The following is a 72089-nucleotide window of genomic DNA, read 5'->3' on the forward strand; positions in this document are numbered from 1 at the left end:
AGATACTTTCTGTTTATTTAAAACGGATGCCTACCCAGAAAACTCTTAAATTATTTATGTAATAAATTGTTATGTTTGCTGGGTGAGATTCTTGGTAATGTTGATTTTCTGCTTGCATTTGTTGAGTGTGAGAGTAATGTGAAAAGAAATGCTTGAAAGTCATGAACAAATAGTATAGATTCCTGCAGTAAGCCTAGAACCCAGACTGATTTAAACCAGGCCAGCAAGATAGGCTAATGGCAGAGAACTAGCTCAGGTTTTCCTCAGGTTATAATGACTTAATCCATCATCAGAAATGTCTGGATGTTTTTGATCTACCCAGGAGTCTACTGTCAAAGATTCAGTATATGTTTTGTCTTCTCTGTTAGTCCAACATGTTTTATTTTTCTTGTAGCACTGTCTGCAAAGAAGTGGAGGCTTAGGGAAGCTGAGTCAGGAACAGAATGTTCTCACTTTATTTTCAAAGTCGTTAAGGGTTCTTAGATGTAGTACCATTATTTAAGAGAATGAAAACAGGAAGGCCGAATGATATAGTGGATATATTTTATTCTTTTTTAATTAATTAATTAATTTTTATCATCTTTTTTTTTTTCGAGACAGGGTTTCTTTGTGTAGCTTTGCGCCTTTCCTGGAACATTTTACATACCAATCAAAGATTCCCCTCTTCCCTTCTCCAACCCCTCCAGCCTCCCCCTCCCAACCCACCCTCCATTCCCTCCTACAAGAAGGGGAGGCACATTCAGGAGAGGCAGGTCCAAGCCCTACTATCATGATACACTAATGCACTTGCTCATTGAATCCCTCTTCCCTTTCATTGAATGGACTCCTGGAGCTTGGCCTGGTGTTTGGCTGTGGATCTTGGCATCTGCTTCCATTAGTTACTGGAGAAAGACTCTATGATGACAGTTAGGGTATTCACCGATCTGATTAGTGGGGTAAGCCAGTTCAGGCACCCTCTCCACTATTATTAGTAGTCTAAGCTGGAGTCATCCTTGTTGATTCCTGGGAACTTCCCTAGCACCCGGTTTCTCCCTATCCCAATGATGTCTCCCTCTATCATGGTACCTCTTTCATTGTTCTCCCACTCCACCTGTTCCAGCTTGACCATCCTGTTCCCTTTCATTCTCATTCCCCATCCTCAGTTTGCTCATGGAGATCTCATCTATTTCCTTTTCCAGGGCAATCCATGCATCCCTCTTAGGGTTCTCCTCCTTAGCTAGCTTCTCTGGAGCTGTGGGTTATAGTCTGGTTATCCTTTGCTTTACATCTAGTATCCACTTATGATTGGGTACATACCATGTTTGTCTTTCTGAGTCTGAGTCTGGGTTACCTCACTCAGGATGATATTTTCTACTTCCATCCATTTGCCTGCAAATTTCATGATGTCATTGTTTTTTACTGCTGAGTAATACTCCATTGTGCATATGTACCACATTTTCTTAATTCATTCTTTGGTTGAGGGGCATCTAGGTTGTTTTCAGGTTTTGGCTATTACAAATGATACTGCTATGAACATAGATGAGCATGTGTCTTGTGGTATGATTGAACATTCCTTGGGTATTTGCCCAAGAGTAAAGGTTTTTTTTTCATTTTACATACCAATTCATGTTCCCCCTCTCTCCCTTTCTCCCGCCCTCTAACTCCCCCAGTCCCACACCCATTCACTCCTCAGAGAGGTTGAGGCCTCCCTTGGGGAGTCAACAAAGTCTGGCATACTAAGTTGGTATAATCAAGCCCCTCCGCCCCCTCCCCCAGATATTTATAAGAAGGCTTGCCACTACCAAATCTGTGTACTGTTGAAACTGATGTTTTCCTCTCCCTCCTTTCAGATTCCTAACTGCCCACTTTGTGGTTGGACCTTGGATAGTAAATACATTGTAATTTGAAGGGTAGGGGCATAAGCTCCAACTTTGATATTTAAATTTATTTGGATTTTTCTCATTGGTCCCCAAAGGTCAACATTTTGGCCTCATAATTGTATGTTTTGTTACAAGCCAATTCAACCACACATGAACCAAACAGGTCTAACATGATTTTGCTGGCCAAAGGCCAGCTAGACTCAGCTACACTGTCTTTCACCTCACGGGATTTGAATAATCCTTGTAGTGGTTCCAAAGTGGCTGGGGCTTTCTGCTTCCGGGTACACTGGTGCTTATAAAGTATGAGTACTCTGGGCTGTATCAGTGACTTATGCCTCAGTTGTTGGTGCATAAATTAAAAATTCAGGAAGCTGTTTTCCTGATGCAAATGTCAAAGTTAAATTCCATCTGGACAGGGGGTGATTATTAAAAAGAATACCCAGGAAAGCTCTTATTTCTGTGGCTTACCTCATAAAAATATACATCATGGCATGATTTATTTTTTCCAAACCAAAGTATTAAGGTGGGAAAAGATAGTTAAATAAACTTTTTCTTTGTTGTTGACATGACTGGAGATAATCTGACCTGATTAGGATTTTATAAAGAATTTTGTATGGAATCCTTACAACAATGCGGTAAAACAAGTACCATGTCCTTGTTCTCATTTTACATACGAGAAAGCTGAGAAGCAGATTGCTTAAGTAATTGGTCCACAGTTAGTAAGTTACAGCGCTGAGATTCCCACGAAGACTCCTACTATTATAGAAAGTGAAATTAGGACCATTCTTATATAGTTCAGATATATTTTTATCAAATAATTCAGACATGCTATGTGTGTATGTTTGCATGCACGTACATATGTTTTCTTGAGACAAGGTCTGTCTTTGTGGCCAATTCTTCCCTTGAACTGTTGATCTTCCTGCTTCAGCCTCCTGAGTTCTGGGATTACAGGCATGTGTAACCACATAAGGAGAAATGGAATCTTTTGGGAAAGTGATTTCATATCCTCTTACAGAAGAAGAAATCGAGGACTAGAATATTGTCCTAAATCGTTAACTTGAATATTCCTACACAAAGGAATACAAGCAAAGGAGACAGTAAATAACCTGTTCACCGATGTAGTACAGGAAACTTCCGACTGGTCTGTCTTGGATGCCAGTCAGTTATATTAGTGAGGAACTGAGTTAACTATCTCACTTTAGTTTATAAGACGCAACCCTTCTATACCCTACCCACTTTAAGCCTTCTGTCTGAATTAGGGATTTCATTCTTTGCAGTCATTTTTCTTTCCTTGTTCTACTTTTTTTTTTGAGACAGGGTCTCACTATGTAACTCTGGCTGTCCTGGAACTCATTAAGTAGACCAGGTTGGCCTTGAACACACAGAGCTCTGCCTCCTTCTGACTCTCCAGTGCTGGGATTAAAAATGTGTGCCATCGTGACAGGCTCCTTTCTCTCTTCTTTAACCCTAATCTCACACTTTAAATAAAGAGCAGAAACTCCTGCACCCCAACCTCCAACCTCTTAACCTTTTTCTTTTCAAGTCATGAATTTTCTTCTTTGCAGCTGTTTCTGTTCTCATACCCAATCTCAAGGAAATCCAAGGCAACGCTTCATCATAAACATACTGAAGACTCTTTACATAGATCATTAGTTCTCAGTCAGGGAGAGGAGATTTTAAGGACCATTGTCTCCTTTCTCCAGATATGTTTGCAAGTATATGGAAAAAAACTTCAATACTTGCAACTTGATGGTGATGTAGTGTTGCTGGTATCTTTTGGGCAGGAGACAGAAATGTGCCTGAATATCCTATGCACACATGAGAATCCCTTCCATAGAATAGCCAAGGGTGGGGTGAAAACATTATGAGGGACTAATATACAGCATCATTAATATGGTTATATGTTGTATACTAGAACTTTGCTGAAAGTGAATCTGAAATATTCTTACTAAGCAATACAAACACACACACACACACACACACACACACACACACACACACAGAGAGAGAGAGAGAGAACTGTATGTCTTAGTTATTCTGTGGTGAAATGAAATACTACAGATGGAGTTATCTTGCTTTATTTTATTTTTATTATAATTATTTAGATTAGGTATTTTAAAATGAACAGTAATTTGTGATTTATTAGTTCCCAACTACGGAGGTTGTAAAGTCCAAGATTAGGGGGAGTCAAAATCTCTTGAAGGTCTTATTGATGGATCAGACATGGTGGAAGAAGAGGACACAAGGCCAAATTAATCCTTTGAAGAGCCTAGTCCCACAAGAATGTCATTAATTAATTTATGATGACTGAAACTTCCTGACCCAACCTCTTCTTAAAGGTCTCACCTAATTGCATTGGAGTTTATGTTTCCTACACGTAAACTTTGGAAGCCATATTGAAACCATTGCACTTACAATCACACTCTACCTCTGAAGCTCATTTGCCTGCAATTCTTGTCTAAAGGTCAATTCACAGGGAAAAAATCCTGAGAGAATTTTCCTAATGGAATTCTCCTGATCTAATCACCTTTTTAATTTTCAGCTTCTCAACACTGATAATGTGGGGTTTAAGTTTCCAATACATGAATTTTGAAGGACATGTTGAACAATAGCATTATATGAGGTGTTGAATTTGTTGATTGACTTGTGAAGTAATCATTTTACAGTGCTATACACTTCAAATATGTGTGCCCTTTCTCATCATACCTCAATAAAACTGAAAATTATTTTAATCAACTAATAAATGGAAAATAGCCAAAATATCAGTAATGCTAGTATTGAGACAGTCAATCTTGCAGGGATGATCATGAATTGCATCACAATGGTTTTATATGAACTTCTCTGAGACAATACCAGTTCTGTCACTAGGCTGCTATCTTGTAAATTCCAACAGCTTTAGTACACCTAAGATGGCTTCTGTGAACAAAAAGAGCTGTCTCAAAGACTGTTTCACAAACATTTATAGGATTCTCAAACAAGTAGTTAGTAATAATTTATTCAAATAAACAAGAAACAAACAACTGAAGAACAAACCACTCCTTACAAGGGAGGAGGAGGAAGGGAGATGCTCTGTAAGAAGATGATTCATGCATTACATTAATTCTGACCTCATCTTTACTATACCGTGCCCTGACGTACAGATAGACAAATTCTTCCTCCTCCACATATTTTTGAGAACTCTTTAGACATCAGTGAGTTGTGGCAAAAGTATCTGTGGAGAAATAGTCTTACTTAATTATGTAAAATAAGAAAGTGCACATCTAAAGATAGACCTAATATAAAACATAGAAGTTGGGGCTACTGGTTATAAGTCATCTGTAGCTGGAGTTTTCCTGCCTGGCCCACAGTCAGGACAAATCTCTTTCACCTGCCAGTCCCACAGCCTCTCAGACCTGACCAAGTAAACACAGGGACTTATATTGCTTTCAAACTGTATGGCCGTGGCAGGCTTCTTGCTAACTGTTCTTACAGCTTAAATTAATCCATTTCCATTAATCTATACCTTGCCACATGGCTCGTGGCTTACCGGCATCTTCACAAGCTGTTTCTCATCGTGGCGGCTGGCAGTGTCTCTCTGACTCAGCCTTCCACTTCCCAGCTTTATTCTCCTCCTTGCCCCGCCTACACTTCCTGCCTAGCCAATGGCCAATCAGTGTTTTATTGATTAATTAGCAACACATTTGCCATACATCCCACAGCACTTCCCCCCCTTTTTTTTTTTTCAAAAAGGAAGGTTTTAACCTTAACAAAGTAAAATTACATATAATTTGGGAATTTGGGCGTAGCTTCTCTTACTACTTCCTGCTGGAAGGGGGGCGCTGTATCTTATGGGGAAACAAAGAAAATTTTAGAATTATGGAATAGTCCATGAGGCTGTATCATCTGAGCCAGATGCCTTCAAACCATTCTGGATGTTGGATCATCTGGGCCATGGTGTCATTGGAGATCCTTCAGGGGGTCTTGGCTGGTCAAACCTTATGTATCTTAATCTGGAACAAATCCATAGTCTCTGGCTTTCTGTGGAAACAAAAGCAGAGACTCTTTTCCAAAGCAACATATCCTTATATCCAAATTTTGAAGTCAAGGTACCTTTAAAATATACATTTTGGCATAGCTCAACAGCTTTTACAATCAAATGTTTTTCTGCAGTTACGAATATCAAAGAGAACATAATCCAGATTCTTTGTGTGGTAGCCATCTTTACGTGGCTTATTTTTTTATATTAGCGTGAGCCTATTGCTTTTAAACTGCAGCCTTCTAAGCCTGAAATGGCGCAGTGGCTGCTGGCTCCGCCCACTTCAGCTTCCCAACATGGCGGTGGTCCGCTTTCCGCCAGCTCTGGGAGCCGTAACTCTCAGAAATAGTGGGTCTACATTTTTATCAAAGTAGCGTGTAGCCCAGAAACCTCTTATTTTGTTTTGTACTAGCAAAGGCTAAATCCACCACACAGTTTAATGTGCTACTTGCAGAGGCCTCATTCCCACCATACTGCAGGTCGAGAGTGCACGCTAGGAACCCGCCAGTAGCTCAAATCGGCAGCTGCCGCTTATTTGAGAGAGACAATTAGGAAGCTGTTTTTAGGTCCGTTTTAGAATCTTTTTTCTAAGTTTTTAGGTGGAAACTCTTGCCCCACGTTGGGCGCCATTTGTAGCTGGAGTTTTCCTGCCTGGCCCACAGTCAGGACAAATCTCTTTCACCTGCCAGTCCCACAGCCTCTCAGACCTGACCAAGTAAACACAGGGACTTATATTGCTTTCAAACTGTATGGCCGTGGCAGGCTTCTTGCTAACTGTTCTTACAGCTTAAATTAATCCATTTCCATTAATCTATACCTTGCCACATGGCTCGTGGCTTACCGGCATCTTCACAAGCTGTTTCTCATCGTGGCGGCTGGCAGTGTCTCTCTGACTCAGCCTTCCACTTCCCAGCTTTATTCTCCTCCTTGCCCCGCCTACACTTCCTGCCTAGCCAATGGCCAATCAGTGTTTTATTGATTAATTAGCAACACATTTGCCATACATCCCACAGCAGTCATCCCATCCTTTCCACAGCAGCTTAAACATATTTTGGATAGGTGGACTGGGTCATTAGGTGACTAGACTGCTCCTGTCACCAGTTTATCTTTAGAATATTTCTGGAGTATTATTGGCCCATGGAAGAAAGGTTTTGGCTAAATATCAAACAAAACATGGTATGATATGTTGGAAGAGGAGTGTAAATTTTTGATCATAGGATATAATATCTGTTTTACCTTTTTTATTATAAAGTAAGGCTCCCACTGTGCAGATCTGACTATCCTGAAACTCACTCCAAGAACAATGCTGGCTTTGAACTCACAAAAATCTACCTGCCTCTGCCTCCTGAGTGCTAGGATTAGAGGGGTCTGTCGCCATGTCCTTCTTTCTGCTGTAACTTAGCTTTTCTATACTGAAGTCAAAAGAGTTTTGTTGTAGGGCTTGACTGACCTGGTTCTTACCAGGGACTCTGTAATTTTTTTTTTTTTTTTTGGTTTTTTGAGACAGGGTTTCTCTGTGTAGCTTTGTGCCTTTCCTGGAACTCACTTGGTAGCGCAGGCTGGCCTCGAACTCACAGAGATCCGCCTGGCTCTGCCTCCCGAGTGCTGGGATTAAAGGCATGCACCACCACCGCCTGGCTGTAATTTTTATTGGACTAGAGTCACTTAGCTTCTCTAAAAATCGGTTACACCATCAACAAAACAGTATATTGAGAATTCCACCTAACAGCCTTGGGGAGATTAAATGGAGTTATGCATGTGAATTGAGAAGCACTACTCTTTAGTATTTGTTACCACTCAAGGAAACTCACTTAATTTACCAAACCTAGTGCACAGAACTTAAGCCATTACCCTTTTCATAATTTTTGGCAGTCTGTCTTTCATGCTGGGATCACAATAGCCATTTGTAAAGATTTTCACAGTAAAATTTGGGCTGTAGTTGTTATTATATTTTTGGAAAATTTAGGGTGTGTGTGTAGTTGTCCACTATTGTAACTAAGAGACATTAGATACAAAACTACTATTTAGAGGTCATAGTCACAGCAAAATCTTATTTTCCATAAATATATAGAGAGATGTAGAGAACCTTTATGGTCCTGAGTAGTAAATTGCTTTAAATATGGGATACCTACCAATTGATATAATACTTATAAATTTGAGAAATGGTCAAGATTTCTCCAAACTGTACTGAAAATATTGCCCCATAGTTTTCATATGTGATGAATAGTCAATGTACTTTGATGGGCATTTTTGGTAGTGGGAATTTCCACAACTTGGGATGGTAATTGACATTTATGTTTGAAACCTTAAAATAATCACATATTTTTATAATTAATTAAATTTCTCAGAATGAATCTTGAGGAAATAATTAATAGAAATTTATAAAAGGATAATGATTTAAATATATCAATTGAGAAAATGAAAGATTTCTAGATCAGTAAAAATAATTCAAGTGAATTATGTTATACACATCTGATTGAATTCTTTAAATCCACTTTAAAATAAATAAACATATCAACAGCTTCAAACCAGGACTCTCAGACAGTCTAAATCTGTAATCTAAGCTACTTAAAAGGCTGAAGCAGGAGAATCACAAGTTCAAGGCCAGCCTGGGCAACTTAGAGAGCCCTTTTCCAAAAGAAAAGGTAAAAAGAAATTCTTGGGGATATAGCACACTGGTAGGGTTCTTGTCCAGCATATATAAGGGCATAAATTCAATTCCCATAACTACAAAAAGGCTCAAAGAATAATACTAAGTAAAAAATGATTCCTAAGACATTTTTACAATATCAAATTTGTATAAGTATGTGCATATATACTAAACACTAGTGGGGATATTTGGGTGAAGAGGTTACGGAGGGTTTTGTTTTACTCTGAATTTTTGCTTTATTAAAATATAAACAAAAGATAACTTTAATAGTATGTAATGCACATACTATATGCTATGAAGCACTGCCCGGCTGTTTTTAAACTTCATTACACAAGTATGTTTCAAGACTAATACCCATGTTTCCCTGTTGCCAATAATTAAAAGTTTTCCTGTATGCTTGTTGTTAAAATAGTTTAGTCAAACATTGTGAATGTAGAAGTTTGACAGACACTTGCAATGGGAACTGAGAGATACATACTTTGAAAATCCAGTTGATTGTTAGATTGTTTGAATATGAAATATTTTTCCTCCACTAAGTACTCAGGTATAAGCTTTATATTGGATCTCAGTCTTTAGCCTAGGTTGGTCAACAATGGCTTCAGACTCACAGCAATCCCTCTGCCTTATGTAGGATTCCAGGCATGAGCTATCATGTGTGCCTTGGTACATTTAATAAAAACTGAGTTTTCCCTTAGTACTGAGGGGTAGGCCTGTTGCTCACTAGGAAGGAAGAGGGCAAATGTGTGAACTATCTAGCCTTGGAGAAAAATCTAAAGCAACAACTTTTTGAAAAGACAAATTAACAATAAGCCATGTCTCGCTAATTTAAATAATAAGTCTGTGCACTATCAATTTATCTAATCGGCATATAGTTTATAACCTGGAATTGCCACACTGTAGTAGTTTCATGCTCCAACCAGCTGAGACTATTTGTGAGCAATTGGCAGTACAGGAGATGGAAGCAAGGGTGAAAAAAAGGGTATGGGCCGTAAGGCACAGAGTTCACAAAAGAACCACTCTCCTTTCAGCTCCCCAGACATAGCCTTGGATGATGTCCACAGAAAGTTAGCCAGCAAAGAAGTGCTCCCTTGAGGATGATACCCCTCTCTCCTAATCATCCCAATCACCAAGTGACAGAAAGTACAGCAAATACTCAACACTCCTAGATACCAGTTCCTTGAATGCAGAACGTCAGCTGGACAAAGTATAGAGAGTAAGAGACTTTGGAGCACTCAGTTCTAAATGGGGTGTCTTCATCAAACCCCTCCCTTCAAGGCTCAGCACTCTATAAAAAAGAAGAAACAGAAAGAACAGCTGGATGTGGTGGTTGACTTCAAGGAAACAGTGCTTCTAGACACAACAGGATTGATTCAACATATGAACTGACAGACTGTGACAGCATGCATAGGTCCTGCATAAGTTCAAAACACACAAAATTCCAGCACTGAGAAAAGAAAGTGGACATATGTCCCATCCCTAACCAAGAAGCTATTTGCAGTTGATATCTTCTGTGAAAGGGAAAATCAGGTTTTTTTTCCCAATGGAGTGTCTGTCACCAGGTATATTATCCACACTCCAAGACAGGCTCCAAGCTCAGAAAGAGTTGGCTAACACAAAATGGACTACGTGGTTTGGGGGGTGTGTGTGTGTGTGTGCATTTTTTGTTTTGTTTTGCTATTTTTTACATTATTGTTTTTTGTTTGTTTGGGGTTTTGGTTCTTGGAGAGAGGGAAAGACTATAATTTGGTGGGTAGGGAGTTGAGGAGGATCTGGGAGGAGTTGGGGTAGGGGAAGCAATATAATAAAAAAATGATAAGAAATCAAATTTTAATAAAACAATAATAAGTTTCCAAACAACATAATGATGAGGAAACAGAAGAATAGATGGGCTACACTCTAGGGTATTCTGTTCCTTAGAACTGCACACATCACCCTTATTCTTCCTAGGGACATCAGAAAGTGGACTGTTGTAATTTGAACTTCTGTTTCTAATCATTGCCATCCCCCCTGCCCTCATGGTTACATGCATGGATAGCTCTACAGGGGCAAGAACATCAAATACATAAAGAACTACAAGATTATCCCAGGAATAGGCTCAGGGTATCTATCTAGTTCATAAGGACCAACTTGTGTGTCCTTCCATTGCACCGCATTATTGTTTATTTCTATGTCCCTTTCACATTTTGCTCTGCCAGAACAAACACTAATGTAGGATAAAATATAGGTTCAAAATGAAGTTATATCATATAGTTTTACATATGAAACATGTATGTAAAATTAATAATCTAATTACCTGAAGAAAATTCATTTTTACTATTTCGACATAATAACTTCTAGTTTTTTATAATGTATCTGTGTATATGTTTCTAATTTTCTTTTCCTTCATTTCATGTCATTTTTGACATATAATCTCTTGTATCTGTACATGCCTGGAACTTGGCATATAGCTGAGGATGACCTTGGACTTCTGATCCTCCTTCCTCCACTTCTACCTCTCTTTCAAAAGAAAACATAAAGGGTGCTGGGGTATAGCACAGTAGGGTCTACAGTTACTCTTTTTTAAATTTTAAAAAAATATTTAATTTTTATACGTTTGGGTGTTCTGTCTGTATGCATGCCTGTGCACCACATACATGTGTGGTGCCAAAGGAGACCAGAAGAGGGCGTTGGATCCCTCAGAACTGGAGTTACAGATGGTGATGAGCTGCCACATCAGTGCTGGGAATCTAACCCAGGTCCTTCAGCTGAGCAACCAGTGCTTAACAGCTGAGCCATCTCTCCAGTCCTACAGTTTCTCTTTACTTTGAGATATTCTCAGACACAGTAAGGTATAGAATGGACACTGCATACAAACTGGACTTGCAATAGTGCTGGATGGTTCGGGTTAAGGTGTAGATGTCCCCTGCAAATTTTATGTTGAAATTTCCTTGACATTGTGGTGTTATTGGTCGGTGGGTGATTTGCTCTGGAGCGTTCTGCTTTCATGAATAGATGAATGCTGTTATTATTGGAAGTGGAGACCTGATTAAAAAGATTAGTTCTTCTTGATTTCCTCTCTGTCTTGTACAGGATCTCTTGCCTTTTAGCCATTTTAGGATGCAGCAAACTCCTGTGCCACACTTTAGAACTGCTCAGCCATCAAAACTCACAAGGTGAACAAAATACTATGAGCTACATTTGATCTAGTTTGTGATATTCTGCTTTAAGTGAAGAAAATGAACTAAGATGGGTACCTCAGAAAATTGGCAGGAGATTCTTTTTCTTGATAGGAATCCTAAAGGTTCATTCTTAGCCACAGGGTTAAATATGAATTTAATCATCTATTCTCAAGCTCAGCAATGTATAAGTAGTTTCTGACATTTTCTTCAAGGTAATGGGGGGGGGGTATGTCAGTGAAGAAAACAAGGTTCCTCCCCAAACTAATTCCATGGCAATATCCCAACCATTTCTTTTACCTCTACCCCTATTCAACAAATTTTAGATCTCTTTTGACTGGCATTGTGTTATTTTATAAAAATTCTTGCCTCATTATAGTGATGTTTCCCAAACCCCAATATTTTCAGTCCAAGCTTTTTCTAAGTCTTCTAGAAGATCTAAGTATTTTATTCATTTAAACACTTAAATCTGTATTCCATTTTCCTGCTTGATTATTTAATGTCTTGTTTGATAACTTAATACTCCCCTAGAAAGACTACAAGTTCCTTATAGACATAGTACCTAGTATAGTGAGTGTGTCAGAACCTTGAATTAATACAATGATGAAATGCTGCATAGTTTTTTTTTTCTATTTTGAATGAAACCTGCCCGTGGAGACTCTACCACAGAAGTTCTGAAAGTCTTCATGCTAGTCCATTTACAAGAGTAAGACCGAATTCCTGGAGGCAAAAGGCCCACAGAGACAAGAAATCTGAATGTATTTTTGGCATTGCTACTCAATATAAAGAACTTGAAATGTTTTATTTTAAACTATGTGTATATATGTGTGCCTGTGTGTAGGTATGTGTATGTGTGAGTGCAGGTGTCCTAGGAGTCCAGAAGAGAGTGTTGGATTCCCCTGAGGCTGGAGTTACAGGTAGTTGGGAGGAATGTGACTCGGGTGCTAATAACCAAGCTCTGGTCCTCAGGAAAAACAGCAAGTAAGATCAGTTAGTGAATCATCATCGTCTAGCACTTGAAGAGAGGACTTTTGAAAACACAGCACCTTGTAGAATACTAGACTCCTTGTGCTTTTGGTTCTCCCTGTGGAAAAGGAGACACTGACCACTTTGCTATATATTTCATGGTGTTATTAGGAAGAGCATATGAGAATTTATATGGTAAAATGTGTTACATTTTTTTCCTTCTTGGTATTTCAAAGCCAAGCAAGAGTAAAGGGAAGTGCAAGATAAAAACTTTCCTGGATAAAAGGAGATATTGGCATGTTTTTGTTTTGACCACTACTTACCTAGTAGGACCTTTTAGTTCTCCTCTATGGCTAAATAAAAAACAAAGGAAAATATTAGATGGCAGAATAAAGAATGGGGGTGTCAGTAGAACAGCCCGAACTTGAGCTTGGCATCAAAAGCACACACATGTTTCCTATTGGCCCAGTAGATTACCAAAGGGAGCCAGGATTGAGTCTTCTGGCTAATATGTAACCCAAGAGGGATGCCAACCGATGAACGTGTTCTCAGTAGTCAGAGGTTCTCTGGAAGAGTATAAGACAAGAAAGCTGAGAGAAACTTCAAAGAGTTCACAATATTTTCAAACACAAGTTTGTTTTGTGCTTTATCCCAGCATGCCTTTAATCCCAGCACTTGGGAGGCAGAGCCAGGCGGATCTCTGTGAGTTCGAGGCCAGCCTGGGCTACCAAGTGAGTTCCAGGAAAGGCACAAAGCTACACAGAGAAACCCTGTCTCAAAAAACCAAAAAAAAAAAAAAAATCAAAGAGAAATTTGTATTCCTTTACTTTGCCAAGCTCCTTGAAGTAAACTGTGCCAGTAGCTGTGGGTTAGCAGGACAAACGGTAAACTTCATTAACTTAAAATTTTAGTTTTTTTTTTTGTTTGTTTGTTTGTTTTTTTTTGTTTTTTGTTTTTCGAGACAGGGTTTCTCTGTGTAGCTTTGCGCCTGTCCTGGAACTCACTTGGTAGCCCAGGCTGGCCTCGAACTCACAGAGATCCGCCTGGCTCTGCCTCCCAAGTGCTGGGATTAAAGGCGTGCGCCACCACCGCCCGGCTAAAATTTTAGTTTTTTATTTGAATATTTTGCTTTGAAAATTAATATCTCATCATCTTTTCATCAATAGCATCATCATCATCATCATCATCAATATCATCATCATTGTGTGTGTAATGTTAGTGTATGTGTGTAGATGAGAGGACAGACTCTGGGATTCAGTTCTCTAATTCCACCACTGGCACAGGGATTGAACCTGAGTCCCCTCAAACTTGAGTAGTGGGTACCTCTACCCTACGTGTCATCTTGCTGGCCTGGATAGATATTTTAATCCGTGATACTAGGCTAAACTTTTCCTGTTTTTTTTTTTCTCAAACCTTTTTATTGTTGTTGTTGATACAAGGTTTCATATGCAGCCCAGGCTGGCCTCAAATTCACAGAGGGCAGCCCAGGTTCCCTTCCCAAGTGCTTGGATGAAAGCTATGCACCACCACGTCTGGCTACTTAGTGTTTTTCATTGATTTATAAGAATTGCCCGTGTTGGCAGAGTAGTGGTGGTGGATGCCTTTAATCCTAGCACTCCGGATGCAAAGCCAAGAGGATCTCTGTGAGTTTGAGGCCAGCCTGGTCTACAAAGCAAGATCCAGGACAGGCACCAAAACTACACAGAGAAACCCTGTCTGGAAAAACCAAAAAAAAAAAAAATTACCCATGAGATGCAGATTGAATGTTCAATATGCACATATGCACATACTGATCAATGTAGTATAAGGAAGTACTTCCTTCTCCTCCAATGTTAACCATGTCTAAGCACTAGAAACTTAATATTCTTCTAGTTAGTTTTACTGTTAGCTGGCTTAGTGGTGATGCCTACCATCTCAAATACTAAGGAAAGTTGGAGGATTGCAAGTGCAAGGCCTGTTTGGGCTACAAAACAAATTTGAGGCCATCCTGGGCAACTTAGTGAGACTTTGTCTCAAACTTAAGTAATAAGAAGAGTTGAGGGTTTAGCTCAGCAGTGCATTCCCAGTATATGTAAGCCTCTGCTTGATTTCAAACCCTATTAAACTCAAGAAATTGTACACGTCCATATGCACACATATTGTAGCTAGTAGTTACCTTATTTTGTTGTGGAAAGCCAGAACTGGCAATCTCATCAAACAGAGTAGAGAAGTAGACAATAGTGACTGGGATGAGCAGAAGGAGTGGGAACACAAAAGGCTAGGAAAGGTTAAATTGGACTTTTCAGTATATATAAAAGTGTCAAGATGAGTAAGTGTTTTACATATTAGACATGGGGTTTAATGCTGGGGGTGTAGTTCAGCTCTTAGTGTGCTTGCCTAGCATATACAACACTGTGGCATGGAACAAACAAGACTTGCTAGCTGTAATCCCTGCACTTTGGGAGTGGAGACAGGGGGATCAGAAGTTCAAGGTCATCCTTGCCTACCTGGTGAGTTGAGCTACATGAAACCCTGCCTCAAGAAAACAATGGAAATTGAATATACTCTGGTTAAGGAAATACTTAGAAAAAAGCAAAAAAGCATGTATTTGTATCTACTGCTGCTTGAAAGATTGATGTTAGTATAGGTAGTTTCCTGTTTCCTAGAGACTATCTAGTTAGAATAAGCGACCTGTCAGAAAATTTGCATTTTACCAATCCCTAGCTTTCTTTTCATAAAGAAGTTACATAATAGCAATATGAGTGTTTTCTTCTTAATTTAGACAAATAGACATAGTGCACATGGTACCTATTTCACTCAGTGCACCTCACTGGAATGAGTGACTCTAGTTGGTCAAAGGACTTAGCAAAGTATTAAAGAGGCTGTCTTTTAACTTTCTGTATTTTCAGGTAATATTTTCCTGTAAGTTTTAATCACACAGCTTCCTTCATTTCTAGACACAAAAGCTCTAAACAAGTGAGTCAGGCTGTAACCCACACTGAGGCATTAGCTGGTGTTGTGTAATTACAGGACAGGTGTATCACAGCTCTTAGGCCTGAAAACAACAATATCCCAATAACACAGGGTCATGGGCACCCAGAGCACTGGTAAATGATTGGTGCATCTCACTCATACTAGAACTGTATGAATGCCAGTAACAGAGTTGAACTTCACTTTATTTGTAACTTTTCCCATGGGTATAGGTAGAAGTCCTGCTGCTATTTTCATAAACTAATCTCTGACTGTAGACAGCAAAACCTAGGATACGGATCCAAAGGACTTATACATGAGATCATCCTTGTGCTCCTCAGCAGTTTCCCAAGAAGGATGCCCTGACTTTAGCAGTGAGACATCAGCAGGCATTAAGGTGTTAATCTATTCAGTCTAGTGGGGCATGCTAATTGCCATTTGTTTGTGTTTTGAGGGGAGACTGAAAGGGGAGGGGTAGAAGAGGGAAGCCTACCTGGAAGGGGAAAATAGTTTGGAACAAGGACTGGGTGAGGCACAGCTCAGTAGAAGAAGAAGTAAACAACAGGGAGGAATGTTGAGAGGCAGGAAAGAAGCCAGAGAATAATCAGAAAATGCTGAAATGGTAAGGAGACACATTCACACACAACAGTATAATTATTTGGGAACAGATCAGGGTTTGTAACCTGATCTGAATGCCAGCCCAATATTTTCTAGCTTTTTACTATTTTAGACAGTTACGTCACTTCTCTGTGGCTGTTTTGCTCATCTGTAAAAATAGTAATAATGCTAGTACTTTTGGGAAGGTGAGCTGTTCTGGTGATTGAAAATAACACTTATGTAGGGTATGGTATATGGTAGGTGTTCAAAAAAGTTTCATAGTATGGTGGTGGTTATTGGTAGTTATTATTGTTACCGATTGTCACATTGTTACTGTCAGGTGCAGTGTTGTCTGACTGTGATAAAGCACAAACAAATCAACTGTCATAATGTTAATTAAGAACAGAAAGTGCATTAATGAAGAATGCCTCAGATAGCCTTCTGGGGGTCAATTGTATCAAAAGAAGCTTAGATGTTTGGGGGCATGGCAAACAAGATATAAGACCACATTCACATCCTATTGCATGTCACTTTCACATTGAAGAGCTTCAGTGAAGCACGAAAAATTAAAGCTATAGTTTTTCCACATTATTGGTTTGTAGCACTTCCTTTTATAATGCTTTAAAATATGTAGTTGTACAGTTTATCTCTAATCAGATAGAAAGATATTGAAAACAATTGTACATGAATGCAATATTACCAACTCATATCCGTTGGTTTGTTCTCATCTCTTCATATTAAGCTAGTAGTAGAAAGATTACAAGTAAGTTCCATGGTGAAATTCTCATGTTTATTTTTCAAGTAGGTCACAAGAGCAATTTTTCTATGGAACTTAGGAAGTGAATGATTTCCTTAGGTGGGAAATCAAGAGATTCAGCCTCCTACTTTCTTAAGGACCTAGATTTAAAGCCATAGCACATATTTCTGACAGAGTTAAGTACTGTGCACGCAAACCAGACACAAGCATCTACTACAGCAATGCATTTAAAAGGAGAAATACCTGTGTTTCTGGGGTGCATTTAATGCCCCATTACAATAGCATCAAGTAACTAGGTCAAGGCAAAATACTTACTAGTACTAACAACTAAAAGAGTGAATCTAGTGGTTACTAATATTCAGTTTCAGTGTGAATGAAAGAATGTGTATTGCTGCACTGAAAAAGGACTTTCCTATCACAGAAGGGAAACTTTCTAGTTTATTTACTAAAGAATACCCCCAAAGCTGAATCATCTCCATTGTCAAATTAATTCAAATAGGTCACATTAAGGATTTAGTTTGGTGAAAGAGATTTAGGAAATTGGTGCGTTATGTCTGATGGTTATCTGCACATCTATGTGTTTCTTAGGTATCAAACTCTGTGTGTCTGTAGTACTTTAGGTAAACTGTGTCTGTATTTGAATCTCAGCTATAGCTGCTGAAATCTAGCTGTCCTGGAGCACTCAGCACTCATATGAGGCATTTGACTGTCCTCATATGCCTCAGCTGAATCTCAACTTCTCATAGTTGGCTCCTGTAAATTCTCAATGTGGGACACACATAGGATAGAGACACAGGTGTGGACTAAGCTGTTTCTTCTTTAAAGACTACACACAGAGAAGTATATTAAGTCTTACTGAGAAAGAGGCTACATATAATTTCATTCATGTGTAATATTCTGTTAGATATGGAAAAATCAAATTATGCTTGATTATTTCATGTTATCATTAACACCAATAAAATAACAAGCTCTATGCCTCAGGGATGCCCAATAAATCTAAGATGTTGTTGTCCTTAGCTTCTTATTTAAGTAGAACAGTTAACATGGTAACTGATCTGAAACTCCAGCTCTAAGGGGATTGGATGTCTATCGATACTATAGGTACATGCACACACATGCACATACCTCTCTGTACATAAACATGTAATTAAGAATAGAGACAGCACCCACATGACATCTCACAACTATCTGTAACTCCTGTTCCAGGGGATCCAATGCTCTCAAACAGACACATCTGCAAGCAAAACACCAATGTACATAAAAATAAAATAATTAAGAAATGTTATAAAAAACAAAAAGAAAAGATAAATCTTTCAAAAAGTCTATATATTATCATTTTTCATTTTTTGAAGCTCACAATTGGTCAAAAGTAATTTATAATGTTAAAAGTCAAGATAGTGGTTAACCTTGCAAATATAATGTAGAGTCTTCTAATATGCTGGTATTACTGTTTCTTGAACATGTTTTCAGTTGGGCAGTAGTTTGTCCACTTCAATACAAAGTGAGTTTGAACTTTAAGAAAGGATTGTGGTATGCTATAGCCAATGGAAAAATACAAATCATCACCTTTACAGATTTACCTTCTGAATTTAGAAAGAACTGGTGTAGAATTAGACATCACTAGCTAGTGTTTTGCTTCAAACTTTCTCTGGCATGCTAGCCTTCACATTCTATAAGAGGGCATTGTGTGAATTCTCTGTCCATTTATTCATTGATATAGCACTTCCTCTGACAGTAAGGTCTAGGTAACAGAGTCTCTCTCTCTCTCTCTCTCTCTCTCTCTCTCTCTCTCTCTCTCTCTCTCTCTCTCTCTCTCTCTCTCTCTCTCTTTCTCTCTCTCTTTCTCTCTCTCTCTCTCTCCCCAAGTCTGATTCTGAAAATTTACTCCAAGACCTTTCACATGCTATACAAGATTTCTAACCCTGTGACCATCTTTTGTGAATAAATTTTGTTTCTTAGAAAATAAACCTTGTTTCCTGAACAAAATTGCAGTTAGAAACTGATCTTTACTTGCTGGTAACTTATTTCTAAATAAACCTTCCTATTTCTGACAATAAGTCTTTTGAAAACCCAATTATATTCTGGTCTGTGGTTTGTACATGTTAAGGAAGAGCTGACCCTTAGTTGAAAGTTCATCCCTGCATAACCCAGTGAATAGGGGTCATTACCTTCATTTAGGGTGTTTTTTTTTTTCACAGCCAAAGCAGAGCTTGTTGTGTACAACTCCCAAGGTAATTATCACATTATTATTGCCCATTGGACTATAGCTTAAGCTTTCCTTGCACAGTCCATGTCCATCCACTCTTTTCCCAACCTTATTTCTTGTTACTCCAACTATAAGCATACTACTGTTAAGAGCTCTAACACCTACTCATTCATAATCCTGCGAATGAGTTTCTATGGTTCGCTGTTTCTTTTGTCCACTCATTTTGTATACATAACATATATTATTTCTCTCTCTCTCTCTCTCTCTCTCTCTCTCTCTCTCTCTCTCTCTCTCTCTCTGTGTGTGTGTGTACTCATGCACATGTGTGTGTGTGCTCATGCATGTATGTGTGTGAGATACTATGCACATATGGAAGTTAGAAGACAAGAGTATGTTCTTTCCTTATCACCAGCTAGGTCCTGGGGACTGAATTGTGGACATCAGGCCTGTTGACAAGCACCTTCACCCTCTAAGACATGTCACCAGCTCCACTTCTATCTTCCTTCTAATTTCAAAACACACAATTCACAAATATGTTTTGTTCGTCAGTTGATATGATAGACCCAAAAGGAGACAAAATAATCATCTTCCATTACACAATGTCTTGGAAGTGAATTCTTTCAAAAAAAATACATATTTTTTGTTTTATGTATGTGTTTGTGCCTGCTTCTCTGGGTGTACACCTTGTATGTACAGGTGCCCTAGGAGGTGAAAACAAGGCATTGAATCTTCTGGAGTTGGAGTTACAGGGAGTTGTGAGCTGCTTAATATGGGTTCTGAGAAGAGAACCTGTGTCATCTGAGAACAACAAGTCCTCTTAACTGCCCAGCCATCTCTCTCATCCTGGAGAGTGAATTCTTCACACCAGTTTTGCTTTCCTTTGCTTCGGTAGTAAAGTCATTAAGCGGCCTACCTGAGTCACATTTTTGTTTGTTTTGAAATAGAGTGCCCTGTAACCCAGACAGGGCTTGAACTCATTATGTAGCCAAGGATGACGTTAAACTCCCGCTCCTCCTGCCTCACTCTCTCTGTACCACCACACACAGCTCTTAGTCAAATGATATGCATGTGCTGAACTGCACTGGGCACTAGTGCTTAGAATACAAGGGGGCTTAAGACAGTCTTCTTGCACTCAAAGGACACAATTTCACACGAATGTAGGGTACCATAGGAATACAGAAGAGAAGCATCTAAATAGAGTCTGTTGAAATACAGAAGGAAACTGTGGAAAGGTCCAGAGAAGATGACACCTAATCATGAGTTTAAAGGATGACTGAGTAATAGTTCACCAAATATGGAGGAAGGTGGGAATTTCCCAGAAGAAAAAAATAACACAAGTAAAGTCACATAGGTGAGAAACAACGTGTACAGAATAGGACACACAAGCTTAAGAGTTAGTGTCAAAGAATGGCAAGAGATGATACCATGCAAATAAGTAGTAGGCGTTAGCCAGGTCATGAAATGCCATGCTTGTTAATGGGACAAATGTTCTTTCCCAATAAACCACAAAGTGTATATTCACTAAAATACATTTTATCATAAATTTTGTGCCTTAGTTGCTCAAATCTCAATACTGACTGAAAGCTCTCTACTGTGTAATGTTGCCTGTTCTATATACATTGTGTTCCCAACAATTTGCCCATCACCAGGAATTTTTTTTCTTCTACTTCTTTAGTTACCAGCTGTTTACACTGGCCCATGGTGGGTTACTTCCCTTCCTATGAGAGTTTGCTCATTCGGTGAACTCTGATTTGCTTTTTGGATCTTTTATAAAGTCCCCACACCACCTTTTCTTCTATGGCTAAGATAGGCTAATAACTCCTTTATCTTAGCCTTTAGGTCACACCAGTAGTCTAGAATACTATTAAGGGGACATTTGAGTGATCTTTTTCTATTTCTCCACATATACTTATGTGTATGTGTGATGTAAGCATGTGTTTATATAAGGTCCCAAACCAGCCTGTGTGATAGCCACCACCAAGGTCAAGGCATTGATACATTCTGCTCACAACCTCTCTACAGCCCCCTCTACTTTGCTCTATCCACCTGGACTCCTGAGGGCATATTTCTATTGCAAATGGAAAATTCTTGTCAGCCAGTGTGGAACAAAGGAACATAGATGAAAGTTTGGCTTTCTGCTGATTCCTCGATTTGCCTGAATTTATACAATTTGGTAGAACTGCCATCATCTCTGGCATGGACAGCTTGAGTGTAGATTCTTTGCACTCGTGATCAGAATTACAGTAAGGCTTTCCTCTGTGGTAAGCTGGGCTGTTTCCTTGCAGTTTACTTTCTAGGCCTCACCTTTCTTGGCTGAGTGAAGTCCTTTGTTAGGGTTCGAATTTCCCGTAAACCTGCTCAATAATTTGTTTGTGTTTGGCTTCTTTGAAATACTGCACAAAGCAATCCTTGTAAAAGGCAAAACTGTCCCGAAGGCTGAGAAAGGAGCTCGAGACATAGATTCAAAGTCGCTCTTTTCAGGTAGAGGCAGCTGGGTAATCTTATCTTAACTGGCTACATTTCAAGGTGCCCAATTCAGGGGCTTTCCCCTCTGGGAGCAGCGTTTGCCCCACGTGATGAAGCACTTTCTAGTGAGGGGCAAAACTTGGGGAAATCAGAGGCCCAGAGCTGTGTGGTCTGTTCACAAAAATCATAGCAAACAAAATGAACCCCATGGGTTGGGTCTCTCCCAGCTCCAGCACCAGGGGAGGTCAGCACTTGGCCCCAGGACAGAGACCTGACTGAGAAGCAAGGTTAGGAGGAAGCCAGGTATCCAGGAAAGGAGGCAAGATTGCTACGCCACCTGCACAGCTCAGAGCCAAAAGTTGTCCGTCTTCTTTGGCGCAGCTCACTTGCTTACAGCCCAGCCCTTTAGGGCTGGGACAAGAATTGCTACATGCAGGATTACCTGGGGGAAAAACCAGAGGCTCGCTTTGGTCCCTTCCGGTAATTGAAAGGACTGGGCAACAGGGAAGGGGAGGAGAGAGCTTCCCTCCATAAATGGTCCCACCCCTAGGCAAGGTGGCTCACTTTGGCAGGTAGCAACCGGGGAGTGTGCACCTGCCACCAGCTGAGCTCAGCCAGACTGTGAGAAGAGGCAAGGCGGAGCACGTCAAGGGAGTGAGTGAACCATGGACAGATTGAAGTGCCCGAGCTTCTTCAAGTGCAGAGAGAAGGAGGTATGGGTCTGTAAGCTTCTGGAAGTTTAGAGGGACAGAGTGGGAAAACGGGGGTGGGGGGAGTCTCAATTTTTGCTTTCTGTAGCTGTTCCTTATTTTGTATATTCTTTCTCCTCAACTCTTTTCAAGTATGCCTGCTATGTTCCCACAAAGTCTACGTGAAAAACAACTTTTGTACTGCTAGTTAGGATACTTAGGAGCACCTCACCCTGTACCTTGGGAAGCATAGAGTGCTGTTCTTTGTCTTTCTCTACACTGTGCTCATATGCTGCAGGGAAATGCAAAAATGGACTGTCCTTATCTGACCCTAGGAGCATTCCATACTCAAGCAGCTAACAGGTTGGAAGAGAATTCCTCCCCAACTCTCAATCCCTCAGAGGAAGGAGGGAGGGAGGGAGGGAGAGAGAGAGAGAGAGAGAGAGAGAGAGAGAGAGAGAGAGAGAGAGAGAGAGAGAGAGTTGCTCCACCTGGTGGGACAGGAAAATTTGTCTCTTCATACTATTCTGTGATTTTAAGAAAACACGGATTATATATGTGCTCTACGACACAGAGAGAAGCTATCAGCACATAAAAAGTGTATGGAGTGATTTTTATTTAATTACAAGCTAGGTTTCATACCTCTCAATGACCTGCTATAATCTCAGAAATGTTGACTTTTCCTAATTTATACTCAAAACTTTTGTATTTGACACTTGACTTGTCTGCTTTTATTTGCCCTTCACGTTGGGGTGACATTAAACTTCACATGATGTTATCTGAAAGGGCAGTAAAATATATACTTACAGATTTCTTTCTTTAATTTTAAGAAGTTAATGCTAAGTAAAAGTAGCTACTAGCAGAAATCTTCTTAGTTTTGTCTATGGCTATACCACTCTGAGTGTTTCCAATCTGACCTTAGAGGCTAAGCAGGGTTGGGCCAGGTTAGTACTTGGATGGGAGAAATCTCCTTGATTTTGAGAAGAATTCCCCATGTGTTTTTCACCCTCCCTTCCTATAACTCTGTGGACTTGGGAAATTATGCTTCTGTGGAATTTGTAACAGAAAGGGACGATACTGATAATTTTTCCTTCTTTAGAAAGTGACAGCTTCATCGGAGAACTTCCACGTTGGTGAAAATGATGAAAATACAGACCGTGGTAACTGGTCCAAAAAATCAGATTATCTTCTATCTATGGTTGGATATGCAGTGGGATTGGGAAATGTGTGGAGATTCCCATATCTGACCTACACCAATGGTGGAGGTAGGCTTTTCTTTCCCTTCTTTTTCCTCCAGTGGGATGTTGTATAACTTCTTTATATACATACATATATGTGTATGTATGTATAGAAAATATTTATGTAATACAACATATATACATATAATAAAGGTATATGATACTTTGAGTTAGTAAAGAGGATGAGAAAGAAGCAAAACATTTATTGATAGACTATGAGCTACTAGTTCAAGTTTGGAAAATGCTTCAGGAATCTCTGACATAAACTTGATAAAAGTGTTTCATGCAGTACTTCTGAGTTGATTTGAGATACCATATAGTCTTCAGCTAGGACTTTCAAAAATATATTCAGACTCAAGTTGAGCTTTGCTTGAGTTAGAAGTATGAAATAGGAGGAAAATCTACATTTTTAAAAGCTCAAGGAAACTGTTTAGTTAGAATAAAACATTTTATAACTTAAGTGTGAACAAAAATGGTTATTAATTAATATTTTAAGTTGCACTATTCAGTTACATATATTTCAAATGCCATTGGCCATATAGAATATAAATAAAATACAATAGAATTTAGTTCAAGGCTATGTGGTTTTATTGTTGCAATAATGATACTCTTTATACCTTGTAGATCATTAAAGTAGGCTCAATCAGAACACAAAATAACTAAGGCGACATACCAAGGGAAAGAAAATGAATTGCACAATATTCTAGTAATGTGGAAACAACTTTTCACTTACACCATTTTAACTTGCTTGTGCTTACAGGTTCTGTTAGAAGTATAGAGGTGACATGTGCCTGTATTTCATAATTGGACATCATTGAAATTTTGCCAGTATAATTATTTTTCTCTTGGCACAATGGGATTGTGTGTGGTGATGTTTCAACCACATTTCTTGTTAACTGAGTGTATTAAAACATTCACACTGGCCCTCAGAGACTCAAGAAAGGAGCTCTGTTTACTAAACACCTTAAGTGTGGGTAGCTTAAATTCCCTCATCTAAGACTTAGGTCATCTGATAGTGGTTTTGATGTAAGTATTAGCAGGAAAATGAGTCAATAATCATGATTTTTTGGTGTCTATGTCCTAAGGCTCCTTTGAGCTTCTTACAATTGTGTTTACAATAAGTCATACCCTGTAAGTTGACATCATACATTCATTCAATAATCACCACAACTTTCTAGGAAATGAATTAAACTAATTTTAATAGAGAATTTTTAAATACAATGCAAATGAAATATTTGATTTTTTCCTATGCTATTGCCTCTTTCTCTCCTGTTTCCTCCAAAAGTTAGTATGACACATTGGTTCTCAAATTTTAAAGATCATGCCATTTAAGTAATAGATAATGTAATCCTCTAAGTGCTTTTTAAATTCATGAGTAGCAAGGAAAATAATTGAGGTTAATTGTGAAAGAATAAATAAAGTGTACATAATCGGAAAGCCTGTCTTCATTCATTGAGCTCCATCTTGCTTTTACTAACTGTCGCCAAGACTTCTAGGTTGTTTGGCTGGGACATTTAACATTATGTCTCTGTTTCAGCTTGTAGTCTGGTAAATATATTAACGAGCAGTATCACAAACCAAATATGGGCAAAAAAGTAAAAGAAAAGGACTAAAAGAAGGGGAGGGGCTGGATATTCTCATGTGGGAGATTAGTTCCTGTGATAATGGAAGTTAACTGAGTAAGTCTCAAAAGGTCAGTCTTCTAACACATTTCTTATTAACATTGACTAAAGAGCCTTGTGACTATTAAAAGAATTGTGAACTTAATTGCAGTAATTTACATTCTGAACACTACTTACGATTTATATCTTAGGTTTTTAAAAGTAATCCATGTATTGTTGAGGGGGGAGGAGGAAGGGAGGGAGGGAAGAAGGAAGTAAAAAAGGAAGGAAGGAAGGAAGGAAGGAAGGAAGGAAGGAAGGAAGGAAGGAAGGAAGGAAGGGACAGAAGAGGAACTAACACTGAAAACGTGTCATCTGCTTGTAGTATTGCCACTGTTTGATCAGTAAATTAGTCAATTTGATTAGCAATTGCTAGAGGTCCAGTATTTGAACTCATAACAGAAAGTGATGAGTTGGCATTGTGTCTCCCTTTTCTAAGAAGGAAAAGTTCACAGGTTAGTAAATTGTCCTAGGTAAAATAACTGATAGATAATAGATCCAGCATTTTAAAACATATCTATTTGGCTCTATATTCTCTGATTACTCAGCTTCACTGGCAGACTTTTGATAAGCTATTGTCTTTAGTAATTGTAGAAACGTTACTAGGTAACATTTCCCATTCCCGTTTGATTAATGGGATAGCCACGGTTAATGCAATTAAGTATTTTCTCACAAAAAGTAATAAATCTTGGACCTCAAGCCAAATCCCTTTAATTCCACTGTATTAGGGCACTTTAAAATATTATGCTCCTCGTCAAAGTGCCCCAAGACTTTTAAATGTAATAGTATATTTATCTCTTTGCTTTTTAGGTGCTTTCTTGATACCCTATACAATTATGCTAGCATTGGCTGGTTTACCTTTGTTCTTCCTGGAGTGTTCACTGGGACAGTTTGCTAGCTTAGGTCCAGTTTCAGTTTGGAGGATTCTGCCATTGTTTCAAGGTTGGTATTTAAGACTTTTCATCATCATGACTGTTTTTCACTTTGTGGAAGAAAAGAGAACATAAAGTCCTGGCACATTTGACCTCATAGAAGTAGAGCAGAGGATGCTCACAGAGGCAGAAGTGGACAGGAAGGAAGAAGCCATATTGGTCAAAAAAGATATGGTTATAGTTAAGAAAAATAAATGTGCTGGGTGTGGTGGTGTATACCTTTAAAGCCAGCACTCAGGAGGCAGAGGCAGGCACAACTTGGAATTCAAGGCCAGCCTTGTCTACAGAGTGAGTTCCAAGACAGCCAGGGCTACAAAGGGAAACCCAGTCTCAGAAAAAAAGAAACAAATTTAAGAAAGCTACAATCTATAGATCTATAAATTGGAGAATTGAAAAAAAATAAGAACTACAGCATGGTTTCTATATTTGATGACAGACAATACATTAAATTAAATTCATATATTATAACCTCATAAATACAGACAGTGGTCATTAAGTATTCTTACCAACAAAATGATAGTCATCTGGGATAATATGCTTGCTAATCAGAACATTAATTCATTCCACAATATGTATACAATTCAAGCATCACACAGTACATGAAAAATATAGTTTTCTCTTTGAACTAAAATATAAAAAATGACATGCTAGGGCAAAGATGGTGTTGCTTCTTTTGTACATATTTTGTGCATACATATATACATATTTGTGTGCATGCAAATCTGTGTGCATGCATGTAGCGCATGAAAGTCAAGGCCATGTATCTTCCTTAATTACTTTGAAATGGTCTCTCATTGACCCTGGAGCTCATTGTTTAGATAGACTGAATGGACAGCAAGCACTGTCCCTACTTCTTCAGTGCTGGGATTTTAGGTGCACTCTGTTACAGCAGGCTTTTCTTTTTAAACACAAGTGCTAATTTCAGGTACTTATTCCTCCATGAATATGACAAATACTTTACCCTCAGAGACATCTTCCCAGCCTTCAAATGTTAACTTTTCTTCTTACCTGGATGCACGTATAGGAAGGGTTAGGAAAGGACACTAAAAAGATAATTGACAATTTTGACTTTTTGATTTATTTGGTCACATAGTCCTGTTGTGCATTAGCTTCAAGGAAACCGCTTTAAAAATGTACTATTTCTATTTTAATTTATGTGTATGTGCACATGAGTGTATGCCATATGTATGTGAGTGAAAATGGCATTGGATTCCCTGGAAGTTGGACTTACAGGAAGTTGTGAGCCACCCAATATGGGGGCTGAACTTTTGTCCTCTGCTCCTCTGGATGAGCAGCACATATTCTTAACCACAGAGTCAGCCCCAAAGGCTCTGTCTTTTAGGATATTTCCTGTATAGATTTGTTTTGCTATCTTTTCATATCTTTTATAAAGCCTCACTGAGGAAAGCTGGCGGGTGGGCCACTATTTTCTCTTGGATACTTCTGATAGGAGAACAGTCCAGATGAAAAAATGCCTTGATTATTCTTAAACATTGAACTTCCTTTATCTCTGAAGACTAAATATCATTTTAGCATTCATGAGTCACTACAAACTATTTACAAAAGCCTCAATGCAGCACTGAGAATATATAATAATGAGGTGAATAGAAGGCTTTGCTGGAAGATTGGAGAGCTGCTTCGAATGTTAGTCTTAAGAATAATCAGTATGCTAAGCTCCATTGTGAACCTACTGAGTTACAGAACTTTTGGAAGTTTAAATGCAGATTGTTTCTGAATTTGTGCATTTTCTCCATACTTTCTTGTAGAAATTGTGGATTGTAGCTAATGTTTCCCTGGTTCTGTTCAGTTCCTGTGGTCCTGCCAGCCTCTTGGACCCAAGTAAACACACAGAGACTTATATTACTTATAAACTGTATGGCTGTGGCAGGCTTCTTGTTATCTGTTCTTACATCTTAAATTAACCCATTTCTATTAATCTATAAGTTGCCATGTGGCTTGTGGCTTACTGGTACTTTTACATCTCGCTTCTTTTGTGTCTGGCTGTTAACTCCTGACTCAGCCTTCCTGTTCCCAGAATTCTCTTCTCTGCTTGATCCATCTATAGTTCCTGACTGACTACTGGCCAATCAGCATTTTATTTATCAATCAATCAGAGCAACACATTCACAGCCTACAGAACATATCCACAGCATTGGATTGTGTCCTTTAAGGATGTTACATTAGAATCTTCATTTACTATTTGACCATTGTTTTACAGATAAAGATGTGAACTTTGGTGGTTGAGTCCATAGGGTATGAGCATTGGAACTCTTAATACCTGCATTTCCTGCTATGACAGGAATTTGAAGACTTAATAAGGAAGAATAATTGACACAGGACTGTTGTGAATTTTATGTCTAAATCTGAGTCTTCCCCCCTTAGCTGTAGTAAACTTTTCTCACCAACTGAAAAACATTTTCCAAAAGCCAGTCATCAGAATTGTTTCACATTTGAAAAGAGGGAGCTGGAGAGATTACTCAGCAGTTAATAGTACTCACTGCTCTTCCAGAGGCTCCAAGTTTGGTTTTCAGCATCAACATTGGGCATTTCAGAGTCTCCTGTAACTCCAGCTCCAGGGCATCCAATGCCTCCAGCCTTTGCAGGCACTTGCACTTGTGTGCTCATACTCACAGGTGTGCAATGCACAAATACAGTTAAAATAATAATGATAAATTCTTTTAAATTTTGGAAGAAATGTATTGAGAGGGTAACAGCCCTCCATCTCAGACATACTTTTTCTGAATTACAGCATAGAGTTATGTGAAATAGTCTTTTCATTTATTATGGCTCTTGTGGAAACTGAAGTCAGCTCTTTTCATGGATCAGCAAAACAAATTTCACTTTCTAACGATTTTGTTTTCCAGGTGTGGGAATCACAATGGTCCTGATATCTATTTTTGTGACAATCTATTATAATGTCATAATTGCCTACAGTCTGTACTACTTGTTTGCTTCTTTTCAAAGTGTACTACCATGGGCCAATTGTTCTTCCTGGGCAGACAACAACTGTAGCAGATCACCAATAGGTAAATTCCATTGGCTTAACTTTTAAAATATTACTAACTATATAATTATGTTATATTCTCTAAATAAGTTCAAATGATTAAATAATTTTCTAAGCAATTTAAGTATACTTTAATGAAAGGCAAAACCACACCCAGAAATAATTCTTGGAAGCCTGTGTTCTAAGCAGGAGATAGTAAGAAATAAGAGAGTGGTTTTTTAAGTGCTATCTTTTACAGCATTAAATAGTGACTATAAAGACTGGGTGCTGCCAATGTCAATATGAGATACTTAGCATTAATAATGGAGGATATTGTAATTGGGATTATCCATACCCATCAGATAGAGCTTTAATGCTTTGGAAGGGTTTAAAGGGTCTAGCATATCTATACAGGTTAGCTAAGTCTCCCTACTGAAAGTTCTGTTAAGTTTTAAATCTCAACTGTAATATGTCTTATTCTATAGCAGTTATTACTGTAAATATGACCACAGTTTAAATGGATAGTTAGTATTATGTGCTTTACCAATTGGTGGTAGAGAAGATTTGATGCATTGAATGTAACATGCACTATTCTATTTGTAATTTATTTATTCTACCTTTACTAAGTAACAACTTAAATGGGAACTTAAGTATTTTCCATTAAAATCCCTTTTTCTCCCCACAAAAGTATCTATCTATCTATCTATCTATCTATCTATCTATCTATCTATCTATCTATCTACCTATATATCTATCTGTGTATCTGTTTATTTATCTATATGTCTATCATTTTTTAGTAACTGGCTGTAATGTGAGTACAGGAGCAGGAGAGATGTTTATGAACATAAGCTGGGTAAATATCAACAACTTGACCTGCTTGAATGGTAGCAAAGTTTTTCAGCCAGGACAACTTCCCAGTGAACAGTATTGGGAGTAAGTATTGATTGACTTCTTAAACAGGTGTTGCTGAAAGGCTTTATGAACCACAATGAAATATTGGTCAGCTTTTTTATTATCTATTTTATTTTAAAATTTTAATATGAGTATATGTGTGAGTTGAGCATATTTCTCTTTACCTATATACCTTTCCTCTTTTTAACTCCCATAAATAGAAGAAAGGAGAACCATGACAGATAAATACTTTACTTGGATTAAATGTTTACCTATCATAGGTGAATTGAAGTACCTGAAAAGTTAGCTCATTGTTGACAACGTATCTTTTTTTTTTTTTTTTTTGGTTTTTCGAGACAAGGTTTCTCTGTGTAGCTTTGAGCCTTTCCTGGAACTCACTTGGTAGCCCAGGCTGGCCTCGAACTCACAGAGATCCGCCTGGCTCTGCCTCCCGAGTGCTGGGATTAAAGGCGTGCGCCACCACCGCCCGGCGACAACGTATCTTTTACAAGTTAGTTGTTCAGTGCATATAGCTCTTAAGTAATGGTTTATTAATAATTACTAGTTAAAAGTTAAAGTTAGAGAATTATAGAGCTTGTGAGACTGCTCAGCACATGAAAGTGCCTGTTGCCAAGCCTGATGATCTGAGTTTGATTCTTGGAGCACACATGGTAGAAGGAAAAAACTGACTCCTGAAAGTGTCCTCTGACTACCACCCACGTGCAGTGGAATGTGCATACACACAAAAAATTGATATAATAAGAAAATTCTAATGATAAGCAATGAGGGTCTGGAGAGATGACACAGAGGTTAAGCATTCACTATTCTTGCAGACGACCAGATTTTGGTTCTCAGTACCTACATGGTGGCTCATAACTGTCTGTAACTTCAATTCCAGGGCACCCAATGCCCCCCTTTAGCCTCTATGGGCCCCAAGCACGCATATGATCAAAACACACGTACACATAACATAAAATGAATGTGTTGTAAAAATATCAACCACCATTCCCATACTCAAGGTTCAGGGAACATTTCAGAAGAGGGGGTCAAAGGACTGTAAAAAGCAAGAGGATCAGGTAGTTTGCTATGAGATTATGTCTCCTGATAAAGTCAGAAACTGCACATATAGAGCCTCAATGACATGATTGCCAAAACATGAGCTGAACAAGGATTACACCAATGGACATGCCCAAGTGGATGGGGGAAAGCCCACATGACCTCAGCCCTATACAAAGAATGATAGGAAACTGAGTAAATTTAGGAAAACAAATATATATGGAAGAACAGTATTCTAGTGAGGTGTATGTGTGTATTATATTTTCTTTATCCATTCATCATTGATGGACACTTAAGTTGTTTATTTATATTGGCTTTTATGAATAGTATTGTGATAAACTTGGCAGTGTAGTTGCCTCTTGGACATCCTGATATCATTTCTATTGAATATACACTAAATAGTGGGACTGCTAGATGATATGGTGGATATATTTTTAATTTTGGGGGGAGATCAATAATTTTTTTCTCTAGCATGGTGCTTTAACATTTTCAGTCTTTAAATTTTTCCAAATGTCATGCTAAAAATTGGGGTTCTGAATTTTTAAGTTTATTTTGTGTTATTTGTGTGTTTGTGTGTGTGTGTGTGTGTGTGTGTGTGTGTGCCTGCAAAGGCTGGAGGAATCAGATCTTCCTAGAGCCAGACTTATAAATGGTTGTGAGCCACCTGATATGAGTGCTGGGAACCCAATTCAGGTCCGCTGGAAGAGTAGATAGTGTTCTGAACTTTGATTATTTCTCTAGCTTCAAAACTGGGATTATAGATTCACACATGTTACTCTGGGAAATCATGGAGTTTTACAGAAACTCTTTGAAGATATGAAGAGTCAGGCCATTTCAGTTTGATTTTATGTACCAATTTTTAATAAGTAAATACATAATGCAATGTTAAATGTCTTATTCATGAATTTATTTTGAGAAAATCCCATATTGAGTCACATGAAGCTACCAGATAAAAGTTTAATTTCTTTACATAAAGAAGATTAAAATGTTGGGAAAAAAATCATGAATAATGCTTTATTCAAGGTGCTTGAAATTTGGACTGCCTTTGGGTAACCTTGAAGTTCAAAGCCTGACTTTTGAAGGAATAATATTTGTCCCTTCACACAACATTATCTATCAATAAGAGGCTTACAAGACTAAGCTACAATACTGGTTTCCCTTTGGATGAAACACATTACAAAGCTCATTGATTTTTTTAAACAAAGACAATTGATTCCGTGCTTATAAAAGGTCTTATGTATTTCAGTAAAGTGACACTTCAGCGGTCAAGTGGAATGGATGAAACTGGAGTAATTGTGTGGTATTTAGCACTTTGTCTTCTTCTAGCTTGGCTCATAGTTGGAGCAGCACTGTTTAAAGGAATCAAGTCATCTGGCAAGGTAGGTTGGAAGTCACATTAGTGAGACAGTTGCTCTCTAACTTCATTGTAGCTTCATCAAATATAAAATTATTAATAGCGTTTTGTGTAATAGGAACATTCAAATCCTTTCTACATAAGACATTCTTGTTTTACACATATACATAGGGTAAGTGCTATTGTTAAAAACAAAGCAAAAATGAATACAAGCCTTGTGTAATTGCTTAAAACTCCGACTCTGCTAGCTGATAACAGCATTCTGGGGCTTAAGAGTGTGTTTTAAAATGTTCTGTCCCACAATAAGCAGTTTGAATGACATGATGTTCATTGTAGAATGTTTTCTAGGATAATAGCATCAGTTGAAGACACAGAGAAAAATAATATGCAACCATTCCTTTGAATTAATCTTTCCCAATGGAGTAAGACTCTTCTCTGTCATTGAAGGGGCCTCTTCTGCAAAAACATTCTCTTTTTTCCCCTTCATCTTTTAAAAAAAAATCAGAGAACCTAGCTACAACTTAAAAGAAGAACAGAAACATTTTCCTGTTAAGAACTGCATACTACCCAGAAAAGTGTATTTTGACACGTTTTTAACTGACCAGAGTGAGGCTACATAAAAGTTCAAGGGCAGGAATAATTGCACACACTTGTTGTCTTCCTGGTACAATATACAGCATGTTGAATTGTGAATGCAATGATACATGTGATTTCTTTGGAAAAATACTGCAAATATTTCAAATCCAGTGGAAACTTTCTTATGTGCTTCATTTACACAATTTTTGAACCCTTGGTTACTTTATGATGCAGTAAGTTTTCTTGCAAAATGTCTATTAAAGGCAATTTAATCAGGCAATTGGAATGTATTGCTCTCTTGGGTGACTTATTTAAATCATCTCCTTGGGCATATTATCAAACATAGGATATCTATGGATCAAAGAAATTACACATTATTGTAGCAAGCCTCAAGGACAGTCTATACATCTGAAATCCCGTGTTATCTGAGACAGGAGTTGTGTGTCTATTTTTATCTTATCAACCTCTCCTAAGGGTAGCTTTAAGTAACAAGTATTCAGTGTGCTCTCTATTCACTTTAGTGAAGCTTTCATGAGCTCTGGACATGTCCTAGAAGATATTTTCCTTGTCCTTGGGAACTGAGTATACTCACATTACCAGATTTACACTTCTCGTCCCAGTGCAAAAGTTGACTGAAAGGAGACATTCAGTCCCCTCTAACATTTGTAAGGATCCATGTAGGACAGCATTTCATCTAGATCCCAAGTGATCACTGCTGATAATTGTTTGTTCACAACACAAACCTTAGAAATACTGCTCCCTGCATCAAAGAATTTTTAAATATGGATCCATTTTTGGAGTGGTGAGAACAGAGAAAGGAAGTTATGCTAACATTCAATATTGATATCCTTGGACTTACTTACCTTTTGAAACCTGGAGTAAATTATTTGATGAATTACAAATGGCTACTAATTTTGCCCATAAAAAATTATATACCATGATTTTAAAGTGTCATTAACTTTCAGTTGCTCTATTTGGTAGGTGGTATATTTTACAGCTCTCTTCCCGTATGTGGTCCTCCTCATTCTGTTAATACGAGGTGCAACTTTGGAGGGTGCATCAAAAGGCATTTCATATTACATTGGAGCACAGTCAAATTTTACAAAACTCAAGGAAGCTGAGGTAAGACTTAATTTGGATTTAAAATTGCCTGAGAAGTTAAATCTTAAAGCCAAAAATAAGAGGTTTGGTTACACACACACACACACACACACACACACACACAAACACACACACACACTACACTATAGTGTTTTACGAAAGCATATGCAGTCAAAAATTATTTCTATCCACTAGCACGTCTTATCAAGGTATGTAACAACACTAATACTCTCATTGGAAGTAAGATCAATTTTAGTAATATTTCCACAACTCACTGTGCTATTGTAACTTGTTCCATTTGACCACAGGGTTTTGGGGTTTACTACTTAGAATAAAAGAATATTTCATACCTTAAGACCTACAAATTAAATGCTAGGATTATGGGACTTATTGGACAATCTTTTAGTAGCTTTAAAGAATACCAGACCAGTCTCATGGTCTAATACACATTTGGTTACCTTGTAAATTTAATATGTCAAAGGTAAGATCAAATTTTGCTCAGTGGATTTTAGAATTTGAATACAAGCTTGACATAGATTAAGTATTCCAGAAATAAAACTATCACTTCTACCACAAATAGAAACACATGTATTGAATATAAATTATTTATTTTGTGTGTTGGGGTGATGAACATGACATGGTACACACATGACATGCTGTACACATGGAAGTGAGAGGGCAGTTTTGAGGAGTCAGATCTCTCCTTCCATTATCTCAGTTTCAGGAACTTGGATCATCAGGCTTAGCAGCAAGTGTTGTTATTCAGAGTCATCTCTCTGGCCCTGAATAGTTCTCTTCTAAATGTACTCTATTTCCAGATAATGGCTGGGCACATAAAATGTTTTTACAATTTTAACTGTGCAGAGCATTAACAATAAGCTTATACAGCTACCACACTTCTGTTAATATAGCCCAAGGAGGCTTACGTTTTTTAGTAGTTACATCAAATTCTTGACACATATTAAGCTTACTTACTTAAATTAAATTAATAATTAAAAGCGATGAGAGAAAAAAATCATGCTAATATTACCTGCCACATTAGTAATGCTATCCAAAATGGATAGTTTCAGGTTTCTATTATCTTTTAAATAAAAAACATACTGACTTCCAGCCATTGACATTTTCTTTTTAAATGCTTAAAAATCAAATATTTATTTAATTGTAGAGATTTTCTGGTAACCAATGTCAACTTGATCAGTTTCAGTCATGGAAATCTATGATTTGACTTTTGAAAAATTGAAAGTAAATTTCTGATCTTTGGTTTCTTTTGCTGTGCCCAATAATTTTCACTCAGTGATTAAACACACCAGTACTAATTATTTTAGAACCATGATACTTTACTATTATAGTCTTGGAAATTAATGACTTTGATATGTCCACAAGACATCTTAATGCATTTCTTAATTAGTCTTAGTTCTTACACTTTTTTAACCTTGTTTACTAACTCATTCCCAACTAGGAGACCATTTTCCGTTCGGTTATTAAACATGATAAAATAAGTTAATATACTGTGGAAATAGATAACTCATGTAAATGTGAGCTGGTGTACAATTATTTTAACTATCAATGGTACATCACGGTATAGTTACTTCATTTTCCCTAAGAAGTACACATCCTCCATTTTCTCCTCCATTTTCCTGAAACTTCATAACTTTGGTCACAGATGAAAAGCCCCTTTGGTAGCTTTAAGTGGCTTTGTATAAGTCTCAGACACGCTTTATACTCCTTTGAAGCTATCTTGATGTTTTCATGTGCATTTTATATCTGTTTCTGTTTCTGTGTCTATATTATTAAAAAAGAATCAGACCTACATTTAAAGCTCCTTGTGAAACATGCAATTTAGTCCTCTTACTCCTCCACTCCCCATAGCAAATGACCACATTCCATGTGTTTTGGGTTTGCTGGTGATGACAATAGTTTTCCTCAGATTAGCATTCTTTCTCAACACTCATCTGACTCATCCACCTCAGCTCCTATTAAATCACATATGCATGCGTAACATATCAAGTACAGTGGTTCAGAGACCAACATAAACACGAGATTCATCTCCTAAGATGGATATTTTATTTCTAACCTGATTTTGTAATATCTAAATGAAATTATCTTGGTCTATGTGTGACTCTCTGTATGTATCTATCTATGTGTTTCCTCACCTATCTCCCTTCATTAAGACTTTCTATAATCTAGCATAAAAAGTGTATTCTAAAAATCAGGTATATTTTACTCATTAGAAAACTTACTTTTATTGAAATATATTCAAGTAAAAAAAATACTGTTTTTGACGTGTATACAATTAGCTAAAATCGCTTTCTGATTGTCTCTCATAATAACAATTATAACTACCATGAATCATTTTTTTATCTGATAAAAAGCCATTTATTTTAGTATCATTAAGGTTACAGTCAAAAATCTGTGACAAAAATCCATAACGAGTATTTGTGAGGTGTCCTTTACCCTCATTATGCTGTTACTTCAGAATCCAAAGGAAACTTAGAAATTCATTTAACATTTCCTTTGAAATAAAAACTTTGTTATTTATTGAATGATACATGGTCCTATAATAAAAGTATTTCACCAACTGTGCAAATTCACTTACAGCCAATTCTTTTTTTTTAATTATTATTGTTATTGCTTAAACTTACTGATAAGTTAAAGAGGGTAGATTGAAGTGTCAGGGGATGAATGATTTGGATGTAATTTTATTCTTTTTAATTCTAGAACCAGAATTATTATTTGCATACAGTCATGCTAGTCAATCTGCTTTCCACTGACTAGTGTGATGTTACAAGGACTGAAAAGACACTTTTGGCCAAATATAAATCAACCCTGTTATTTGAAATCCACATGAGTCGATTTTTCTCTTTTGGGTAATATTATATCCAAAGAATTCCAATCTTAAAAAAGATGAACCTGAACAAATCTCTGGCATAACTCTTGCCCTTTAACAAAGAGGAAGGAGGGGCAAATTGTAATGTCAGTAATGATAAAGGAGTGTAATTAGACAAATAGCACAAAGCCAGGCTGAACTGTCTAGTAACATCCTTGCTAAGAATTAATGTGGTTTTAATGTCACATTGGTATATAGAATCAATAGAATTCCAATCAAATTCCCAACACAGATAAGTGTGGAGAAATTCTCATTTCAGACACAAGACAGTATTACAAAAAACACTACAATACTGTAATAATTAAAATCATGAGGTTTTAGCATAGGAACAGATATACAGATAGGTGGTACAAAATAGTAATCTCAAAAAATATATTTATAGAGAAACAAAGCTTGGTATGTAGCAGAGGTAACAAATCATTTCAATCTGGAAAGGATAGATTATGCAAAAGATGTCATTGATGTAATTTGTAATGTCAGTTATCCTTAAACAATTGAAAATAATGTGAAGTGGAAATAAGTGTAGCATAAATTATGTGTAGCATATGTGTAATTAATACATGTAACATAAATTGCAGGGGAATTGAAATTCTGATATTCTAAGCAAAACTATTTCATTTAGAGGATACAGAATAGCATCCTTATTACCTTAAGCTAAGCTTTGTTTTCAGACAACACAGATGAAGAAACACACAGCTAAGCAAAGCTGAACAATTTCAGCTACATTAAACAGTATAACAAAAATACTTTGGCTCATTGAAGGACGCAAAGTAAAGAGGACAAAAAATATGCCACAGATTGGGAGGGGAAAAAGCCCTCAAGATATACAACACAGAAAAGATTAGAATTCAGTTTCAAAAATGAATTCCTGGGTGTGGTGTGGTATGCATAATTTAAATTCCACCACATACTTTTAGAGGCAGAAGCAGACAGATCTCTCAGAGAGAGAGAGAAGAGAGAGAGAGGAGAGAGAAGAGAGAGAGAGGAGAGAGAGAAAAACAGAGATTGGTTTTCTAGAAATCAAGTAAAGTAAACCAAAAATGGTGAAGTATGTGAATAGAAATTTTACAAAAAGAAAGTCCTATAGAAAATCCTAACTTTTTGTAAGTAATGAGTGTAATCAAAACTCTTAATTCAAAGCCCTTAGATTAGGTCAAATGAAAAATTCTGATGAAGTATTGCTAATGTTAGAGAGCAGTGGTTCTCAACCTTGCTAATGCTGCCACCCTTTAATACAGTTCCTCATGTTGTGGTGACCATAAAATTATTATCCTTTCCACTTCATAACTGTAATTTTGCTACTGTTATAAATCATAATGTAAGTATCTGATATGCAGGGGTTGCAACCCATAGTTACTACTGGAATATGGAAAAAAACCACACAGAAACATTAAAAAAAACTTATACCATTGTTTTCTTTCTCTTGATGGTTGACATGTAGGCATTCATTTCACTATTTTATAATACACATTCATATTTACTTACGAACTCTTTTATATGAGTTAAATTTAAGAGTCTATGTTTAAAACTTTTTAAAAAAATTCTCTTACAGGTTTGGAAAGATGCTGCTACCCAGATATTTTATTCCCTTTCTGTGGCTTGGGGTGGCCTAGTTGCGCTATCATCTTACAACAAGTTCAACAACAACTGTTACTCTGATGCCATTGTAGTTTGCTTGACAAACTGCCTCACTAGTGTGTTTGCCGGCTTTGCCATTTTTTCTATATTGGGACACATGGCTCATATATCCGGAAAGGAAGTCTCTCAAGTTGTGAAATCAGGTATATATGCTCACTTGTGAAACTCTGGTATAATTTACAGTCATCTATACTTGTTTAGAGTTATTGTATTTTCTTGGTTCATCTGAAATAATGTATTTTAATATAATAGTTCCTAAAAGATCTGGATACACAAGAGTTTTTAGGGAACAGTTATTCAAGAAGACAATGTTGGGAACACTAATAGGAATTCCAACCACACTTCCATGGTTGGGCATGCCCTGTGGGACACTTAGATGATGCCCTGCAGGACACTTAGAGATGACTCTGCCTAGTCATTTCTGGGTCGTACATCCTGCGTGACCCATGCCCTATGGTTACACGGTCACATAGTCACTCGGACATGACCAATTGATCTATGTGCATGTGTGGAATAGCCATGTGGGCCTGTGTGTACAGGTGTGTCCTGGCCTTTTATAAGGCAGGCCCCATGTTCCCCCGGTCTCTCACTTCTCTCTCTCTCTCTCTCTCTCTCTCTCTCTCTCTCTCTCTCTCTCTCTCTCTCTCTCTCTCGTCCTTCCACAGGCCTGATCACCTCTATCCCTTTCTCTTTGTCTTGATAAAACTCTTGTTAGTGGCTTCTGTCATGTGTTGTGACTTTTCCTTGGGGGGCAAAAAAACATCAAATACAGTTCAGTTGGTAGAGTGCTTGTCAAGCACGCACAGTTTTAGGAGGATTAGAAGTTCAAGTATAGCCTCATCTACTGAGAGAAATTGAGGCCAGCTGAGGCTGCATGAGACTGTCTTAAAAGAAATTTTTTTATTATCTTTATTTGATCCTTAATATGTACCACTCAAAACAATTACAAGGTTCAGGTATTATACTAAGCATGTTCTATGCTTTATGAGAGAAACAATTATGACCAAATTTTCCCACATGCAATTACAGTATTGGATTTGAATTTTTAAACTTATCAATGTAATAGGATTATTAGAGTGACTCAGTGTTTAATTGTGCCCAGTTTTCAAGGAATTTGATTAATGAACTTTCTAACCTTATAGACAGTAGTTAAGGGATGTTTACTATTCAACTAAAGTACAGTAGAAAAACAATCCTAGAATTCTTAAGCAGAAACCCTTGGAAACTTTTATTATGTTTAGTATAATACAATAGAAACACTGATGGATGATAGCAGAATCCCTGTATTAGAAGGGATTTTGGAGATCATTTTGTGTCCGTTCCCTCACAGTGCACTGGTACACATAAATGCTATGTCATGATAAGAGCAAATGTTTAGAAAGTGATGATCATTTTGTGTCCATTCCCTCATAGTGCACTGGTACACATAAATGCTATGTCATGATAAGTGCAAATGTTTAGAAAGTGATGGAACCTACTTTAAAATCTCATGCTATGAATTCTATTTCTGTCCTCTGGGAAGGTAGAGAAACATAAAACACTTAAAACTGAGGGTCACATAGAAAAATTGGAAGAAATTAAACTACAAAGTGCTTTTAAAGGTAATATCAAATAGAAAATGAGATTCCATCTAGAACTTATTATATACAACTTTGCAGGTATCTGTAAACTGAAATGGTATTACACATAATAATTCTGGGTAAACAAATGACAGGATGGTGGAAGACTAAATTCATTCCAGCTAGACATGGTGGTGCATGCCTTTAATCCTGGAACTAGGAAGGCAGAAGACTGCAGATTTCTGTGAGTTTGAAGGCAATCTGGTCTACCTGAAAAATTCCAGAACAGACAGGGCTACATAGAAGGATCATCTCAAAAAGCAACAACAACCACAAAATTTCATTCTATGCCTGTATTCTTCTAGATAGTTCAATTTCATTTCATTTCATTTTTTTTTTTTTACAAATTTTAGAATAAGATGAACTTAAACTTTTGTCATTTAAGAAATACGTTCTTCTCCTTCACCAATATTTTTGCTATAGTTGTTGTTTGAGACAGGGTGTCATAGATCCCAGGCTAGTGCCAAACTCTGTATGAGGTGGAGGATGACCTGATTCTCCCTTCCCCCACATCCTAAGTCCTGGGATAATAGGTGTGTACCATCACACCTTCCATCAATCATTCGATTAGGGACTGGATAGAAGTAGTTGCTATCTAAGCATGAAGATCTGAGTTCAAATCTCCCAATCCATGTATGTGTAATGTGTCTATGTATAGTGTTAAAATCTGTAATACCAGAACTCCAATGGAGAGATGAGAGGCAAAGATGCTCATGGACCAGCTATCTGGGAATATCCAGCAGAAAAAAAAAAAAACAACAACAACAAAGCGCCCACATTTCAACTAGACAGAAAGCAAAGGCCAATATCCAAGGCCATTCTTTGCACATACACACTATGGCATTTGAATTCCTAAACAAATGTATGAATGAACACATGCACACACAGACACACACATGCTGATAAATTAAAATATTAAAAGATTCAAAAAATCTAAAACAACTTTCATGAAAAAAATTTTATTAGCTTAATTCTTGTCACACATTCACATTAGTGTAACAATTCAAATATTTTGTATATTTATTTATTATTACTGTGTATTAGAGAGAAGGAGGGATGGGTAGAGGGAGGGAGAGAGAGGGAGTGGAGGAGAGGGAGAGAAAGAGAGGAAGGGAGTGAGCGAGGGCATGTGCATGTCACAGTGTTTGTATGGAAATCAGAGTACAATTTTCAGAAATCTGTTCTCTCCTTCCACTGTGGGTTCTGGAGATCAATCTTAGGTCATCAAGCTTGAGTGACAAGTGCATTTACCCAATAAGCCATCTCTCTGGCCTCCAAGTAAAACATTTTAAGAAGTTAATTGGTAAAGAGTGTATGTCATGGATTGCAATGTCAAATCGTGATGGAATTATAAAAGTATATTACTTTGAAAATGTTCAAATATGCAATTTTCTTGGCAATTAATTTAAAATATCACACATTTTTCTTAGGTTTTGATTTGGCATTCATTGCCTATCCAGAAGCTCTAGCCCAACTCCCAGGTGGTCCATTTTGGTCCATATTATTTTTCTTCATGCTTTTAACATTGGGTCTGGATTCTCAGTTTGCAACTATTGGTAAGTAATATTCTGGTGTTAAATGACTCTGATATTTTGTTCCTTTTTCATTTATTTGAAAACATCCTGTTTTATTATCATAGTATCTCCTTTTAGGTGCTATTAACAGAATGAATATTATGAGTTAAACTTAAAAATTAAATACATAAAAATACAATATACTTAAGTACTTGGCACTTAAAAAAACCCAAACATTAATGCTTTATTATATTTGCTCCAGATAGATATTTTAGAGGGAATCATTTTTGGTCCCTTTAGTCAGAATTTTGTATTTGTTTCTTAATTCAATGTACACTATACAAAACAATGAAAAAATTGCTACCATTTTTTCTTTCCTACCCTCTATATCTGGGGACAGTTCCCTGGACAACCTCATTTCTCCCTGAAAACTTGGTTCTTGCTTGAGAGAGTTTTAACAAAACTCTTACCAACAATTTCTCATTTTTTGAGAGGCAATAATTTGGTCCATGTGTATGCACACACATGAGCATGTGTACGTGTGTATGTACACACATATATGAATATATATGTATATATATGTATATATATGTATATATATAAAACGTATGACCATTGCTAACAAATTCATATGACTATGAAGTTTATATATGCTACTTTAACAAGACATATGGATCTATTTAATTGATAACATATTACTCTATTGGTGGGTATTTTGTTTCCTCTTTTTAAAATTCTACACACTGCAGCTGGGGAGTTGTCCTAGTGGGAAAATTGGTTGCTGTCCAGTCATCATGACCTTAGTGTGATCTCCAGTATCCTTATAAAATCTGGGCAGTGTGGCATACTCCTCTCTTCCCAATGCTGGAGAGATGGAGACAGGAGCATCCCTGGAGGGTTGGGGTCACCAGTCCATTTGTGAGCTAAAGGTTCAGTGAGAAACTGTCTCAAAAATGCAAGGTGGAAAGCACTTGTGAGACAACAAATGAGATTGACCTCTGCCCACTTACATGGAACACGTGTTCACATGCACCCCTACACATGTGCTTGCATATACTCTCACACACAAACCCAAATTTCACACAGTGAATGCATTCTTCTTATGTATGGTTCTGTGTATACAAAAGAAATTTCCTGAAGGTATACAATGAGAAAATTTGAAGCAAGTTTGAAAATTATTTTTATTTTTATCAATTCTTTGAGAATTTTATATAATATATTTAGGTCAAATTCACCCCTGACTCCTCCCAGATCCACCCTCACTTCTATATCCTTCCAAATTTCATGGATGATCTACTAACTGCCACACCTTTACAGAAACTGAATCTTACTCTCATCTAGAAGTCATCAAGGTTCCTCTGCTTGATTTCCAAAGTCTTCAAAAATGTAAATTATAAATCTTTCGGCTTACCTATTTTTCTACTTTTAGATAAGTCCTTGTTTAGAAGACACTATTTCTTCCTTCTTTCCTCCTTCTCCCCCTCCTTTTTCTTCCCATCTCTTCATCTCTGCCCTTCTGTCTTCTGTCTTGTCTTCCTACTCCCATCCTCCACTTCCTCCTCCTCTCTTCCCTGCCTCCTCCTCTTCCTTGTTCTGCAATCAGTCCTTTCTCTCCCTTCCCCTCTCTGTCTGCTGGGAACTAAACCTAGAGGCTAAGAGAAAAATCCTTGCCTGGCGGTGGTGATGCTCACCTTAAATCCCAGCACTCAGGAGGCAGAGGCAGGCAAATCTCTGTGATTTCAAGGCCAGTCTGGTCTACAGAGTGAGTTCCAAGACAGCCAGGACTGTTTCACAGAGAAACTCTGTCTTGAAAAACAGACAAACAAACAAACAAATAAACAAAAAACAGTGAGAGAACCTTCTTGACTGATAGAAAAGAGCAATGCTCAGAGTATACTCCCAGTTTATGTGTGTAAATTTGATTAATAGATACTGAATTCTGTGATTAGTCTTATCCACTTGAAACGTAACAACTCATTTTCCCCTCCTTTAGAAACAATTACAACAACAATTCAAGATTTGTTTCCCAAAGCAATGAAACGCATGAGGGTTCCCATCACTTTGGGTTGCTGCTTGGTTCTGTTTCTCCTTGGTCTCGTCTGTGTGACTCAGGTACAGTATAGCTTTTAACTTCTGTAGACAAATGTTAGTTGGAATATACCTTTAAATCTAAAAAAAAATATGCTAAGGTTCAATGGGGTGTTTTGTGACAGGTCCTCTTTCTATTTAGGATGCTTTCCACATTTCAGCCATTTTCTCCTTTGTAACTTTGCTAGTACACATTTTTCAGAGGACGAGGCCCAATAATGACAATTTTCCAAGTAACAAAATTATTATAAACTGTATTTTTCTTGGTGGCTATTACAGAGCTCATAGATACTACATGCCATTTACATAATCAACTGTTCTAAATGCTTACATTTTGTCCATGTCCTAGTACATTATAAAAACCCCCCATTTTTTAGGTAATTAAACCCATATTTGGGTTTATACATGAAACATACTTTTCATATATTGTTTAAAAATGTATTCTACATGAATACTTAACAAAAATGAAAAATAGTTAAAATATAGTAAATAACTGGTGTGAGCTTGTTTTCTTGTTTTTGATTTTGTTTTCTTGTAGGCTGGAATTTACTGGGTTCATTTGATTGATCACTTCTGTGCTGGATGGGGGATTTTGATTGCAGCTATCTTGGAAATTGCAGGAATCATCTGGATTTATGGTAAGTGGGGTGATCGCAGATTGGTTTAAAAGTCTCATACAGTATCATTTGATTCCTTTTCATCAAGATTATGTAATCATCCAATTTCAATTACACATATAATAGTAAAATGAGATCTGTTGAGCAAAACACATTAGGAGTGAAATGGAATCCCAGGTTTGTGCTTCACTGTTGGCTTTTACCAACACGTTTAAATGAAGAAGGATAATATGTATGACAATCTCCAGGGAACCCTGTAGGAAAGGGCTCACAGTCTGCAACTGTTTCCTCCAGGAGGGAACAGATTCATTGAAGACATAGAAATGATGATTGGAGCAAAGAGATGGATATTCTGGCTCTGGTGGAGAGCATGCTGGTTTGTCATCACACCCATCCTCTTGTCTGTAAGTACCAATATACAATGAATTGGGTATCGACACTCTAACTTATACCTTTAGATGCTAGTAAAGAACTTGGTGCACAATTTCCATTGGAGAAAATAAGTAAATAATTTGGGGAATGAATAGTTTTCAAGTTTGTAGTTTTCACTGCTGGTGCCTTCACACTGTCTGAATTAAAATGCCCTTTGTAGTGTTATTTTTGACACCATGAGTTTGAACATTGAGACAATAAAGAGCTCTCTATAGAATTAAAGGTATTGACAACTTAAAATGACTGATAGATTAAAAGTATCAGTAGGATAAACAAAAGCAAATCATAAATTTACTCATTCTCTGAAAGAGCCATTTATTAACTTCTCTGCCAGAAAATACAAAGCCAGACAAGAACCAGATGATGCTTTTATTTTTCTTATTTTTTATTGTTTTGTTTTTTGAGACATGTCTGTGTAGTCCTAGCTGTCATGGAACTTTCCCAGAACTCACTCTGTAGACCAGGCTGGCCTCGACTCACAGAGATCTGCCTGCCACTACTGCCCAACCATATGTTGTATTTAAATAACTATTATTTAAAAAACAACCTTCAGATATTAATGTGTATTTTTTTAGTTGATGGGTGAGGTATTTATTATCTGAAATTACTAAAACAAACTCACTTATATCAATATATATAATGCTTTATATTGATAAATTTAATGATAGACACTACTTAGGGGTTGAGTTTGAAAAGCAAATGATGGTTTCTTGAATATCTTTGACACAGAGATCTAAGATCTTCAAAGAACAGTCCAGTAGATTAGGTCCCTGAATGCCAAAATTGAACAGTTCACAAGATGGAGAATGACTGTGGTCCAGAGTTAATCAAACAGGTAGAGAGTAGCAAAGCTTTGAAGATGTGTTGTTACTCTCATGACCTTCAAAGGATTTCCTAGAGAATACCATGGACTAGTTACATTTGATTCACTTCCATGGCATAATATTTGAATGTTTTTAGATGTATTAGATTTTGTGTTTTAATATTTGATATTGCTTTTAGGTAGTGAGCAGGACTATATTTGAATAATCTAAACATTTGTGTGCTCCATAGCCTTGCTAGATGTCTTTGAAAGTGTCACTAAATATCATTGTCCTTATTTGAAAAGTCTTTTCAATAAAATAAGCATCCTGTAAACTTATAAGATCTAAATAAATTTCTTAACCATTTCTTTTACGGCCCTACTGGTGACTGCAACTAAGCCTTTTGTTATCTACCACTGAGTGGTATTCCCTTCTACATGATGGAAAATTATGTTTTGTCGTTCTGAGTCCAGTTTATTTTGCTTAGCACAATGAACTCCAATTCTACTTATTTCCTGCAAATATTGGAATTTCATTATTTTTATGGCTTAATAAATCTCCATTGTTTATATTTACCACAAAAGATTACAAAGTATTAGAACACCCTTTCTGTCTGGTTTTCTTTTATCTATAGTCTGCTATACGGAAGTGTGGATTCAATGGAGTCTCTTGTCTTTCTTACCTTGTATGCTTACTCGGAGCCAATTCAGGGACAAACATCCAGTAGTACTTCTTTCTTCTCAGAACCTTCCCTTCTTTGTGTACCAGGAGCCTCTGCTAACTACACTTAGCTTTGCAGCCCATGGGCAGATTCAACCACGGAGCAGAATCTCTAGTTTGTATACTCAAGGTGGCTAATGTTCAAACCATAAGCTTGTCACTGAGATATGTACTAAAGACCAACCTCAGTGTTTTGAAATCCTGCTAAACTTCAAACACCTTGGGGGGTGGGTAGAAAGGGGTAAATGATGAAAACCCAGCTTGGCCCGAGCCTCAGGAAGCTTTCAACCCTGCCTGCAGTGATCCATATGGTACACAGACATCCTTTTTGTCCACTGAACTTGGTTTGGGGCTGTAAGTGTCAGCAATTATCAAGTGAATGGGGTCTATTGTATGACACTGCAGAGGGGCGATTAAGTCTAGATGGTTCCTAGTCATGGCCCTGCAAGACTTGGGGAATAACAAAATAGATTTCCTCTCCAATGCTGACACAGGATGAGTCACTGTTTCACCCAATGCTATAAATAGATCCAAGACTTGTGAGAACTGTTGGCTTGTGATATGATTAGGATTGCCAGACTTTTTCATCAGAGTTATGTGCTTTGCTACTTAGATTGGGCTTCTGTTTCTCTTCCCCACACTGGGTAGCTATGTATGGCCCACTCCATTTCACCATGTCATCTTCTGAATCTCTACATTTTCCACCTGTTCTATCACCTAGTTTTTAACCTACAGAGAGAAGGGAGGAGGGAAAGAATGCTCCTGGTCAGAGGAGTCAGATCTCTCTTTTCACCATTTAGGTTCTAGGGATTGAACACAAGTCCTAAATCTTGGTGGCAAGCTTCCTTACCCACTAAGCAACCTTGAGAGGAGCCATTTTTTTCTTTTTCAATTTTCTGATAACATTCTAATCTCCCTCTCTTTGGAATAGAGTACATTCATTACCAATCTACTCTTCTCATTTACTTACTATTCTAATCCACCACCTTATACAACACTGGAAAAGCTTGAAACAGAGATTTCTTTCAGTTTCCCAAGTGATCCCCCAAAGCTGCAGATATACTCATAATAAAAACATACCTCAAACTCATAGAAGTTAGACTCCAATCTTTTGGGGAGTACTCACAGTGTGGATGTATCTCTGAAAGTTCAAGAACTGAGTCTCTACAGCATTGAGCACTTCTGTCAGACTGTGTATCCTTGGGTGAGAACCCAAATAGACTAAAGCAAAGAGAGTACTATTCCTAGTACTCCTTGAGTACTGGTTGGTAACAGGTTTTGTTTCTTTTTTGAGACAGGGTCTTACTATGTAGCCCTGACTAGTCTGGCATTCATTATGTAGATCAGACTGGCCTCAAACTCTCAAGTATCTGCCTGCCCCTGCCTCCTGAATGCTAGGATTAAAGGGTTTTCCCCGTAGAAGGCCTGACTGGTAGCTTTTGAAAAATTAATTTTAAGTTAGCAAATACATGAGTCTTTGTATGTATGTATACATGTATGATTTTACTTTGTTCTCAGTAATTCCCTTGCCAGCTCCAACTGGTTCTCTTCTTTTCACATATGTAAATGTGTGTTCCACATGCATGTGTGTGGATGTGTATCCACTGAACAGTAAAATATACCTTTATTTTTGGAAAAGAACAGTGTAAGTCAGAGATTAGCTATCAGAACTTCTCCTAAATGCCTTATTTTTAGTGAATTTTGAAAAATATCTAAAAATCATTTAAAATAGTGTTTTTTAAATTTTCCAATGCTTTGACCCTTTAATACAGTTCCTCATGTTGTGGTGAACTCCAACCATAACATTATTTTCGTTGCTACTTCATAACTATAATTTTGCTATTATTATGAATCATAATGCAAATAATTGTGTTTTCTGATGTTCTTAGGCGACCCCTATGAAAGGGTTGGTCGACTGCAAAGCATCACCACCCACAGGTTGAGAAGTGTTTATTGAATTTTATCACCTTTTTAGAGGGAGGGTCTTCTGTATTTCAGGATGGCCTTGGAATCAGTATGTAGCTGAGCATCACCTTGAACTCCTGATCCTCCTGCCTCCATCCTTTGAATGCTGAGATTTCAGACAAATCTCACATTTTCGCCACACTACTTGAGCTTACATCAAACGTTTTTGGTCAAGAAGAGCCTAGGAGGGAATTGTGTTTTGGTAAACATGTGCCAGTACTACGTATTTATATTTGAGTTATAGGGGGGTAGTGTCTTGTACAATGAATAATAAACAGTTGCTAAAGAAGGATAGAAATGTATCTCTAAAGTGTACTTGTACATTCTCAATGGAATTTTAACATATATGCTGGCAAACTTATGGCCTAGAATGAAGCCATGCTAACAGTTCAATCTCCTTGTATATATACCCACAAAAGGGGTTTGGGATAAGATAATTCTATCTCCTTATATATGTATTAACAAGAGGGGTGTTGGATAATGTAGCTGTTTATTTAGTTTTGAGAAAACTCCGTAATGCTTTCTATAGTGATTGCGATCAAAATTTACATTCCAAGAAATGGTATGCAAGGGTTTTTTTTTCCACACCCATGTGAACAATTCCACTATTGGATATATTCAAAGATGTGAAGTCAATATGTTGCAGCACGATTCACCTAAGCTAAGGAATAAAAACAGCTGAAGTGTCTGCCAAATGATAACTAGATGAAGCAAATGAGATACTTAGTACAGATACCAGGCATGGTGGCGCACACTGGCAATGCAAACATTCCGGAAGTTAAAGTGTAATGGTTTCTTTGGTTTCAGAACCAAACTAGGCTGCAGTAAATCCAAGGTCAGCCTGGGCTACAGAGTGAGACTATAGATATCAAAACAAGAAAATGTGGTACATGTACACACTGAACTCTGTTCAGCCATATAATAAATAATTAAATCTTTATGATTTTGACATGAATGGGAGGGAAGAACGTTAGCATAGTAAAAGAAATATTGCAGAAACTCATTCAGATGAGGAACCTAAATAAGTTATGTAGTTGAAGTGAGAATAGAATGGCTATAAGTCAGAGGTCTTGAACAGTGGAGATGGGAGCTGATGAGTAGATACTAAGTTATAGTTCAATTAGAGCAAGACATTCTTCTATATAATTGCATAGGAAGGAAACAATGGACAATAATGTACTATATAATTTAAAAATTTATAATAGAAGAAATTATGAAAATAACTGCCATAAAGGGTAAAGTTTTAGGCAATATTTAGCCTGGTATACACATTATACAGTATGCTCATGTATGAAAACTTAATATGATACTTAACTTATGTCAGTTTTTATACTTTTGATTATCTGTTAAAAAAGAAATGCCACCGGGCGGTGGTGGTGCACGCCTTTAATCCCAGCACTCGGAAGGCAGAGCCAGGCGGATCTCTGTGAGTTCGAGGCCAGCCTGGGCTACCAAGTGAGTTCCAGGAAAGGTGCAAAGCTACACAGAGAAACCCTGTCTCGAAAAAAACCAAAAAAAAAAAAAAAAAAAAAAAAGGAAATGCCTGGGCACAGTGGCAGACATCTTTAATTCCAGCACTCAAATGTCAGAAGCAGGAATATATTTCTGAGTTCAAAACCAGCTTAGTCTACATCAAGGTCAGCCAGTGATATAGAGGGAGAACCTATTTCCAAAAACAAAAGAAAACAATTAGGCTAGAGCATTGACTCAGAGGGTAAGAGCACTGGCTGCTCTTCCGAAAGAACCAGGCTTCATTCCCAGCACCCACATAGCAGCTTACAACTGTAACTTGAGTTCCAAGGCATCTGCTGTCCTCTTCTGGTATCCATGGGCACCAGACCTGCACATGGTGCACAGACATACATGCAGGCAAAACATCCACACTCATGAAATAATACAAAAGAAAAAACATTAAAGGTTTATACATTCAATATTAGATCTTTTATAAATAAATTGAGGCTTTAAATTTTTATTTTTTTCAAAGTAAAAATAGAAATTTGGTTCACTTCATATTGTTGTCTTCTGGCCTGTTACTCATTTATTTTAGTTCCTTAATTATAGCTTCATTTTATTGTTTGATAAATTTCAAATTATGACTCATTTATTACATCAAGTCTAATTTTTAACTTGGTCTTTTTAATGCTTTACTTTCTTAGGCCATTCTCATCTGGTCACTTGTGAAATTTCACAGACCTGATTATGCGGACATTCCATATCCTGACTGGGGAGTTGCTCTAGGCTGGTGTATGATTATTTTCTGCATTATTTGGATACCAATTATGGCAATTATAAAAATAGTTCAGGCTGAAGGAAACATCCTTCAGGTAAGCATATTCAATTCTTATTTTATATAAGCACTTGTGATAAAATGCAGATTAATTATACAGAAGAGATAAGAGAGTACATGGGTTGAAAATAATCACTTTTCCTTCCCTCTGACTAGCTCTACACCCAATAGTATCATGTTTGACATTATATTATATATATATTATATATAGTAATAAGATAATATATATATATATATGAATTTGTGTATCTATTTGTATTTTACTGTAAGTTTCTTGTAGAAGCCCATTACTGTATCCTCAGGCCCTATTACACTCCATGTAGCAATGGTGATCTCTGTATTTGTACAGTCACCCCTGTGTATGTCAAAAAGCACATGACTAATTTACTTCTATATGTAACCTCTCTTGAATCTTCATCAGGCTATAATGCAAGTCCTAATCGTGTATTTAAATGGGATGAACTTAAATTGTCTTGCATCCTTTGTAGCCCTTGAATCATCTTTCTTCTATGGAGGCTTAGGGTAGTAGAGCTAAGTATTCATACTAGAACAATGACAAGATAGGCTTAGGGAGTTAATTTCAAAAAATTCCTATGCAGATCCAAGAACAGATCCAAATAAATGGCGCAGTACCTGGAAGTCCCTTATCTCAGTTTTTAAAACATATTCCAATGCACAATAGTTTAGCTCTCCATCTGACCCTCTGTGACAAGGACTCAAATGAATTCAGGAAAGCTGCTTAGAGTGACATCATTACTCTAATGGGCTCATATACCTTTCTTCTGAAATCATTCATTATGTTTGGGTTAGTAGAATACTTCTATTAACAATTAATAACAATTTACTTGACTACAATTTCTTATCTGATGGTGTTTTAAGAATTTAGGCTATCACTTCTTTACTCTTCTGTGATTGTTATGTCATTGTTGCTAGCAAAGGCACTTACAATAGAAGTGTTGTTTAATATTTGCTTTTTTAAATGGATGACATTTAAGTTCTAATACAAGATTTTGTTGTTGTTGTTGCATTTCAGCGTATCATAAGCTGCTGTAGACCAGCTTCTAACTGGGGCCCATACCTGGAAAAACATCGTGGAGAGAGATATAAAGACATGGCTGAACCTGCAAAGGAGACTGACCATGAAATACCTACTATTAGTGGCAGTAGAAAACCAGAATAAAATGTCCCTTTTGAAAATATCTGGTTGTTATATAATGTGATTTTGTAGAGTAGGGGAATTTTTTTAATTTATTTGTGAGTTAATCAAGTAGGGAAATGTACATGCCATGCTCAGTACAGGGTTGTAAGTATTTTTTTCACCTAATCAAAAATGAAATATAAAAATGTGAATTTATGAATGTTTAATAATGTACTTGTGTACCTTTAGGATTAGCTATTTGTTAATACATACACCCAGTTCTGTTTTAAAATGACATTTTGTAAATATGACTAATATTTCTTTCTTTCTTTTTTTTAGTTTACTGAAGGTTTCCTATGACATGATTACTTAGGAAATAATCATGCTTTGTATTTGATGATTTTAAAGACATTATATGTTTCTGTAGTCTTAATATGCACTTTTCTTATTCATAGAATGAAGAAACAATAAGTCTATGTAGTTAAAGGCAAGTGTTTCACAATTAAAGACTTCATGTTTCAAAGTTACAAATGGGACCTGGAGAGATCACTCAGTGGTTAGGAACAATGGCTCTTGCAGAGGATGTAGGGTCAATTCTCAACATCCACATGGTGACTAATACTGTCTGTAACTCCAATTCCAGGAGATCCAGTGTCTTCTTCTGATCTCCGTGACACTGTATGCATATGGTATATGTACAATGCAAGCAAAAACCCATACATAGAAAATAAAAATGAATCAATCTCCTTTTAAAAGGAATGTCACAAATATGTAGGGAGAGGATTGTATATGATATGAGGACTGTTTAATACCTATGATCCAAATATGTCTAAACATGTCATCCATTTATTACAGTTCAGATTTTTCTATGTAAACTTTAAAGTTATACTCTTTTTAGAGTGAAATGAGACAAAAAATGAGAAACAGGTGGCCAGAAAGGGATAAGTCTAGAAAATGAAATATTGAAATTTTGAATACATCTTACCCTTCATAATATCTTTCTTTTTTAGGTTATATTTGGAATAAAACCATGGCTCATTTAATTTCTATTGAGTTTCAAAACATAAGTAGTTCATTATATTCTCTGAATTCTAGATTTAATTGCAGATAGAATTTGGATGAAATTATTGCTGATCTGGCTTTTTTTTATAATGATATATGTCTACCAGATCAAGGGCAATAATCTTGTCTTCTATGGATTCATTTTTGCCTAAGTGTAATAAAGTATTCATATATTAATTGATGTTAATTGTTAATTAATTGTCACTAATAAAATTTTTATACTCTGGTTTCCTCACAAATGATGATACCTTGTGCTTTATTGTGTATTTTTGACATATGATTTAAAAATCACAGTTTAAGATAATAAAATCTACTTTAAATAGATAGGGAACATTTCAAGAGTCGTGCTGAGGATTAGCAGATTACAAGACTAAAATTGTAAGTATCATTTTCTGTGGATGTACATTTGCATTTGGGGGAGAGTAAGTCCATTGTTTTCATGAAAATGTAAAAGGAACCTTTGACTCAAAAAACAAAAGCCTTTTAAGAACCATATACTGCTAGCTAATTTGTACATGGCAACTGAGTACCAAAAGGGAACAATTTTCTCATGCATCAAATCTCCTCCTTCCTTCTTCTTTTGATTAAAGATTAAAGGAGCAAACTGATTAAGGTGTCTCTTTAATTAGTATAAGTAAGTGATTCTGAAAGGAGGTGGTATGCAGGCATGACAATAGGCCTATAAGTAATTCATCTCAGTAATTCACATATAAGATGAACTTGTGTTGATATTTTGAAGGCTCTTTATGGGTAGGTCCAATGGTATGAGCAAAAATAAAGAGATTAAGTTCTAGTTACACTTTATTTTATAGAATATTATGTGAGATAGATGAGAGACTAAAGCTTAGAAATTTTTTTCTTCATCGTAATTCAAATTGTATTAAAACATTCTCCCATTGTATTTTGGTGCTATTTGAGGGTTGGAGTTTTCACTAATTACATATGTGCGTGCAAATTTTAGAGGTGACATTTGGAATCTGTGGAGAAAATTTTGGCAGAGACAGGATATAATGGAAATAAATGCTTTTCAAAATCTGCCCAAAAGGAGTAGTTAAAGACTTGTATCACTACCTTTTTTTTTTTTTTTTTTTTTTTTGGTTTCTAATCTCTAACAGGGTTTCTTTGTATAGCTTTGCGCCTTTCCTGGATCTTGCTCTGTAGACCAGGCTGGCCTCGAACTCACGGAGATCTGCCTGCCTCTGCCTCTCGAGTGCTGGGATTAAAGGCGTGCGCCACCACCACCCAGCTTGTATCACTACCTTTAAGTGTGAAAAAATAGATCTTAATCACCATCTTAATTTATGGCAAACATATATTGCAGGGTGGCAAATGACAGCTCTTCTTTTCATTTTAAACATTTTATAATACTAGTAAGTGGTCATTTGCATAATAGACAACAGCTCCATGTAATTCTCCTCACTTTGGTTAAACTCGTAGGCAAATGAAGGCTGCAATCAAGTAGATGAAGATTTTTTAAACTTGAAGTTATCATTGCTGTTTTGTCAGCTATAAACTTTTGAACTGGCTTTCCTTTTCTGTACTGTATGTTTCTACATCCCTCCCCTACAATATATATTAGCCAATGCATATAACTGATTATTGAAATAAAATGTAAGCAAAGCAGTAAGCATCTGGAATCTGTATCGGACACCCTCACTCCTTTAAAGAATATCTCTTTTGCAAGAAACATAATCGGTTCAATCCCATTACAGCTTTAATCATTACTGTCACTATCATCGTTCACAACTCTTGCAGTGGGATTCTTAATTATTTTCACACAGCCATATAGGCCCTTGATCAACATGAAGTGATCCAGTTTGTCAAGCTGGCATTCTAATATTTTCATATTGAGCAATATCTTCTGTTTATCAGCAAGTGTCTGCGTGGAACCAGTTAAAATTTTGCGATTGAAGGCATTGACTGGAATGTATACCTTGTTGTTTCTGGTGGAAGATGAAGCAGTGCTTCTACTTTGTGCTGGAGAAGATGGCTTGGATGGCCTTTTATACGTGATTATCTGGATAAGAAATTATACCGTTGTGGTTTATCAGAGCATGGCAATTTCTGGATCTCTCCTCATGCCAATTTAATTATAAAAACCAACTGATTCACCCTAAGAGCTAGAGATTAGAAATGTGTTGAAGGGTGACCCTGATTCACAAGTATGCTTTGCTTATGTGTAGACTGAGGGGAAAAAAAGCCATGGAAGTTGCTTTGTAATATCAAAGTGCTATATTTTTACAGAAATTTTCTGGGAAGTCTAGTAGTAGCCTCCATCCATGCCTTTGACTTTTTTTTTTTTTGGTTTTGGTTTTTCAAGACAGGGTTTCTCTGTGTAGCTTTGCACCTTTCCTGGAACTCACTTGGTAGTCCAGGCTGGCCTCGAACTCACAGAGATCCGCCTGGCTCTGCCTCCCAAGTGCTGGAATTAAAGGAATGCGCCACCACCTCCTGGCAACCTTTGACTTTTATGTAAAAGCACTTCACTTGAAATTTTCAACACCAAGCAACCCGCATTTAGACCTGAAATAACTGAATATACATAAAGTTCCCACTTAGCAAGCTGATAAAAAATAGAATAAAAATAAAATAAATGGGATCATGGTGGCCATTCATACAGTTGCCTGTAAAGGTGATTACACTTATGTAGTTCAGTGGAGCCATGGCAGAAGAAAAACAAAACAGGGTAAATAGGAACTTGGCTATGGGATCGGGTGGCTTGGAGTGTAATAGGGAAAATGAGAGAAGAGGGATTGATTCCTAAAATGAAATTGTAGTTTTAAATTAAGATATTCAGTCCACTTTGGATTGATTTTTTGTGCAAGTTGAAAGGTAGGAAATACACTTCAAGATGGAGGGATAGACAGGAACCTTTCTGAAATGAGACTGCAATAACACAGGAAAGAGCCCCAAGAATTAACAGATATAACTACACGAAATGAAAATGGTTTTTTGCACAGAAAGTAAGTTATCAGAGGAGCAAATAGCTTGCAGAATGGGAGAAAATCTTTGCCAGCTATATGTAAAAGGGGGAACCAATATCCAGATTTTGCAAAAGACTACAAAATTTAAACTGCTGAAGTCTCCCGTGAATCAACAAATGGGCTATTAAAATGAATCGTCTTCAAAAGAAGAAGCACAAATGGCCAACAGACATTTTAAAAAGTAGTTCATTTTTCTAATTACAAGGCAAATGCAAGTAAAACAACTTTGAGATTCCATCTCATGCCAGTTAGAATGGCCATCATCAAGAAAACAAATAAGAAATTCCAAAGATGTAGAGAAAGAGTAACCCACATTTACTGCTGGTGGGCATGCACACTTGTAAATTACAGAAATCAATATTGAAATTGCTCTAAAAATTAAAGTACCATGTGACCTAGATGTGCCATTCTTTAGCACACTTCCAAAAGGACTCCATATCTCATCAAGAAGATTATTGCACATTCATGCTTTTTCCTTTCTATTCACAATAGCTAAGAAATGGAACCAGCATAGATGTCTGTAACACGAATTTCGAAATGGTCTTTTAATAAAAAATTCCAGAGCCTGATACTGGGGTGAAAGCTGAAAGATCAAAGAAGCAGAGCAAGCCACAGCCACCACCTCTTACCTCACCAACTCTTAGGCCTGAAAAAACTCCAGCTGAAAGGGCTTCACCCAAAGAGATGCTTCTTTCAGTTCCTGTCTCCTCACGTTTAATATGCCTTTCTCCATCCAGGCATCACTTCCTTCCTAGTGCTGGGATTAATGGCGTGTGTGCTTCCCAAATACTGAGATTAAAGGCATGAGGTCTCAAGTGCTGGGATTAAAGGTGTGTGCTACCACTGCCTGGCCTCTATGTTTAATCTAGTGGCTTGTTCTGTTCTCTGATCTTCAGGCAAAATTTATTAGGGTACACAATACATCACCACAGATGTCCACTAAGAAATAAAGGAGTAGTGTCATTCAAATGTAAGGAAAAATGAAATTTGCATAGAAATGGATGTATCTAGAAGGTTAAATACTAACTAAAGTGACCCAAATTCTGAAAGACAAAAATAGCATGTTCTATCTCACAAGCAGACCTTAGTATGTAATCTGTACATGCATAAATATAAATGGGTATAAACATAGGTAAAGTCAAAACATCTAGAAAGAAAACTAGATAGGAGAGAAAAGAGATTCCCCAGGAAAGTAGAGGGGAGTAAAGAGAATACATGTGAGAGAAAAGCTGAAAGTAGGGGGCAGGGAAGGGAGGGAGATAGGGGTGAGGAAGAGAGAGGAGAACTAAGGTGAACCAACTAACTGCAACATGATTTGTTTGAAAATGCCACAATGATACCCAATACTTTGCATGCTGATACAAAAAAAATAAGATAAAATAAATGGGCCTGTGGTGACTTCGTATATGGTTATCTGTAAAGGAAATTATAGACAAGTCATTTATTTATTACACTTAAGTAGCTTACTGCAGCCAGGCAAGTTCCAAATCCTACTTCATGACAATCTAGTTAGACAAATTCACTGGCTCATACTAACACCTAGAGATTAGAAATACGTTAGGATGACCCAAGCCAAGATTCCTAGCAATAGTGGATAGGTAGCCTGAACTGGCCTTCTCCTGTGATCAGATTGGTGACTGCCCCAATTGTCATCAGAGAGCCTTCATCCAGTAACTGATGGAAGCAGATGTAGAGACCCACAGCTGAACAAACATTAGGCCCAGCTCAGGGATTCCTGCTGCAGACATGGAGGAAGGGTTGTAGAAGCCAGAGTGATCAAGGATATCACAAGAAAACCCACATAAACAACTAACCTGGCTCATAGGAATTCACAGAGTCTGAACCAACAACTAGGGAGTCTGCATGGGAACGAATGTGTGGGTCTCCTCATTCCTGTTTTGGGCCTAGAGGGCCACTTGCCTGTCTGACAGTGATTGACAAGTGCCCATGACTTTAAGCCACCTGCACAGGCTCCACTCGGGGTAGTGGCTGCAGAGGATGAATGCCATGGGGACTCGACCCTAGACCTAAACCCTCTGCACATGTGACAGTTATGTAGCTTGGTCTATTTGTGGGACTCCTGGCAATGGGAGCAGGGGCTGTCCCTGGTGCTTTGGCTGACTCTTGGGAACCTATTCCTCATACTTGATTGTCTTGCCCACCCTGAATACAGGGGGGCGGTGCTTAGTCTTACTGCAACTTTATATGCCGTGCTTTGCTGATACCTATGGGAGGCCTGCCCCCTTCTGAACAGAAACAAAGGAGGAGTGGATTGAGGGGTGGGGACAGAGGAGGGGTGGGGAGAGACAGTGGGAGGAGAGGAGGGAGGAAAATGTGATCTGGGTGTAAAATAAATTAATTAATTAAATTTAAAAAAGAAATACATTGAAAGGAAACTGATTCACAAGTGTGTTTTGTGCAGGTACGGATTCAAGGGAAAATATGGAGGTCACCTTGCAAAGCCCAAGTGCCTTGTTTTTGCCTTGGGAAGTATAGTAGTAGCCACCATCCCTGTCACTAATCCTGTGTGAAAACACTTCCCTTATGACTTTAAATACCAGGACACTCCAGTTTAGAGAAGAAATAACTGAGTACCCATAAAGTTCCCAGTGGGAGGGTGTAGGCTGCAATGGGAGAAGCTAGAGAAGAGAAGGGGCCAATTTTTAACAAGAGACGGTGATGGTAGGGGTTGGCACTTACAGCTTTCCTGTTCTTTCATGGTTAGTGAGAGGGTCCCTGGAAAGTTGATCACATTAGTGACCCATGTCTATCTTCTAACTGACCACAACTATTGAGTACAGTGCTAAAAGCTTGAAAAGCTCATGCGGGAGAGACAACAAATGCTGGGACTCTTTGGAGGCTGCAAGCGGCAACTGAAGCTCTTCCCTGGGTTCCTTTTCTCTTTCTGTGTCTTACAATCACATGCCCAGCCACATATTCAGCTAATTTAATCTTAGCGCAGTCTAATCTTAGGCGGCTTACCTGGTGCAGTATCTTTAATAATGAAAGAACAAGAGTGATGGCAACACTGCTCACAAGGATGAATACGATGTTCATGGTTGCTTCCGGGTGCCAGCAGGCACCAGGTGGAGGGAGCCCCAGCAGCCGGATCTAGCAGGCAAGGTGCCAGAGTCTAAGATCAAGGATCTACAACTCCTTCACCTCCTGGCGACAACTGGCATGAGCTGCCTGCCGCCCTGCCTTATATACTGCAGATGAGGTCAGCACTCTTCATTGAGACCTCATAATCCACCCCTGCTCCCCGCCGGCAGAACTGTCCTGGCCAGTCGGTAGGGGGATGCATCCTGGCACTGCCTGACTGGGTGTAGGATCAGGTCATTAGGTTGGAGAGAAAAAGAGAATGAGAGTGGGACTTCATTACAAGGATGCTGAGAAAAGCACAGATTATAAACAGATCAATCAAATGTGTGAAGTAAAAAACATTCATCCCTCCTTTTTTCTTTAAAGATGCTTGCAATATCCATCATTCAATTGACCAATTTTTTAAATAACAGAAACACTCCACTTTCAATGAATTGTGTGGGTGTTGTCCTTGGCAGTGCGGCCTGCTGTCAATTTGCAGAGAGCAAACCACTGACTCAGCAATACCTTGGGTTTTGTGGGGTATTTTCATGGAACCCCCTTGGCCAACAACTTAATTGAATGCAACCCAGACCTGCCACTGGAAACCTTGCCTGGATACAAGAGATGGCCAGCTAATACTCTGTATTCCCTATACTACGAGTCCTCTTTAGGATCACTTTCATAGATTCAAGGAAGTTTACATTGCACAGTTTCCACACACCCCGAAATGCTTCCCCAATTCCAGCCGTCTCTCTCACCCCACCCCCATCTTGTTCCAGTCTGCTAGTAAATTCCATTCTATTTCCTCCTTCCAGGAAGATCAATGAGTCCCAATGGTGGCTCAGAGCTTGTAGAAGTGGCCAACCAATGATTGGTCTAACTTGAGGCCCATGCCATGAGAAGGATCCCATGCCCAACTCAGCCTGGATGACCAGGAACTAGAAGCTGGATAGCCCAGACACCTAGGGTAGAACCAAACACGACTAGAAAAAATAAATCAGTGAAATGATTCTTAATAATGTTCTATAATCATAGCTCAGGGCCTAGTCCAGTCATCATCAGAGAGGCTTCCTCTAGCAGCAGGTGGAAGAAGATGCAGAAACCAACACCCAAACATTAGGTGGAGCTCAGGGAACCCCACAGAGGAAGGGGAGGAAGAATTGGAGGAGCCAGAGGGGTCAAAGACAACAGGAGAATGGTGCTCACAGAATCAACTAAGCAGGACTCATAGTGGCTCACAGAGACTGATGCAGCAATCACAGAGCCTGCATGGGTCCGTGCATACATGGGTTCTCTGGGTACATGCTGTGGTTGTTTAGCTTGGAGTTTTTGTGGGACTCCTAGCAGTGGAAGTCGGGTGTCTCTTACTCTTTTTCCTGCTCTTAGGACCCTTTTCCTCCTGCTGGGTTGCCTTGCCCAGCCTTGATATGAGGGTTTGTGCCATGTCTTATTGTATCTTGCTATATTCTGTTCAGTTGATATCTATAGGAGGCCTGCTCTTTTCTGAAGGGAAATGGAGAAGCAGTGGATCTCGGGAAAGGGATGTTGAGGGAGGGTTGGGAGGAATGGAGAAAGGGGAGGGGCAGTCAGGATATATTGCATGAAAGAAGAATAAGTAAAAAGAAAAAATATGAAAGCAGGTTTTTTTTCTATTTGCTTTGTTAATTTTGTTAAACATCAGTAATAAGTTCCCTTTCTGGACCTAAAACCTGCCCAGGCTTGGATTATTACTAGGGTTCACAGTACCGGACATGTGCTGCCTGCCTTACTTCCCCATGGAGTAGGCCTCAAAGCCAATCAGAGGGCAGCTAGTTACACTCACCACAGTGAAGCCTCTTACGCAGGTGGGTATATCTTGCCCAGCAGGTTGGAATTCTGGTTCTAAGGGTCCATAGCTCAGTAAGACCAATGGTGTCTTTTTCCCCAGCTACCCACTCAGTACCCTCAGGTGGTTTGAGTGTTAGCCAACATGGAGGAAGTTTAGAGCCCAGTGCCAGCCTGTTATCTCTGTATCTTACAACCAAGATATGTGGTCTCTTCCATAATATGATCTTATCCTTTAGTTCTGGTGGGCAGCCAAAAGGGTTGACAAGAGCTTGTATTGTTTCGGGAACTTCTGTGGCTTCCTTGACCCACACCTGTGGAGGCATCTGATATCTGTGACTGGGAATTATGTTCAATAATCCATATTATCTAGGAGCATTGCCATCAAGTCATGCTGGATAACTATCTTCAATCCCTCTTTTATATTTTTTATTTGGGTTACAAGACAGTAGGCTTCTGCTTGGCTTCTTTAGACTCCCTTTAATCTTATTAATCCCCCTGTCTTTGCACACACTTTTCTTCTCAACCCTCCTACTTCCCTTTCTGCTTAAGCCTTACTGCCTACAGTAGTCTACCTCTTTTCATTCCTTCTAGCTGCGTTCTACTACACCCCTTCTTTTCCAGCAATCTCATCATTGTTCTTTCCTATTTTTTTTTAACAAGTGCTTGGTGTTAAACAACCAGAATCAAAGGGTCAAAGGTAGGATTGGCATATGAGATAGAACATACAGCATTTGCCTTTAGGCATGGGTTACCTTGCTCAGCATATTGTTTTGTTTTTCTCTCAGTTTCATCATTTCATTATTTTATTTTTCATTACAGCTGAATAAAATATCACTTATGTATATTTGGAATATTTTATTATCCATTCATGAGTATATTGCTTTTTAAATTTTTTAAAAGATTCTAATTTTTATATTTATTTTATAAAAAATATTATACACACACACACACATGACTGATTGTCCACATATATGTATGTGTAGTATGTGTCTCCAAGAATAAAGAAGGACCAGATCCCCTGGAACTCTGGTTACAGTCTGTTGTTAGTTGCCATGTGGGTGCTGAGAACTGATTCTGAGCCCTTTACAAGAAAAATCAATGCTCCTAACTCCCAAGCCATCTCTCCAACTCAAAGATCTCTCTCTCTCTCTCTCTCTCTCTCTCTCTCTCTCTCTCTCTCTCTCTCTCTCTCCCTCCGTGTGTGTGTGTGTGTGTGTGTGTGTGTGTGTGTGTGTGTGTGTCCACAGAGGCCAGGGGACAACACTGGATCCCCTGGAGTTCTAGGTGGTAGTGAACTGCCAAATGTGGTTATTGGGAACCAAACTCTGTTCTCCTAGATGAGTAGCAAGCAACCATTGAGAAATATCTCCAACTCCATTATATCTTAGTACATAAATAAACTGATTAGTTTAGGGATCCTTTAACCTAACTTTATGTTGTTAATGCTATAAATACATGCATATATATATATATATATATATATATATATATATATATATATATGCTGTGGGATGTCCTGTATGCTGTGAATATATGTTGCTATGATTGATTGATAAATAAAATGCTGATTGGCCAGTAGCCAGGCAGGAAGTATAGGGGGGACAAAGAGAAAAGAGAATTCTGGGAAGTGGAAGGCTGAGGCAGAGAGACGCTGCCAGCTGCCATGATGAGAAGCAGATGTTAAGATACCTGTAAGCCACAAGCCATATGGCAACTTATAGATTAATAGAAATGGGTTAATTTAAGACATGAGAACAGATAGCAAGAAGCCTGCCACGGCCGTACAGTTTATAAATAATATAAGTCTCTGTGTGTTTAATTGGGCCTGAGCGGCTACAGCAGCCGGTGGACACAGGAATACTCCAGTTACATATATACATATTATATTTTATTATCTTATAAAGAAAACATTTAATTGGGGTGGCTTGCTTACAATTTCAGAGGTTAAGTCCATTATCATCATGACAGGGAGCATGGCAACATGTAGGCAGATGTGGTACTGGAGTAGTAGCTGAGAGTCCTATATCTTGCAGGCAATAAGAAGTTGACTGAGACACTGGATGGTATCCTGAGAATAGGAAACCTCAAAGCCTGTTTCCACAGTGATACTTCCTCCAACAAGGCCATGCCCACACCAACAAAACCACACCTCCTAATAGTGCTAATCCTTATGAGATTATGAAGGCCAATTACATTCAAACTATCATATATATCTAACAGAAATATAATTTGTACTCGTGTCTTTTAAAAATACTTTCACACTAAGAAAATAAAAGAGGTAAAAACTAAATTTGTATATTTTTACATTTGCTCATCTATTTATGTGGTGATATTTTATTTGTGCTGAAATGTGGTGATATTTTATTTGTATGTTAATAAATAAAGTTTGCCTGGAGATCAGAGGAAATAGCAAGGCATTTTAAGTAAACACAAAAATCAGGCAGTGGTAGCACATGCCCTTAATCCAGTCATTTGCCATTCAGAGTCTGTGTGTTCAAGGACAGACTAGGGAATACAGCCAAGTGTGGTGACACACTCATTTAATCCAAGTACCAACCATAGAGACCTGGAGGTCTGTACAGACAGGCAGTGACAAGGAAGTGAGGTAGCTGGGCAAACAGCCATTGAGAGGGCAGAACAGCAAGGTAATAAAAGCTTGGGTAAACAGGAAGCCATGGGATTTTGGAAGTTGCAGAGCTGGTGAGGTAAGGTGGTTGGTGGCTCTCACTGTTCCCCTGATCTTTAAGGTTTTCACCCCTATATCGGGCTCCACGTTTTTTATTTAATAAGACCACTTAGAAATTTGGCTATATATTTACTTTTATTAAAGTACTTTATTGTTTTCATGTTGTAAATTACTATCTAATGGCCTTTGCTTTCAACTCAGAGTAGTTCATGTGGGACAAGTCTGGTGGTAATTAAATGTTTTGACTTTTTTTTTAAATGTGAAAATGTCTTACTTTCTTTTTAAATATATTTTTTTATTTTGTTTTATTTTTGAGACTAGGTCTTACTATGTATGTCTAGTTAGCCTGGAACTTACTATGTAGAACAGCCTGGCCTTGAACTCACAGAAAATTGGCCTACCTTTGCTTCCCAAGTACTGGGATTAAAGGCATGTGCCACCATACTTGGCACTTCTTAATTTAAATAGTATTTTTTCTTAATACATAATTTTCAGTAGACCATGTTTTTTGCCACTTTAAATATATTGTCTTAGTATCTTCGAGTCTTTGTGGTATCACCTGAGAAATCCACTCATAAATGTACTGGGATATTTGCAGATAATGCTTGCTACTTTTACAATTCTCTGTATTTTATTTTCAGAAATGTTATTATAATATATTTTGGTGTGTGTATCTTTTGCTTTGTTCTACTTGATAGTTATTCAAGTTTGTAAATTTGTATATTTTCTTAAGTCTGGGAAGTTTTTGTCATCATTTCTTCAAGTTGTCTTCCTTCTCCTCGTGTTCCTGTCTTATTTTGGATCACTCGAGGGTATACCACAAATCTATTAGGATCTATGTGTTGCTTTTGAAAAAAAAGTTACTTCTCAGGCTTAATCATTTCAAGTATCGTCAACTTTGCTGAAACATTTGCCTTTGCCTAATAGTGACTTTCCCTATTTCTATGCACAGATTAAGTATTATCTTACATGCCAAAAACGAAGTAATGGTACATTTCAGTGATCTACTTTCTCTGGGTTTCTAACAATGTGAGTTCAACTTGATAACTCCATGGAATGTATGGTTTCCCAAGTATCTGTCCCTTAAGAAAGCATTTAGTGATGATCTCATTTTTTTTTCTCATGTTAAGATGATATGAAAATGTTAGAAAGCTTGGCATGTGTGTGAGATAGTTTTCATAGGTTGAATCACACACAACATAAAAATATTACAGAGAATTTCACTAATCTAAAAAATACCTCAAAGGGCTGGCAATATTGCTCAGTGCTTAAGAGCACTTGCTCCTCTTCCAGAGGCTGCATGTTCAGTTCCCAACATTCACATGGTGGTTCACAACCATCTGTAACTCCAGTTCCAGGGAATATGATGGCCTCTTCTGGCCTCTGTGAGCATGTAGCATGCAAGTGGTGCACAGATATAGAAGCAGGAAAAACATCAATACACATGAATAATATTTAAAATATCTCAGAAAGAATGTATTTGTCTTCCTTCCTACTGCCTAACTTTCATATTTCCAGAAAGTGCTATGCAGGCTGCTGGGGGAGAAAAGATATCAATGGCCCTATCCAGTGCTGGACACTGAATGCTATAACACATGACTATTATGGTTAACTAAATTTTGATAGGACCTGAGGCTTGAACTTGAGAGATTTTTTTTTTGGCCTGGTCAAAAGCCCATGGCTGGGGAAGTCATTGGTCCTAGCATAGAACCTGCTATCCTATTTTACTAAATGGTCATATTGTTTTCTAAATATTCATGTTTATACCCATAGACCTGTTCTCATCTTGGGCCAGAGAAGCTACTCTTTGCAGTTGGCAGCAGTCAGTGCTGAAATGAATAAGTATCCAAGGTGTGGAGAATAAGAGATTAAATGTTCAGCTTAAAATGTGATATTTCCTTCACTCTCCACCCCTGACCAAGGCTCAGGGGGCATAATGGAAGAGAAGACAAAGAATATAAGAGCTGGAAGCTGAGAAGGAGTGCTGTCAAATGTAAATTGCTGGACATGACATGGATGTTGTATTCATGAATTCATAAGAGGTATGCACAAGATCAGCCTGGCCAAAATTCCAGCAAAGATGGTGGAGGAGTTCTCTGTGTCCTATTCCTTACTGAAGAGCTGTTGGCAGTTGAAGCTGATAGGCATGGGAGAATCATTCTTAAAAACAAGACAAAACATATGGCCACTTGCTGTGGGATAATGCTTTTGTACACTGGTTTAATAAAATGCTGATTGGCCAGTAGCCAGGCAGGAAGTATAGGCAGGACAAGCAGAAGAGGAGAATGCTGGGAATGGGAAGGCTGAGGAGGGAGATGCCAGTGAGCCAACCAAGGAGCAACATGTAATGGGATGCAGGTAAAGCCATGGAAAACGTGGTGATTTATAGATTAACAGAAATGGGCTGAGTTTAAGTGTAGGAGCTAGTCAATGGTAGGCCTGAGCTAACGGCGGAACAGTTTAATTAATATAAGCCTATGGATGTTTACTTGGATCTGAGCAGCTGTGGACTGGGCAGGACACAGGAAAACTTTAAGCTACAGCCGCTGATAGTTTTCCCATACTCTAGTGCAGTGGTTCTCAACCTGGAGGTCATGACCCTTCAGTGGTCAAATGATCCTTTCACAGGGGTCGCACAACAGATATCCTACATATCAGACATTTACATTGCAATCCATAACAATAGCAAAAATAAAGTTATAAAGTAGCAATGAAAATAATTTTATGGCTGGGGGTCATCACAACATGAGAAATTGTATTAAAGGGTCACAGCATAAGAAAGGTTGAGAACCACTGCTCTAGTGGTTGGCTGTACACCAGTGCATACACACATGAGCAGCACTAATTGTACTTAATGGATTATAAAGAGAGGGCATAAAATTGGGGGGACTGTTTGGAGGAACTTGGGGTGTTGGAGGGGAAAATTGGGTGAGATCATATTTCATTGCATGCATGCATGAAATTCCCAAGAATTGGAGAGATGGCTCAGTGGTGAAGAGTACTCTGCATAGGACCCAGATTCAGTTCCTAACACTCACATGGTGGCTACAGCTATCTTTAACTCCAATTACAGAGGATGTCACATTTCCTTCTGGCCTCCATGGGCACCAGATACCCAGTTGGTGTACATACATACATGCAGGCAAATATTCATACACGTAAAATACAACTTTTAAAAATAAATATGCTATATGTGATATTGTGGATATTAGAAGAAAACAATTTAGGGGGACTGCAAAAGGGATGTATCTGTACCATTCTCTCTCTCTCTGTCTGTCTCTGTCTGTCTCTGTCTGTCTCTGTCTGTCTCTCTCTCTCTCTGTGAAAGAGAGAGAGAGAGAGAGAGAGAGAGAGAGAGAGAGAGAGAGAGAGAGAGAGAGATGGAAAGATATTCTGTGTTCATGGAGGCCTTTTATTGTTAAAGTATCCATACTTCACAAAGTAATCCTGATACAAGAATTCTCTCACTGGTCTACTAGCCAAATGAGAGGAGTGTTTTAGTTCAAGAGGCAGAGCTTTCATTGAGAATGGTCATGATGGAAAAAAAAGGCAGGGTCAAGGGGCACGTGGGCCCTGTTGAAGGAGGCTGCAGCTGAGTGCAAGTGTCAGCTGATGACTCATTTCAGATTCCCCATTTATCTTGTGATATTTGTGCACATATTTTGCTTGATAATAAATGGTAAAGTAATCTTTTATCATCCTTTATCACAATCCATAGTAAATATAGAATTCCAAGAACATTTTTCATAGAAAAGTGAAAAACAACCTAAAGTTCACATGAAGTCAGAGAAGAGCCCAGATCTTGAGAAGGGAGAACTGTAAAAATCATACTTACTCATTTCAAGTTATAATATAAAGGTACCATCATTAAAACAGAATGGCAGAATGGCATAGCAATATACCTAGGGACCAATATATTTTGCTCATGTTTTACTGATGACAGAATCTCTTGATATATCTTTGTGTTGTCATTTTTAACTCCTTTGTAAAAGACATTGAATGTATTGCTGGTTGTAGACACTAAATATCTCCTATGCTTAAGACCATGTCTGTCTTCTTTTTAAAATTGTCATTTTATGTAGTTTTTAGTTATTTTATGTATGTGAGTGTTTTGCCTGCATATATAAATGCACCACATGTGTACCTGGTACCTGTGGAGGCCAGAAGAGTGATTCTGACCCCCTATGACTGAAGTTACTGGTAGGTAGCTGTGAGTCTTCATATGGGTGCTTGGGATCAAACTTGGTTCTTCTGGAAGAGCAGCCAGTGTCCTCCATCACTGAGCATTGTAGTTTTAGTTAGTTAGTTAGTTTGTTTTTGTTGTTTTTACTCTTTGGGGTCCTGCCACCCAATTCCCAAATAAACACACAGAGACTTATTCTTACTTATGAATGCCCAACCATAGCTTGCCTTGTTTCTTGCCAGCTTTTCTTAACTTAAATTATTCCATTTATCTTTTGCCTCTGGGCTTTTACCTTTCTCTATTTCTGCATCTTTTCTTTCCTTCTTATTCTGTGGCTGGCTGTGTGCCTGGGTGGCTGGCCCCTCTCCTCCTCTCCTTCTCCTGCTCATTGCTGGCTCAGCAGATGAACATGCTTGCCAGCCAGCCTGAGGAGATGATTTTGAGCCCAGGACCCACATCTTGGAAGGAGAGAACCAAGTCCTTCCAGCTGTCCTCTGATCTCCAAATGTGAGACACAGCTCCTCTCGTCCCCCCACACACTCATGCCAAGACAAAATAAAACTTCAAAATATAATCTGAACTTTTTAATAAATGAAGACAAGAAGGACAGCTGCCAGAGAGCCAGAGGCCTCTCTGTACCAGCTTGTTCCCTATGAAAGGACTTGAAGCCACACAAAGTGGTTACTCTTCTTCAGCATTTAGTCATTTCGCTGGAAAAACCGTTCTGACTCCTGCAGGTGCAGCCTCATAAACCTGTCATGGGGATGGTGTCCCAGTGCTGGCAGAGGCTGTACATTGGGCACCGTAACTGGCATCCTAACCGACACAGGCCGCACACGGGGCATCGTTGCTGGCACAGGCCGCGCACGGGGCATCGTTGCTGGCACAGGCCGCGCACGGGGCATCGTTGCTGGCACAGGCCGCGCACGGGGCATCGTTGCTGGCACAGGCCGCGCACGGGACATCGTTGCTGGCACAGGCCGCGCACGGGGCATCGTTGCTGGCACAGGCCGCATACGGGGCATCGTTGCTGGCACAGGCTGCACATGGGGCATCGTTGCTGGCACAGGCTGCACATGGGGCATTGTTGCTGGCACAGGCCGCATACGGGGCATCGTTGCTGGCACAGGCTGCACATGGGGCATTGTTGCTGGCACAGGCCGCATACGGGGCATCGTTGCTGGCACAGGCTGCACATGGGGCATTGTTGCCGGCACAGGCGACACATAGGGCACAGGCGGCACAGGTGGAACATGGGTCATTGTAGCTGGCATAGGCTGGACACAGGGTACCATAAATGGCACATGTTGCACACTGGGCACCACTCCTGGCACAGACTGAACACTGAGTACTGTAATTGGTGTGGGCTGTACACAGTCCACCCTGAGTGGCATAGGCTGTGCAATAGGAACTGGCATATGTGGCGTGCTAGATACCTTAACTCGTATAGGCTGTACATTGGGCACATTAACTGGCACAGACTGTACATGGAGCACAGTAACAAGCATGGGCTGGACATGGGGCACAGTGATTGGCATATGCTGGTCATGGGGCGCATTAACAGGCATAGGCTGTACATGGAGCACAGTGATTGGCATATGCTGGTCATGGGGCGCATTAACAGGTATAGGCTGTACATGGAGCACAGTGATTGGCATATGCTGTACATGGAGCACAGTGATTGCCATATGCTGGATATGGGGTACATTAACAGGCATAGGCTGTACATGGAATACAGTGATTGTCATATGCTGAACATGGGGTACATTAACAGGCACAGGCCATCTCCTGGGCACAGTGATTGGCATAGGCTGTACATGGGGCATATTAACAGGCATAGGCCCTCTCCTGGGCACAGTAACTGGCACAGACTGTACATGGGGCACATTAAGAGGCACAGGCCCTCTCCTGGGCACAGTGATTGGCATAGGCTGTACATGGGGCACATTAACTGGCATAGGCTGTCTCCTGGGCACAGTGATTGGCATAGGCTGTACATGGGGCACAGTAACAGGCACAGACCCTCTCCTGGGCACAGTGATTGGCACAGGCTGTACATGGGGCACATTAACAGGCACAGGCCCTCTCCTGGGCACAGTGATTGGCACAGGCTGTACATGGGGCACATTAACTGGCATAGGCTGTCTCCTTGGCATAGGCTGTACATGGGGCACATTAACAGGCACAGGCCCTCTCCTGGGCACAGTGATTGGCATATGCTGGACACAGGGCACATTAATAGGCACAGGCCCTCTCCTGGGCATAGTGATTGGCATAGCCTGTACATGGCGCACATTAACAGGCATAGGCTGTCTCCTGGGCACAGTGGTTGGCATAGGCTGTACATGGGGCACATTAACTGGCATAGGCTGTCTTCTGGGCATAGTGATTGGCACAGGCTGTACATGGGGCACATTAACAGGCACAGGCCCTCTCCTGGGCATAGTGATTGGCATATGTTGGACACAGGGCACATTAACAGGCACAGGCCCTCTTCTGGGCACAGTGATTGGCACAGGCTGTACATGGGGCACATTAACGGGCACAGACCCTCTCCTGGGCACAGTGATTGGCATAGGCTGGACACGGGGCACAGTAACAGGCATAGGCTGTCTCCTGGGCATAGTGATTGACATAGGCTGTACATGGGGCACATTAACAGGCACAGGCCCTCTCCTGGCCACAGGGATTGGCATAGGCTGTACATGGGGCACATTAACAGGCACAGGCCCTCTCCTGGGCATTGTGATTGGCATAGGCTGTACATGGGGCACATTAACAGGCATAGGCCCTCTCCTGGGCATAGTGATTGGCATATGTTGGACACAGGGCACATTAACAGGCACAGGCCCTCTCCTGGGCACAGTGATTGGCACAGGCTGTACATGGGGCACATTAACAGGCACAGGCCCTCTCCTGGGCATAGTGATTGGCATAGGCTGTACATGGGGCACAGTAACAGGCACAGGCCCTCTCCTGGGCACAGTAATTGGCACAGGCTGTACATGGGGCACATTAACAGGCACAGGCCCTCTCCTGGGCACAGTGATTGGCATAGGCTGTACATGGGGCACAGTAACAGGCACAGGCCCTCTCCTGGGCACAGTGATTGGCATAGGCTGCATACCAGGCACTGTTACTGACATAGGCCATACAGGCACCATTACTAACATAGACTGCACATGGGGCACCGTATGTGGCATATGCTCTAATCCGGGCAGAAGCCCTGACATAAGCTGTACATTGGGCACTGGAACTAGCACAGGCTGCATATTGGGCACCGTAACTGGCATAGGCTGTGCACAGGGAAAGGTGCCTGACACAGGCTGTACATGGGGCACCCTAACTGACATAGGCTGTACACTATGCCCATTAATTAGCATAGGCTGTACACCGGCCACCCTAACTGGCACAGGCTGTACACGGGGCAACATAGGTGGCATAGGCTGTACCCGGGGAACTGTAACTGATACAGGCTGTACATGACATACTGTACGTGGCATAGTCACCAGCGCTGGCACAGACTGAACACCCTCAGTGCCCCCCACGCCCTCGTGAACCGGCTCCTGAGGTCGCTGCTCATTCTCCCCGTCACCGCCACTGGCGCCATGATCCTCTTGGTTCCCGCCATCCTCGAGGCCTGCAGCATCAGCAGCCGAGGGACCTTCTCCACTTAATTCTCCGGCTCCTTCCCCTTCCGCTGCTGTGGCTTCCCGCCCAGGCTGGCCCTGTTCACTCGCTTCCTCATTTCTCCCCTCTCCAGCCGGCAAGACCATGGGTGCCCTCGCACCTAGAAGTGGGAAACAGAAAGATTGGGAGACAGGGCCCGGGGTGGTGCGAAGTCGCTATGGCGCCAGGGAATGCGAAGCCGGCAGTGAGCAGTGCCGTCCGGTCACCTCTGAGGGACACCAGTCCCCTCGTGGATCTGAGGGGCACTGCTCCCCTCGTGAACATCGCCAACCCACCACAAGGCACTGACCGTTCTGTTTTTCCTCATCAGATTCCTCGTGAGGCAGGGAGCCCGTGTTTCGAAGCTCCATGACGCGAAAGCCATCGAAATCGCTGGCTGCTTCCCTGGAGTTTCTTCAGGCTCTGAGGTGGAGCCCCCTACAGTTCCGGGAGGAGAGCCTCTCAACCAACCAGGGCTGTCTTCCGGTACAGCTCGTTAACATGTATCCAGTCATGGGCGTGCTATCCTTGCTTCCGGTTGACTCCGGGTGCTGTGGGCTGAGACCCTGAGGTGCGGACTGGTGGCAGTTTGGAGCTGCAATGAGCAGGCCGTTTGTGGGAAGCCATGGCTCCCGGACAAGCAGGCTGTAGAAGGGGCCTTCCAAGTTGCGTCTGAGTCCCCTGGCCTTGGTGAATTTTCTTCCTAGGGAACAGGTGGGGGTCAACTACGGGAACCGATTTGCAGCGAGTAAGAAAGAAAATAGTTCTTAATATTTGGGTGGGAG

The 72089-nt window shown here is 38.9% G+C and overlaps 1 protein-coding gene across 1 annotated transcript; it reads left to right on the plus strand.

Annotated features, from left to right (window-relative positions):
• The first annotated feature begins 22285 nt into the window (after positions 1–22285).
• Positions 22286–52910, plus strand: Slc6a14 (solute carrier family 6 member 14). The gene is made up of 14 exons (XM_059250490.1): positions 22286–22333; positions 23409–23574; positions 26019–26150; positions 29005–29166; positions 29921–30056; positions 32317–32449; positions 33982–34122; positions 38541–38769; positions 41676–41801; positions 43753–43871; positions 44386–44485; positions 44759–44868; positions 50541–50708; positions 51705–52910. The coding sequence occupies exons 1-14, from the start codon at positions 22286–22288 to the stop codon at positions 51849–51851; spliced, it is 1917 nt and encodes a 638-aa protein (XP_059106473.1). The 3' UTR covers positions 51852–52910.
• The last annotated feature ends 19179 nt before the right edge of the window (positions 52911–72089 follow it).

This window comes from Peromyscus eremicus, chromosome X (genome assembly GCF_949786415.1).
Source record: "Peromyscus eremicus chromosome X, PerEre_H2_v1, whole genome shotgun sequence".
Lineage (NCBI taxonomy): Eukaryota > Metazoa > Chordata > Mammalia > Rodentia > Cricetidae > Peromyscus > Peromyscus eremicus.

What these genes read in the sequence shown, in the direction of transcription:
- Slc6a14 (XM_059250490.1), top strand. Translation starts at nt 22,286, where the DNA reads ATGGACAGATTGAAGTGCCCGAGCTTCTTCAAGTGCAGAGAGAAGGAG. An exon ending in CAAAACTCAAGGAAGCTGAG is followed by an intron (nt 34,123 to 38,540) that starts GTAAGACTTAAT and finishes ATTCTCTTACAG; the next exon opens with GTTTGGAAAGATGCTGCTAC. An exon ending in GTCTCGTCTGTGTGACTCAG is followed by an intron (nt 43,872 to 44,385) that starts GTACAGTATAGC and finishes GTTTTCTTGTAG; the next exon opens with GCTGGAATTTACTGGGTTCA.